At 35.6% G+C, this 72,089-nt stretch overlaps 3 long non-coding RNA genes and 4 other non-coding genes across 7 annotated transcripts; all 7 read right to left on the bottom strand.

The window, feature by feature from the left end:
* Nucleotides 1-21,063: 21,063 nt before the first annotated feature.
* LOC145055314 (uncharacterized) lies at nt 21,064-31,058 on the bottom strand. Its single transcript, XR_013685137.1, has 4 exons — nt 30,932-31,058; nt 21,758-21,831; nt 21,550-21,680; nt 21,064-21,367 (listed from the first exon to the last, which is right to left on the bottom strand). It is a non-coding gene; the product is annotated as an uncharacterized LOC145055314 (long non-coding RNA).
* Nucleotides 30,486-30,568, bottom strand: LOC145055831 (small nucleolar RNA SNORD25). Its single transcript, XR_013685381.1, has one exon. It is a non-coding gene; the product is annotated as a small nucleolar RNA SNORD25 (small nucleolar RNA).
* Nucleotides 31,059-36,315: 5,257 nt separating the features above from the next.
* On the bottom strand, nt 36,316-53,190 carry LOC145055313 (uncharacterized). Its single transcript, XR_013685136.1, has 4 exons — nt 53,041-53,190; nt 36,948-37,021; nt 36,740-36,870; nt 36,316-36,559 (listed from the first exon to the last, which is right to left on the bottom strand). It is a non-coding gene; the product is annotated as an uncharacterized LOC145055313 (long non-coding RNA).
* Nucleotides 52,595-52,677, bottom strand: LOC145055830 (small nucleolar RNA SNORD25). Its single transcript, XR_013685380.1, has one exon. It is a non-coding gene; the product is annotated as a small nucleolar RNA SNORD25 (small nucleolar RNA).
* Nucleotides 53,191-54,588: 1,398 nt separating the features above from the next.
* Nucleotides 54,589-59,633, bottom strand: LOC145055312 (uncharacterized). The gene is made up of 2 exons (XR_013685135.1): nt 59,486-59,633; nt 54,589-55,668 (listed from the first exon to the last, which is right to left on the bottom strand). It is a non-coding gene; the product is annotated as an uncharacterized LOC145055312 (long non-coding RNA).
* On the bottom strand, nt 58,814-58,953 carry LOC145056252 (small nucleolar RNA snoR136). The gene has a single exon (XR_013685780.1). It is a non-coding gene; the product is annotated as a small nucleolar RNA snoR136 (small nucleolar RNA).
* Nucleotides 59,040-59,122, bottom strand: LOC145055829 (small nucleolar RNA SNORD25). The gene has a single exon (XR_013685379.1). It is a non-coding gene; the product is annotated as a small nucleolar RNA SNORD25 (small nucleolar RNA).
* Nucleotides 59,634-72,089: the final 12,456 nt, after the last annotated feature.

The following is a 72,089-nucleotide window of genomic DNA, read 5'->3' as shown; positions in this document are numbered from 1 at the left end:
TCTACCCCCAGTTATTGTGTGTTCCTTGAAAGTAACCTCCTATCAAAGCACTATTTCCCTATTTAGTGTGGAAGCAAAATATCATGGCATTACAAAATTTTGTTGCCAAAACATGTTGGATTCGCAAGCTTCTTCTTGACCTTCACAAACCGACGGACGATGTCACCATTGTCTATTGTGACAACGTTAGTTGTTGGGAATATTAGGGTTTGCGGTGGAGATCTGGATACCAGCTTGGATCGTGATATCACTTTCCGAACTGATATTTCTACCCTATGCCCGGGTTACAAGCAATTCAGCCTAGGATAATCCAAGCGGACACCTACGTTTCTAGGCACAGAAAACGTAAGCTATTATGCTAAAGGGTTCTGTGAATGTGTGATGAAAAACAAGAGCTAAAAAGAACGTCTGCCTTCTCGAAAGGAAGAGTTGTTTATATACTAAACACGATTAGGGTTTCATTAGGGTTGGGCCGTCATTAGTTGCTTTGAAAGCAAGTAATATTAATTCGGATTAGGGTTACCAAAAACTAACGAGTTTCGTTAGTTTTACCATAATCACCCTCAAGAAATTGAATTTCCATTATGTTCCCACATGCAAAATTCCCGGATTAGGGTTACCAAAAACTAACGATTAGGGTTTCAGCGGGACCCCAGCCAGGGGCTCTGCCTCTTGGACCCCGCTAGGGGCGCTACCCCTTTAGAAACCCCGGACCCGGGGGCGCTGCCCCTAGACCCTCGACTAGTCATCGAATCGGCTTCTGACTCGATCTTATACATGCGTGCACTCCACACAACCCCCTAAATGTATTAGAGTACAAATCATGAAGCCCCTTAGCTCACATGTTAATTCCAGTTACTTAAAATGACATTGTGACACTAAAATCACCAACATTAGTGCAGTTTACTTACCGACCAACCATGTTTGATATCACTAAACCAAGCACAACGAGATCAATATTTACTTTATTCGAGACAAAATCACCATCAATCAAATCCGGGTGTTGTGTGTTCCATCTTCATGTCAATACGCAAATATCTTCACAAAGGGTATGTCGTCTACCTCGTTTTTGGATTTTTGGTCCGGATTGAATCTTTGGAACAATCAGAACAATCTAAATGCATGGGATGTTAGTATAGGCTATTTGATTATATTTACTTTGTATGTATTTAGCCCATTGTATAGCCCCTCTCATATTATGCTTGTATTATTGCTATATTCCAATTAATAAAGGATGATCATTATGAAAAAATATAATGTCTTCATCTTCAAATATTTTTTAATGTTGATTTATTATATCAATTGGCACATCTTTTTTTCTGGTTTTCTTGAACTAACGAACAAAGTATTTGAAAAAAAATAATTACATGAGAAAAGGGCTATTTTCAAGTGATTCAATCATACTCTCTAATCTCTATTGTTATATAGAATTACATCTCACTAAAGTTGATAAATATGTTGCATATCAACATTCACAAATTATAGCTTCTGGTTAAAAAATGAATGATTTTTCAATGCATACGGATGGCCAACCAAACCAATTGATTGATTCAGAAAGAAAAAAAAAACGAACTAATAGTGGTACACAGAACTTCTGAACCAATGAAACTGCCTTTAATCAATCGTTTATTCGATTCAATGTTGTAATAAGAAAAGGGCAAAAATGTCATAAAGCAAAATATCTAAATTTATGAATTAAGATTGGGTGACATAGGGTCAATCATGCAGCCAGCCATGGCATTTGCCCTTTAGTAATATTAAAAGGTCAAACACGTTATTTGTATCGACAGGATTGGGTGTGTTTGACTCGTTTCAACAACTATTGATTTCCTTCTTTCAACTTCCAACACACCAATTATAACTAAAACACATATAATATCTCTTTATCAACTTGTGAACAACGCATAATATGTTGTACGTATTTTTAAATCTAGTAAGTTTAACTCTGAAAAAGAAACGCATCTTTTTATTGTTTTATCTTTAATAATTTATTGTTTTTTGTTTGTTGTTATTTTGAAGATGATTGTTTCATCGAGAAAAGGTTAGGGACAGGTGGCACATTTTTAAGAAAGACGGAAACTACGAAGAAAGTTTGGTCTTCTTGACAAAATATTGGTTGAGTTGTCACATTATTGAACACATGACTACAAAAACACAATTAATGTTTTCTAAAATACGTGTTGTCGGGGTTAGGGAGTTTAGATGTTTAGGTAGTGTTTTTAAAACTTTCTTCTAGTGTTTTTAAGAATTAGTATGATATTTATTTATTTGGAAGTTTTTGTCTTTGAGAAATCGAGTAGAGAACTAGAGATATTGAGAATTTGAAAAAAAAAATGTTAAAAGGAGTAATGATAAGAATGCTATATTGTCAGGAATGTTGTTTATTTTTCTATATTTTTTTTTCGTTTGCTCCCAAGTGCTTCTTATTTGCTATACTTGTCAAAATACCTGAGAAATAAATTAGTACTGTGTGCACCATAAAACGGATATTTGATAAGATTGGTACTTCGTGCACCATAAAATGGATATATGATAAGCATACTACTTTGATTACGTTTAGATTCAATCATCATTCTCAATGATCACAATCTTATTCTTTAAAGTTCTTTTATTAAAGCGTGATTGTTGTAAATTTGTCATACAATGCATCTAAACATGACTGTCGACTGGTATGGAAATCATGTTTAGAATTTGGGATGCCTACAAATTGCAAGATCCTGAAGATTCAAATGACCATGACAAGCCTGGAAAAAAAAAGGCTCTTAGGCCATAACTTGTAACGAATTAACTTATATAAGTTAAAGTTTTTTTAAAACGACGATAAAATTTATAGCAATAAACATAGTGCGTGTTTGGCACGGAGCTTTTGGAAGCATTTGGGAGCTTCTAGCTTTTAGCTTTTGATAAAACGCTCTAATTTAAACAAAAAACTTCATTTGACAGTACGAGCGTTTAGCTTTTAGTTTAGCAAAACGCTCTGATTCTAAAAGCTACTTCATGTAGCGTTTAACAAAACGCTCCTGAGCTTTTGAAATCAATTTCCATAATTACCCTTAAAAATATATTTATATATTTATTTATTTTTAATCAATTGTCCTTTTATGTAATTTTATATATTTCAAAAGTTTTCAGCTATTTTTGCCAAACAGTCATATAACAAATAAAAATTACAGTTTCCCGCTACCAGCTACCCGCTACTAGTTAACTGCTATCCGCTTCCGGTTAACAGCTACTTTTGCCAAACACGCCCATAATAAAATCATAGTATTTTAATGAATAATGAGACTGGATTATCTCTTCAGGCTTGAATATAATATTTAAAAAAAAAAAAAAAAAAAAGTTAGATCATATACAAATAAAACGGCTAACACGTTTGAGAGTAATATTTTACCTACCAAATAGCTATCTTCATATGTTGACAGGCTTATATGTTGCTATGGATAGGAATGGTGAATTTGGTATATGAGAATGAGAGATGAAACAAATAAGTATTTTAGTTCTACAAAAAAGAAAGTGATTAAATGTGTAAGGTATTTTTTGGTAAGTTAAATTGAACCGTACAGAATAGAACAAAGTTTGCTTAACAAGCTTTTGGTATGGATAGGACCAAACTAAAATTAGTTATTGACTAAGGTGTAATTTGTTTTTTCGAAACGAAAACGTCTGAAGTCTATGGACCACTTATGCAACACTCTGTAGCAGAAAAGGGGGACCAAACGGCTGCAACATATAATAAAAAGTTTGTTTGTTTTTTAACATTTACAGACTCTTGTAATAAGTTAAAGTAAAGTGTGAAGATGTTTGAAGCAAATGGTCAAGTGTTACGCCACGCAGTACACATGCAACAGTTTTTAAGTCAGAAGTCTTCTGAAAAACAAACATCTGCGAAGGGCCAAGTGTTGTGCAGTGCAACAATAAATTGTCAGAAAAGGTTTTTTAGAAAAAAAAAAAATAATAATAAACAGAACCTTATTCATTTGGAGTAAATGATAAAATTTTAGTGAACAAACTTATAACGATAGAAACACCCTCTGCATATTCATGAGTTAAGACAAGGATTCATAACAAAATCCGAAATAGCACCATTAAATTTATATTATTAAGAAAGATGAGAGATTATAATTTAAAACTAATTTATCAAACGATCGTAGTCTTTGTTCGCGAAGATTGCCTTCAAGCTTTTCATTTCTAACTTTTGACAATAAAAGAAAAGTTGTAAGTAATTGTAGTGGTGGAGTTAGATGGGGCGTTAGGAGTACTACAATACCACCAAAAAATTGTTATATATATAAAAAAAATATTATTTGTAAACACGTTTCATGTTATTCTACCCCAACTAAAGAGATTATAATATGTTTTTTAATGCTCGATATTGGATAACTACATATAATATATTGACAATGTTTGTATCCTCATATCAAAATTCTTTGTTCCGCCACTGAGTAATTGTATATATAAGAAATACAATATTTTATAATTTACAACGACTTCGAAGTGATAAGTGAAAATTACAATTGGATAGTCAATTGTACGGTGGTTGTATGCAGGTCCGCTAGGGGTGGGAATTATTTGGTCCGGAACCAAAAAACTCGAAAACCAAATCGAACTGAAATTGATTTTAGACCGAACCATATTCAAATTCGGTTTTTGGTTTGGTTTGAGACCAAACCGAATTGTAAATTTAGTTTTTGGTTCGAGTTTCGGTCTCATGAAGTTTAAACTAAACCAAACAGAAAAACCGAATTTCATAAATCAACTAATTAAAAAAATATATTTCATAGTTTATATTAAATAAAATTAATTATAAAGTAAAAATCATTTTAACTCATTTACTTTTTATATCATTTTGTATTAAACTTTAGATTTTTCTGTTTGTAACTTTAGGTTTCTATTTTAAGAACAATATAATTTATGTTTGAAAAAATTTGAAGTTAATATTTGGTTTCTCGGTTTTCAAACCGAACCAAACTGAATTAGAATTCGGTTTTCGGTTTGGTCTAGAGAATTTGAATTTGATTTGATTTGGTTTTCGAATTGGACAAAAAAAAAAATTAACCGAGGAAACGGATTCGAGGAAACCGAAAAACCAAAAAACCAAACCGATTCTCACCCCTAAGGTCCGCAAGCGTCTAATGCTTTTGATATATATATATATATATATATATATATATATATATATATATATATATATATATATATATATTGTGTGGATGTAGCAATCAATATGGACCAATCATTTCACAAACCTACATAAGAGTAAATATGTAATCTTACCTACTATTTAATTTTGGTAACTAATTAAGTATTTAATTAATCCCTAATCTTCTTCAACCTTGCCCTAGCATTGAGTGTACCCTTCGATCTTTGGCAAAAGAAACCATCGACCATGTTCCACCAGCCCCCAACGACATCGGTGCCTGAACAACCCACCCTTCACCGTCTCTCTCTCTCTCTCTCTCTCTCTCTCTCCCTCTCTCTTTCTCTCTTTTTTTTTCTCTCTCTCTATCTATCTATCTATCTATCTATTTCTCTTTCTAATACTAAAAATCGGTGATGGATAGCTTGGGTGAGGGCTCCTACTTTCTCCGGATAAATAGGTATGTACGCTTGAAAATCCCCCTTCTGTTCAACAATTATACACATTGAGGAGTCTGCCAACAATTGTAATATCCCAAGTCCAGAACAAGAAGTGAAGGGTGCTAAGTGTAAATAGTGGAAGGGACTCGACGAGTAGGTACGCTTACTCGCCGAGTCGGAGCAGGTTTGGATCGCGAATTAAGTGACCAACTCGTCGAGTCGGAAGATGGACTCGACGAGTTGGTGCTGGAATGAGAAAACCCTAATCTTAGAGTTTGCACCCTATTTAAAGGACGTTGTGTCCTTCTCCCAGCCTCTTATTTCCCCAAAGAGTTCCAGAAAACCCTAATTTCGTGTGAGGCGTCATTGTGGAGGAGATTTAGGGCTTGGAAGAGGAAATTGGTGGAAGGAGATTGAGAAATTGGAAGCTAGCATCAAGGGGGCTTGTTTAGATCTGGGATCTACATCAGTTTTGGGCACATCTCTGAGGTAAGGAGCCCTTATCTTAAGCTATTTCCTTTTGGTTCATCCTTGGTGGTTGTTTTGGGAGTTCCTTAGCTTGTTTTGAGACCTATCTCGGATTTGGAGTTAGATATGGGGTTGCTACTCCAGATCTAGACTCATGATGGCCTAGAATGTCATAAAGCTTTAGTCTTTGAGTTGTTGGTGAAGCCCTTTGTCTAAAACCCAAGCCCTAGTGTGTTTTGGGTCTATATCTCCTTGGTTTCACGTAAAGTTTGCAACTTTATGTGAGGGTTAGATTATAGAAGGGAGGATCTATGGATTGGAGCCCTTCCATGGCTTGAAAAGCTTCTGGATGGGTTGAAAACTGGAGAGACTCGGTGAGTCACATGGGTGTACTCGACGACTTGTATGAACATGTGCATGGACTCGACGAGTTGGAAGAACAACTCGGCGAGTCTGATGAAGATTGCCTTGGACTCGGCGAGTCTGGTCGCAGAACCCAACCTCTTTTGGTTAAAGCTTTGGATTAGTGAGTCAGTTGGCGACTCAGTGAATTGGACAGGATGGAATTCCGAGATCGTTCAACTCGACGAGTCTTGGGGCGACTCGGCGAGTTGAGTTGTGTTATGGGAGTTTTCTGGGAATGGGAACTCGACGAGTCGAGTAAGATCAACCAGGAAGGTTGACTTTGACTGAGGACTTTGACTTTGACCGAGAGTTGACCAGTTTGACTTCCAAGGGTATTTTTGTAATTTTGGGTATTTATGGAATTGGTTCTTTGGTAGTGTTCTGCGGTGAAGATCGTGTCGGTGGTCGGAGCAGCTTGGTCTTATCTCTCTAGTCGACAATTGCAGGTGAGTTATCCTCATTATATCGACACGGTCCACGACACCAAGGTCGGCCCTTTATCGGATGGAAATCCGGGTATTGTTTGTTATGTTATTGCTTTGCTAGATCTACATCCTGGTATTTAGGATGGTGTTATGTTATTGACTTGGTTAAGGTCGGTACCCGGTATATAGGGTGATGTTATTCTAGTGACCGGTTAGGTTGGAATCCCGGTTAGGATGTTGATATGATATGTGATATGTTAGACTGTTTGCCTGGTTAAGAAATTGTTATGTGATTAATTGTTTTATGTGCACATGGTTGGTGGAAGTTTCATGGATGGGAGGGTTGCGTGAGACCGATAGGTCGGTTATGGGATAGTGGTGCTCCTCTAGGAGTGGGGATCGAGTATTTGTTGTGTATATGCTATTGTTAGGGTGTTGTGGTGATACTTGATACAAATATGGGTAAGTGTGGAAGGTAGTATGGGCCTGTACTACTGAAAGCACAGGACCCATACGCGTATCAAGGAAGTCACAACCCCTAGGGTTTTGTTGGGAGCTAGTTCTGGGGATTATTATGAGGAATGCCTAATATCTTGTGGCGTATTTTCTGTATGGCGATTACGAGACGTCTCGGGGCAGGATCCGGTTCGGGATCAGGATCAGGAGAGGGTGATCAGGATGGATCAGTACCACCCGAGGTCATTGTTCACATGAGTACGGATGAGTTGGATGCCAGGATTCGTGAGATCCTGCATGATGAGGTTGCTGCTATGTTCCGGGCTGAGTTGACGGATATGTTTGGGTCGATCAAGACCGTCATGGCTGAGTACTTGGATGAGCACTATGCAGCTCTTACGAAGGCGGCTGTCGCGGCAGCTACAGCGGTTGTAACAGCGGCAGGGGGAGGAACCGGTCGAGGTTTTGAGTATTAGGACTTCGATAATATGAAGCCCCCTACTTTCGATGGAGTTCAGGATCCGATCGTTGCTATGAGATGGTTGTCGGACGTGGAAGGTTGTTTCTTCACGTGTTCATGCCCTACTGATCAGAGGGTGAGGTGTGCTCTGAACCTTTTGAGGCTTGGGGCGAAGGATTGGTGGAGGTTGACTACGAGATCTTATTCGGATGCGCAGCAGGCTGCGGTTACTTGGGATCAGTTCCGGGAGATGTTCAGCACTCGTTATGTTCCACGGGTTGAGAGAGAGAGAGAGAGGTTACCTCAGGATTTCCTGGAGCTGAAGTAGGATTCAGAGTCAGTGACGGAGATCACCAGGATGTTCACTGAGAGGGCGATGTTTTGCTCGGAGTTTGCTTCGGAGCAGGCTCAGATGTCCCGATATCTGAGTATGCTCAAGAGGGACATCAGGCAGTTTGTGTCCACGCAGAGGTGTGATGCCTTGTTAGAGCTGCAGGAGGCCACCAGGCGGCGGGAGTTAGAGATGGAGTTGCAGTTGAGAGAGCAGAGGCAGGCCCCGGTGCAGTCGCAACCGGCACCGAAACGGTCCAAAACCGTTGACTCCAGGGTTGGGGGTCAGAGCAGTCACACTTGTGAGAAGTGTGGGAAGGGTCATGCCGGAGCTTGTAGGTCAAGTGGTGCGTGTCGCAAGTGTGGGAATTAGGGGCATTATGCGAGGGATTGCCGCCAGTCGGTCCCGTCTCAGGATATGAGGATCTGTTATCATTGTCATCAGGTTGGACACTTGAGGGTCAACTGTCCACAGCTTGTTGCTAGACCGGTGCAGGCTTTAGTACCGGCTCCTTTAAGGATTACGGGTAGAGGTCAGGGTGGAGCGGAGCCTCTGAGGGCTCGGGGATGCGCTTTCCAGCTTACAATAGAGTAGGTCATGTCAGAGCCGGATGCAGCTGCGTGTATGTTTCCACTTTGATATTTTGTTATTTGTTGATTATGTGGTATTGTAAATCTGTTCGTTTTTTCTCGCATGATTCATAGTATGATTGAGGATCTTGGTAGTTAGAAGTTGTAGTTGGTTAGCATCCAGGAGGATTCTTGGTCGAAAGATACGGTATATGGTCTCATTGCTTGGAATAGCAACTACGATGCGAGAAGTGTTCAGTTAAGATTCGAACTTCCTTGGAGTTCGGGATGTGCGATGTCGGGAGAGTAACCGTGGAGGTTGCTCACTCCGGAAGGATTTAGTTCCTGGAGAAGAGGGGGAAACTTTATCAAGTAAGGTCGATCGAGTTATGTCGGTTGGTCAGCGAAAGTTAGTAGTTGGTACACTAAGTGGGGAGAATTGGAAATTTCTCTGGTAAAACAGCAAGTATCTAGGTTGGTTAGCTGTTTAGATTTATCGGTGTTGTTAGCCAAGAGTGTGGCATGATTGGAGCAAGTGATAGACTAGTGGGGCAAGGAACAGACCATGGTTTCAGGGAAGGTAGTGGTCGATGTGAGGCCTGGGTTTAGGCCATGGAAAGGATTCCGGAAACGGAATAGGAGTTCGGAACCCCAAGAGGGCTAGAACAGACTGCATGGGAGAGATTCTCGGAAAGGATAGTTCAGGGTGACATACGACAGTTTTGAGCGGTCCGGATGGATTGAAGGCCGGAAGGCGTACCAGGCAGACCGAAGTCTCAGGGAACGGCCCAGACAGGCTGAAGCCCCAAGAGGGCGGTCCAGACATGCTGAAGGTTCTGAAAGCGGTCCAGATAGGCTGAAGGCCTGGAAAGGCGGTCCAGTCATACTACAGACTCTGTATGTGTTGATGGATCGATATGAAGAGAATGAGTGATTATGTCACTATGCAATGGTAATAGATATGGTTTAGCCCCAAGTATTGATCATGATGATGGAGTTGGTTGGAGGTCGTGTGTGGGCCTAGTTAGTTATGTGATCGGATTCTGAGTATATGGGAGTTCAAGAATAGTAGTTGCTCTACATGGACAGTGTAGAGTAGAGTTTAGCTCAGTGGCACTTATAGGTGCGGTAAGGGTTGTTGAGTAGACTTCTTGGAAAGGAAAGGTATGTAGCTCTTGAAGGAGTGTGGGTCCTCTGAAAGGAAAGCAGTAGAGTAAATGGATGATCGAAAGTGCTTCAGTTATTGGTAGTAAGCACTGGGATTATACCAAATATATGGAAGCACATATGGGTTGGATGCCCGTTGAGGTTATGGCAATGTTGGATGATACGCAGGCATATTTTCAGTCTCCTCGGAAGAGGAGGAGGTTAATGGTTCCAGATTGGAGATTAGGACAGTGGAATATGGGAAGTGTGAGGACTGTATAAGGATACTACAGTCGGAGGTCAAGGACCTAGAGATCGTGATAGGGAAGTGTGAGTGGTTCACTCTGTTGTATCGAACCGAAGGGTTCGAGGCTGACTCAAGGACAAGGTCCTTGGTTCGAGTATGGTTGTGGTCATGAGCTTCGGATGTAGTGGTGTTCCATCCTAGGGATGGCTGGACCATCGTAGGCGTGCCTGGTTTTCCAGCCCGAAGTTGTTGGGCCAGGTACGATGTGTATGAACATTATAGCTGGGTGTTCAGGAGGGTTGCTCGAAAGCTGTAAATTGTTTCATCATGTCAGCACGGTAATGGATTTGATCCAGAGAGGAAACTGGATGAGTTTCCATCGATGCAAGTTGATAAAGGTAGCACTGGTTGGGCGAAAGATAATGAGATAATACTAGGTCAAGACCCGGTGCTTTAGAATGGTATCCAGTTTTCTCAGGTGGCGAATGAATGCGTAAGTCGGAAGTAAGGTAATGTCTTCTGGTGGCATTTAGTCGGTGAGTGTTGTTATCAGAGAAAAGAAGCTGGTGGCCGGCTTGAAGCGGTTATCAGGACCCTGCAAGGGAAGATATGGATTTTAGGGATTCGATAGCAGTGTTTGAAGGAATCTGGGTCGGTTGAGATCAGTGGATGCATTGTGGGAGTATCATCCGGAAGTTTGTGTTGTCGCAGGGTTCGAGGAGGAAGCCTAATATAAGTGTGGGATAATTGTAACATCCCAAGTCCGGAATAAGAAGTGAAGGGTGCTAAGTGTAAATAGTGGAAGGGACTCGACGAGTAGGTACGGTTACTCGCCGAGTCGGAGCGGGTTTGGATCGCGAATTAAGTGACCAACTCGCCGAGTCGGAAGATGGACTCGACGAGTTGGTGCTGGAATGAGAAAACCCTAATCTTAGAGCTTGCACCCTATTTAAAGGATGTTATGTCCTTTTCCCAGACTCTTATTTCCCCAAAGAGTTCCAGAAAACCCTTATTTTGTGTGAGGCTTCATTATGGAGGAGATTTAGGGCTTGAAAGAGGAAATTGGTGGAAGGAGCTTGAGAAATTGGAAGCTAGCATCAAGGGGGCTTGTTTAGATCTGGGATCTACATTATTTTTGGGCACATATCTGAGGTAAGGAGCCCTTATCTTAAGCTATTTCCTTTTGGTTCATCCTTGGTGGTTGTTTTTGGAGTTCCTTAGCTTGTTTTGAGACTTATCTCGGATTTGGAGTTAGATCTGGGGTTGCTACTCCAGATCTAGACTCATGATGACCTAGAATGTCATAAAGCTTCATTCTTTGAGTTGTTGGTTAAGCCCTTTGTCTAAAACCCAAGCCCTAGTGTGTTTTGGGCCTATATCTCCTTGGTTTCACGTAAAGTTTGCAACTTTATGTGAGGGTTAGATTATAGAAGGGAGGATCTATGGATTGGAGCCCCTGCATGGCTTGAAAATCTTCTGAATGGGTTGAGAACTGGAGAGACTCGGCGAGTCACATGGGTGTACTCGACGAGTTGTATGAACATGTGCATGGACTCGACGAGTTGGAAGAACAACTCGGCGAGTCTGATGAAGATTGCCTTGGACTTGGCGAATCTGTTCTTGGACTCGGCGAGTCTGGTCGCAAAACCCAACCTCTTTTGGTTAACGCTTTGGATTAGTGAGTCGGTTGGCGACTCAGTGAATTGGACAGGATGGAATTCTGAGATCGTTCAACTCGACGAGTCTTGGAGCGACTCGGTGAGTTGAGTTGTGTTGTGTTATGAGAGTTTTCCGGGAATGGGAACTCGGCGAGTCGACGGGTTGACTCAGCGAGTAGGATCAACCAGGAAGGTTGACTTTGACTGAGGACTTTGACTTTGACCGAGAGTTGACCAGTTTGACTTCCAAGGGTATTTTTGTAATTTTTGGTATTTGTGGAATTGGTTCTTTGGTAGTGTTCTGTAGTGAAGATCGTGTCGGTGGTCGGAGCAGCTTGGTCTTATCTCTCCAGTCGGCAATTGCAGGTGAGTTATCTTCATTATATCGACAGGGTCTACGGCACCAAGGTCGGCCCTTTATCAGATGGAAATTCAGGTATTGTTTGTTATGTTATTGCTTTGCTAGATCTGCATCCTGGCATTTAGGATGGTGTTATGTTATTGACTTGGTTAAGGTCGGTACCCGGTATATAGGGTGATGTTATGCTAGTGACCGGTTAGGTTGGAATCCCGGTTAGGATGTTGATATGATATGTGATATGTTAGACTGTTTTTCTGGTTAAGAAATTGTTATGTAATTAATTGTTTTATGTGCACATGGTTGTCTGACGGGGGTTGGGTTGAGGCGGGTCCTGCTTTGTGTTGTAGGCCAACATACCCAGGGTGGACCAGATATTTCGAAGGCCCAGCGAGCGGTCTGGATAGGCTGAAGGCCCCAAGAGGGAGGACCAGACGTGCCGAGGCTCGGAGAGTGGACCAGGCCGACTGAAGGCCTGGTGTGGCGGACCAGTCATATTGTATACTCAGAGAGTGGACCAGGTGGATTGAAGGCCCGGTGCGAGCGGACCAATCACACTGTAGACTCGATGTACATGGCTAGACTCGGAGGGTGGACCAGGTGGACTGAAGGCCCGGTGCGGGCGGACCAGTCACACAGTAGACCCGATGTGCATGGCTGTTCTGTATTGTGATATGATATGAGTGTGGTTATATGTGGTTGGTATTTTGGGGGTAGCTCACTAAGCTTTCGGGCTTACAGTTCAGTGTTTTGTTTCAGGTACTTCAGGAGATCGTGGCAAGGCGAAGGCGTGATCATACCGCTCCTCATGATTTATGATTATTGTGATATGGTTCTGGGAAATTCTCTGATGTTTAAAGTATTTTGAAAACAAATGTATGAACTTAATGGTTTTTAATGATTTAAAATGTTTTAAATTGGCTCGAATTTTATGGTCGTTACAACAATGGCAACAATCAGTGGAGGAAGCGGTTCCTAATATTCAAACGCCTCATCGTCTGCTTCCTCTCATTAAGCCCCTAAAATCCTATTAGCCATGCCAGCTCTGGTCATTGCCGCCAAGTACAACCGCGAACCTGGTGACCGTGGAGGAGGCGGCGATCCCGATGACGCTTCATCGTCACTCCACTCCCTCCTTCCCTCCAATTGTTTTCTGAATCTGTTATCTGACTCCTAGGATTTCCACACCGATCGCTTCCTTCCAGTAAGTTGCTAGCCTTTTGTCAACTTAACCCATCTGTATGTCTTATATTGAACTCGTTTGGTTGTAGTTTTTGACGAACAGTACCGATTTTACGGTGATCGGAGTGATTGGTATGCAGGGGGTCGGCAAGTCTACTATCATGAATGAGATTTATGGCTTTGATGCAACTTCTCCTCGTAGCCTAGCATTCTTTCCTTTCTTCATCTGTATATAAACTTGCATTTGCGACTTCAATTAATATTGATTCATCTTCTGTTATCATTGGGGGTAGCGATGTTGCCTCATTTTCTAAAAGAATCCATGGAAACCAAGGCCATGGCTAAGCATTATACAATTGGTATTGAACCTAGAATCACTTCTGAAAAGATCATACTTCTTGATACACAGGTTTGCACATTTAAACTCCCAAACCTTTCTTTACCTTATGCAAAATTGTGTTGTATGGAATGCAACCTGTTTATAGTCCATCGATTTTGGCTGAAATGATTAGACCTGATGGTTGCCCCAGCTTAATCATATGAGGAACTCCATTGCATATTTTTGACTCTTTCTTGACCTGATTAGGTCCGGTTCCTTCAAGAACAAGATATTTCCTTTGTATTTACTATTTATGCATTTTTTTACTTGGATATTTTTCAACCATAATGCATACGGTAATTGAATCTTGAATTCCAATTCTATCGGAATGGAATCATTAATTTCAATTCTGTTGGAATGGAATATGGATATTTTCTCACTGATTTATGCATGCTCTACACTTCTCGGTTATTGGTTTTTGTGCAATTCATAAGTCCGTATATTTTTTAAAAGGAATTTAGTTTTTTATTTTTCATATCCTAATGCATTATTGGATTCTAAACTACAATTGGATTTGTTTTCACAAAAGTTGATACTTGAAGAACGAACCACAAAATTGAAAGTGATTCTTGGCAACATTATTCTTTTAGAATATATTAGTGTCTCTGTTAGATTTGAATGTTTTTTCCCGATTTGAAAGTTTTTTTAGTTTATTCTTTAACAATAAATGTAATTCTTAGCAATTGTTACCCGTATTCTATAAGAATTAATGAAATTTTTGTTTTTATTCTACAATTGATGGTTCAAGAATTTGTTATTCTACAAGAAGTTTTTAAAGTCATGATCAAGAAATAGGTTCTAGATTTTTTTTATTATTTTATAATTCAAAAATATTCTTATTTTTTAATATACTCAAAAACATATTCTGTCAGAATGTCTGAATTAAAATAATTATAATTCGTAAAACCGGATTTTTAAAATTATTAGAATCTATCATCCCTTAAAATATGCAATTTTCCTTTATTAAATCTATATTAATTGACTAAAATACCCTTGTAATTAAATTAGATGTATTTTTCAATTATATTTAATTCAATAATATGTATTAATCAATTTCTTAAAATATGTAAAATGATTGGTCCACAGTCATTCCTACATCCATACAATAATTAGTTAGAATACAATAACCTAAGCTTATATATATATATATATATATATATATATATATATATATATATATATATATATATATATATATATATATATATAAATGACAATTTTGTAATTTTAATGTATTGTCCCGTCTTGTACTAGTCAAATCAATCGTTGGATATATAATATTTTTAAGTCCTACTATTTACTTCAGTTCTATTCGGTCCATATACCAAACGCTACCTAAAGGGACTACAATCTAGAGGTGAGCTTTTGAACCTCTAAATCGGACGTGGACTGGTTTTCTGGAATAGGACTAGTTCTGACAAAATCGATAATCAGAGAAGGGTTTTTAGGCTTCATTCATATTTTAATACAGAATACACTGAGACTATATATAATAGCAAAATAGATCAACTAGGAAACAATAAACCATAAAGATAGAAGATATGAACGGAAGAAATAAAAGGAATATAATCCAATACTCCTCCTCAAGTCGGAGCGTGTAAGTTCCGAGCGCCCAACTTGCCAAGGAGAAATTGTAATTGTTGCGCCCCTAAGCCTATGGTGAGAAGATCAATAACTTGTGATTTAGTGTCGACAGAACGTAGAACAATTTCTTTGGTGTCAATATGCTGGCGAACAAAAAAACAATCCATCTCCACATGTATTGTCCGTTCGTGAAAAACAGAATTGGTAGCTATATGACAAGCAAATTGATTGTCAAGGAAAAGAGGAGTAGGTACAGTAATGTTTTCATCAAACTCTTTCAGCAACCATCTAACCCATAAAACTTCACTAACTGTCGACGCCATGGATCGGTATGCAGCTTTGGTTGAAGAACGGGAAACCACATAATGCTTCTTTCTTTTCCAAGAGATAGGTGCACCTCCAAATAACAACACGTAACCTGTTTTATATCGTTGAGGAAGAGGTCAACCTAACCAATCAGAGTCACAATATGCCAAGAGATCATTACCACATTCTCATGGAAGAAGGACTCCTTGACCTGGAGTGGCTTTTAGGTACCGAAGCACTTAGACAACTGCATTTAGATGAGACTGTCGCGGATCTGCAACAAATTGACTTAATATATTCACCGCGTAGGCTACATCTGGTCTAGTTGCCTACAGATAGAGTAACCTCCCAGCAATTCTTCGATATTGACTAGCATCTACCTTCGACTCCTTCTCACCCTTGTCTAGTTTTAAATTTTGTTTAATGGGAAATGAACTAGGCCGACACCCTTGCATACCACAATCATCAAGAATATCAAGGATGTACTTCCGTTGACTTAGAACTAAGCCTTCTGGAACACAAGTGACCTCTATTCCAAGGAAATATTTGAGATTTCCAAGGTCTTTTATGTTGAATCGTTTGTCAAGTACTTCTTTCGTTTCTTGTATTTTGTTGGTATCATTCCCCATAATGATGACATCATCAACGTAAATGAGAGCAGCTATAAGGACATTTTCCTGTCGTAATATGAACAACAAATGGTCTGCTTTTGACTGTTTAAATCATAGCTCAAGAAGGGCATTGCTAAATTTTTATACCAGTTTCGAGAAGCTTGTTTCAATCCATACAATGACTTTCTGGCCTATATATTTTCATTTCTCATTCTTTAGCAAATCCTTGAGGGATCTTCACGTACACTTCTTCGTCCAAGTCACCATGTAAGAAAGAATTGTTGACGTCTAGTTGTTGTATGGACCAATTTCTTTTAACAACAGCAGCAAGCAAAGTACAAACACTGACAAGTTTAGCAACTAGAGCGAAGGTATCATGATAATCCACGCCCTCCATTTGTGTGAAACTTATGGCAACCAGACGAGCTTTGAATCTATCTACTTCTCCATTTGGTTTGCATTTTATTTTGTATACCCATTTTGAATCAATAGCGTGTTTTCCTTCTGGTAAGTCTTCGATGGTCCAGGTATTGTTTTCTTCGAGTTCCCTAACCTCTCTTTTCATGGCATATTTCCATCTCTCATCTTTGACTTCTTGATGGAAATATTTTGGCTCGTCGATAAAACCAATGGCATCTAAGAAAACTTTGTGAGAGTTAGAGAAATTATCATATTAAACATACATGGTTAAGGGGTATACCGTGGAAGAGCTTTGAGTTGGCGGGGTGCATGCAGGGTCGACCGAATGGGGCAGCTGAACAACATAATCTTGCAAGTGATGTGGTTATGGTTTGGTTCGTTGAGGCCATGAGTGTTCAACGGTTTGCTTGATGTCACTGTTATTGGTAGAGTTATGTTCACTTTCCACTTCATGCATGTGTTGGGCCTCGTTGTCATGCGAAAAATCAGGATCATCACTTGAAGGGGTGTGTTGATTTTCGCTAGAGTCTAAATCATGTTCTTTATCATTAGGAACCTTATAAGGCACGATTTCATCGAAATAATCACCTCGAATTGCCTCGCTTTCAGTTTTTATGAAATGGAATTTTGTTTCATCATGAAATCTCACGTCTCTTGATACCGCCATCCTTCTCTTCTCAATGTCATATATTTTATAACCCTTTGTACCCATTGGATATGCTAAGAATATCCCTGGTCTCCCCTTCATTTCAAACTTGTCTCCTTTGGTTTTTGTGTTTCTGTAGTAAGCTAGACAACCGAAAACCTTCATGAAGTCGTAGTTAGGTTTTTGACCAAAAACGATTTCATATGGGGTTTTGTTGTCAATCACACAAGATGGTAGTCGATTTTTGATATAGGTGGCAGTCAAGACACCCTCACCCCAAAAGCGTTGAGGAAGTTTTGCTTGAAACCTTAAGGCTCGTGCCGTCTCAAGGAGGTGTCGATGCTTCCGCTCAACGAATTCGTTCTATTGAGGCGTGTTAGGATAGGAGGTCGTAAGTTTGATCCCCTATTCATTATAGAAGTTCAGCATATCATTCGAGGTAAACTCACCGCCATTGTCGTACCTGATCTTCTTAACTTTTTTCTCAAATTAATTCTTTTTCATTCTACTGAAATCGTCAACTATAGTAAAAAAAATAACCAGCTCCTGATAAAGGAGTACGGTATTTACCCAAAATGTCACAATGCAATAACTCAAAACAACCACTAGTTTTAATTTCAGTGTTTGAAAAAGGAAGCCTTGTGTGTATGGCTTTAGACAAGAATCACATTGTTTATTAAAAGAAAAACCACTAAGAGACTTGATTTTGGTAAGATTTTCGTTTGGAGCGTGACCTAGCCTTTTGTACCAAATGTCTCCCATCGTCGTCATTGCTTTTATAGAATTTTCAAGGATTCTCATTCGGTACATACCCCTCTTGCAATCACCCACACCAATCAAGTCGCTGATTTGGAGTGCTTTCACGTCGGACTGGCATGGTGGTCTTGAAGGTCGCTGCCTCCACTGAAGGTTTCTTGTCACTAGAAATAGCTTTTTGCCGCTCGTTCTCCGCAACAAGGCGGTAAGCGTTCCCCAAATTAGGAATCAGATTGGTAGTCAAAATCAGGGTCCAAATGATGGAGAATTCGTTATCAAGACCCATGAGGAATTCGTACAATTTTTCTTTGTCTCTCGGTTGGCTTAGGTTTTGGTGACGTCACACTTGGATCCACTGCAAGTGCAACGGGGTAAGGGCAACACAGATTGCAACTCGTCCCATATGGCTTGGAGCTTGGTGTAGTATCACGGACGCCCCATTCTGGTGTGTATCTGCCAGTGTTCGCTTAATTTCGTAGGCACGATGAGCACTCTCCTTTCCGAATCGTTCTTGAAGGTCCGACCAAATGTCTGAAGCGGTATTAGCGTAATCGAGGAAGGATTGAGTGTAAAGGATTCGTAAGGCATCATTATAGTCCCTGATTGATTTAAGAAAAGATAAGTGTTCAAAAGATATGTGTAGGATCAAAGATATGTCGTGGTGTCACTACCACGTTGTGGTGATTCTTCACTTGCCTTTTTCAACTCGTTATACTTTCTTTCTTCCAGTAGCTTCTCTAGCTCTTGTATCTTATGTTCAACATCAAAATATCCTTTTTGTAGAACCACGTACCCCTCAGTTTCCTTTTCCTTCCATCCTCCAAGATCTTTCTCTAAAATTTCATCAAACACATCTACCGAGAAAGCCATATTATCACTTATCCTTGAGTGTTGGATCACTCTATTAACTCAAAAGGTGACCGCTTCTTCTCCAACTCGAATAGTGAGTTTGGATTCTCTTATATCAATTAACGATCGGGTGGTGCTCAAAAAGGGCCTTCCAATAATAATTGGGACTTGTTCGTCTTCCTCCATGTCTAACATAATGAAATATGCGAGAAAAACTAATTTGTCAACTTTAACTAATAATTCTTCACAAATTCCTCCTGGAAAGGTCACTGTTTTGTTACCAAAGTGTATGGTCATGCGGATTGGTCTTGGTTCCGAGAGGTTAAGCTTCTTGAAGAATGAATATGGCATTAAGTTGACACTTGCTCCCGAATCGGATCGAGCGTGGCTTGTGGATAGATTCCCGAATTGGCATGGAAGTGTTAAGCTTCCCGTATCACCTATATTCTTCGGTAGCATATTCAACATCGCACCTGAGCAAGTTTCATTGAGTACTACCTTAGATATTTCTCCCATATTCTTCCAGTTTGTTAGGAGATCTTTAAGGAAATTTGCATACTTTGGTATTTAAGTTAAGGCTTCAAGGAACAAAATATTGATTTCAAGGGATTTGATGTGATCTACGAACATTTGGTAGTCATCAACATTCTTATCTTGTCTTGCTCTACTGGGGAAGGGGAGCAGTGGGCGGAATGGCTTAACGGGTTCAACACTTTCTTTTCAGGTGCTTGCCACATCGTGGTGTCATAACCATCTCATGGTGACTGTTTAAATTCCTTTTCTTTAATTGCTTCTTGGCCTTCCTGCTCATCATTCAAGTTATTTCTGTTAATAGGAGTCATATGAGTAACAATTTTCCCACTTCTAGTTGTAATGGATTGGATATGAGCTCATTTCGGGTTTTGTTCGGTGTTTCCTGGAAGTGTGTCCAGTAATCTTTCATTAAATTATTTGGATAGTTGCCCAATTTGTTGCTTAATATTCTTGATTGCAACTTATTGATTTCTAAGTATTGCTTCAATATCTTCGTGTCTCTTTTCCAATGGGGCAACAAAATGAGCAATCATTGTCTCGAAATCGGGTTTCTTTTGGGAGTTGGTTCCTCTCTTTGGTAAAAGCCTTTTACTTTTTGCTCATACTTCTCTTCCTTGCCTTTCTTGTACTCATCATATGGTAACCACTTCTTTTTTGGGATTTCTCCAGTCTTCATCATAACGATCACAGCTTGAGTAGCAAGGTTGAACCTTTTCCATTCTCATCAAGATCACAGTCTCTAGTTAAATGCAGCCCATTACAGTTTTCACACCCCACTCATATAGCATGAATTGTTTGATCCATTCTAGTCATCCTCCTATCCATGTTATGTAATATTTCTAAGACCGCAGACATGTGCTCCGAAGCTGCGTTTGTCGTTCCCCTAGTTGCATCATGTCGAGGGTTATGGTATTCTCGATGTTTAGAAAATTCATCGATTAGTTCCTTGATTGTGGTTGGTGCTTTCTTTGTTAGTGGCCCTTGATTGTGGTTGGTGAGTTTTTCTCAATATAATATGTGTGACATTGTATGCCTTCAGTTAGATGATAGATGTTTGACCAATTAGGTTATAGTTGGACTGTATCATAATATGTATGAAAGACTATAGATGGACTACATCAGTTATATGAAAGATTGTAGGTTGACTATAATAATTACATGAATGACTATAGTTGGACTATAATAGTCAATACTATACTTGGACTATAGCAATAATATGTGGATGTAAGACTATGGTTGGACTATAGAATCCACACATGTATGGTGGAATATGTGATATCTTGGGGAACTCACTAATCTTTGTGCTAACTCATTAAATTTAAATGCCTTCCGGGTAGTTCTAGTAACAAGGGGAAGAGTGTCGACTAACTTTAATGCATCCATGGGATTTATTTTTAGAGAATTTTGTTGAAATGCTTTTACATGATGACTATGATTTGTTATTACTCAACTTTTTAAACATGATGTGATATGTTTTAAACAAATGAATGTTTTATCATACTTTGGGAAATGGTTTTTGGTTGATAACTCTTATTCTAAAAATAAAAATTTGGTTGAAAATTTAGAATGTTACAACTATATTATGGAAAGTCGGAAATGTTTGACAATATGGTTTCACAAGCGTATTCTTCGATTTTTTGGAGAAACAATAGATGTAAGTCAGGGCCGGTCTAAGCCATTTTGGGGCCGGGGAAAATTGAAAACCATGCCCTATTTTTTACTTTTAAAATGGATGGAATAAAATATGACAATTTAAAACAATAAGCAAGTAATCCCACTTTTTCTTTCTACATCTATCCAACTTTTACATCAAAAAAAAAATTCATCTATGATACCTATAATCACCATTAATGTCAAACTTTTGGTTTTTACCATTAATGTTATCAGACCCACAATGCAAATATATAAACTAAGTGAATTGGCAAAATTATCATGAACAATATCGTTAGTTCAGTAGTTCATAATTGATCCCTCCTATTGATTCTCCTCTTTCAATTTACCTACACAAAAAATCAAAAAATATATATATATATAACTAAAAAAATCAGTACACATTAGAGTAGATGTAAAGGGGGCATAAAATTTGAAAACAACACCAAAAGATGCATCATTAAGGCAAAACCGAGGACAAACAAAAAATTTAAGCATGACAATCAATCTAAAGAAGCAAACAAGAAGGTACCTCGAAAACAGAAACCAATCGAAAGCAATGAGAAATGTCGATAACAGGGAAAAAAGCACAACAATAGCAAAGCTAGTGCAAGGGGAAAAGTAGTCCATAATGGCCAAAAATCCAATAGCTAATAGATCATCCTGAAATTAAGAGAAAAATCATATAAACACTTCCATCTTAGGAGCAAAACTGCAAAACATCGTAGAGAAAGACATACCATATCAGGAGCCAGATGGAGCCAAGGGCATTACCATCTACATGGTCAAATGATGGGTCAGGGTAAAGAGCACCCTAAATACGAACAACATGAAAATTTTATCACTGAAGCACTACAAATAGATAAAGAAACAATGTGACGGTTTTTTTATTTCCTGCTCATGCATTTATGCTTTGTCTTCTTGAAATTTGTTGTGAAGCTGTGTATTATGAGGAGACAAAAAATAGTCATAATTGCTTATTGAAAATTAAAACGTCGTCTCTTGGAAAGTTGGCATTGTATTAGATTAACAAGTGAAATATATAAAATTCCAAAATATATAAAGGAAAAGTTTTGAACACGGGATTTCACAAAACTCAACTAAGGCGCCTTAACCATATAAACCAAACGTATGTGTGTGTATCTGTTCCATCCTACATAATAAATGAAAGTTTTTTTGTCACATGTCACTTTCTTATTGATTTCGCCACATGTCATTTTCTAGGAATTTTAGAATTATTTTTTCCACTTGTCAATTTATGATGATTTCCATTTTTATTTAACTGCCACATCACTATATTAATTATGGGAATTAGAATGGAAATGCCAATGCCAACTATAATGAAAGGACCCATTTCATAATTTAACATTATTACTCCAAGTTACTCCAAAACATGCTACATGCATATTCATAAACATATTTTATAGATATATGATCTTATTACAAAAGACTGGATACAAACCGATTAACGAGGTTTTTACAAAGTTATATATATATATATATATATATATATATATATATATATATATATATATATATATATATATATTACATAATTTCCCACTAATTTATACACTAAATACAAAAGCTATAATATCATCTATTCTACATCTTCTAATAGTATTTAACTATAATGGATGCTTATCACCTGCAATAATTTAAACACTGAGAGGGTAAACGATGACACTCAGTGAGTTCAATAATAGATACAATATAACGTTATGCCATATATATACATCAATATGGCAGAAGCAAAGAGGAACAAGGAACAACAAAGACATATGTGAGTCACGTGACAAACTTTCCATATCAATCAATGATTTGATTCAAAGATATACAATCAATGAGATACAACAATTTCAACTTGATATACATCAATAAAGCTTCAACCCTAATGGCACAGAAGACATACAATTTCTGATTAACATTTTGGTAGATTTTACAGGCTTTTAGCCCTATCTAACCTTCTGCCAATGCCATAGTGGTAGAAGTCATTCTCTTACGAGACATGCTCTACACTGCCAGAGGTTACATACCAATACCATTGTGATACTAGTCATTTCACTGATCACATGGTCAAAGGTATAGCTTTGCTACCATAATAGCACGAGAAAATAACACGGAAAAGCACATAGCACATATAACACATAACATACAATTGTTCCTATATATTGAACTCACCGTGAATTAACTGGAGGTTAAAATAGTAATTTGGGCAGCACTTCGTTCTAATAAGTAAGTTTCTTCGATGAAAACCGGGAGCTTTATTGAAATCGGGTCTTGCGAGGGTTGAGCTTCAAACCGAAAAGATAAATTTATCGGGGTCTTCGGGCACTTCAGGATGTTTTTCAGGTGTTTGGTAGGTTCCCGGGACTTCGGGGGTCGTAAAGAAGTTTATGGGAGTGAAAAATGTGAAAAAGGTGTAAAAAGTGTGAATTTTCCAACCAAAACCGGGAGGGTTCGCACCCTCTATATATAGCTGCAAGGCTCGGATCCGGAGGGAAGAGGAGAAGCCACGCGGCAGCTTAGCAGGCGAGGGGGAGGGCACGTGTCGGATGCGAGGCGAGGCACGCGTCATCTTTGGACGACTCTACGGATGCTACACGCGTCAGAAGCTGATTGGACTCTACGGACGACTCTACAGATACAACTAGCAAGGTCTAAAACAAAGGGTGAATGTGAACTCGTATGTAACCATGCTGATCGACAATAGAGTATCCGATGACCCTCCAGGTCACGCGTAGAGGTAGTGGCAGTAGTAGTAGTGGCTTCATGTCACCCATGGGCCTTACCAGCGCGGACTGTAGCTAGTAGTCAGGGTGTGGGAGTGTCAGTCCCGTATAGATCTATACACATGATGTTCGCTCTCCTTCCCGGAGACACTGGTTACACGGCATTGGCGCTATGAAGCGTCTTAGAGAGAAATAGTGTGTCACATTCTAAAGTAAGAGAGAGAGAGAGAGAGGTAGAGAGAGATAGGGTGAGAGATAGAGAGAAAAATAGAGTCTCCTAACTATTCCTATATTAGTTACTAGTGTCTCTGATCTATGAGTGATGAGTAGGAGAGTGTCCTTGCTACCCAAGGAACATGTATTGACAGATGTAAACTTTTATGTCTATACATGTATACATAATATATAATTAACGATTAAACGACCATCGGACGGATATCTGATCCCACCATACCACATCCAAACGAGGAAAAGAAAATAGGGCGAACTAGCCTTCCCAAGTCCTTTAAACATTATTTATATAACTATACAAGTACAAGCATACATTTAACGACGTAGAAGCATTTAACAAAGTAGTAGCATTAACGAAGTAGTAGCGTTTAACGAAGTAGAAGCGTTTAAAAAAGTAGAAGCGTTTCACGAAGTAGAAGCGTTTAACGAAGTAGAAGCGTTTAACAAAGTAGAAGCATTTAACTAAGTAAGAGCATTTAATGAAGTAGAGGCATAACAAAGTAGTAGTATCTAACGAAGTAGAAGTATAAAAGCATGGAAGAAAACTTTGATCATGACTTGGTATTCTTTGGTAAAATAAGTTTGAAGACTTGAAAATCTTTCATAAACAAGTTTTGATTATAACTTTGATAAAACAATATAAGTAAAGAAAAACCTTTGTTTCAAATACTGTTGTAACTGGTTTTGAAGTAAAACATACAACGCGAGAGTCAAGTAAAGATGTTTTGGAAAAACATTTATAGTACCATACTTGGTAAAACAGCTGACAGTGTAATAAATCTTTGTGCATGCGGGTTATCAATCACATATGATTGATATGATAACTAGCATGTTTTAACTTGTATCCCCCCATAAAAGCATGTAAAAACATTTAAAAGGTTAATTCAGGGGTATGAACTCACCTGTTGTAAGCGGATCGAACGAAAGTGCCGGTTGGGTGCTCGGTGTCAAGTAAAGACTTGAACACACTTAGTGACCTATTAACATATGCTGACATATGTTTACATACAATTAGTAAATATAATACTAATTAAACACGTATACGCATCCTAAAATGCGGAAAACACTTTGGTCAAGTGCTAGGAGTGTCCCGGGTAACATCTAAGGGTGTGTATGGCCTAGTTAGGGAGTTTACCCTTCAAGAGTAAACTCTTTATAGATTTTACGGCCCTAAGACCATATCCACATGATTTTACGGCCGAAAACTCATGGTTGGTGTGTTCTTTGATGCATTCAGGTCTTATAACACTTGTGCAATTAGGCTAGGTTCAATTCTAGGGCTTATGAAGGGTTTAATGCCTCAAAATGGACCATTTGAGGAGTTTACGGTCCATTGACACTCCTTGAGGAGTTTACGGCCGTAAACACATGAGTTTACGGTCGTAAACTCATGTTTGGTCATTTCTTTTGTTGTTTGGTGGTTCTAACTCATGCATGTAAGGTTCTAGTCACTTTTATGAGCATAGGAAGGTGTTTAGGGCACTTAAACACCTTGGAAAGGTGTTTACGGTCTAAGAAGATGTTCTTAGGGAGTTTACTACCTTAAACATATGAGTTTACGGCAGTAAACTCATGGTAGTCCATAAATCATGTGTTTTGGTGATTGTAGGTTAAGCATACTAAGTTCTAGGTCCAATTCCAAGCCATACAAAGTGTTAAGGGCACTTTAACACCCTTCGGGGGTGTTTATGGTTTAAGAATGGGTTTTTACGGTCCAAGAACCTTCTTGGGACGTAAACTCAAGTGTGACATATTTTTGTATGCTTTGGTGCATATCATGAAGGAAAATAAGTGTCTATGCACTCAAGGAAGTTCATGGAAGCTCTTGGAGGTGTTTGAGGGGTAGTTTAACACTTAAACAAGTGTTTATGATCCATGGAGATGGGTTTGATGATTGCTCTACCAAATGGATGTAAAATCTGCCTATCTACATGGAAATCTACAAGATGTTTATGTCCAGCAACCCCAAGGCTACATGGTGAAAGAAAGATAGTGAACATAAGGTGAATAAGCTTCATATGGTACTTGTATGGATTGAAACAAGCTCCCAAAGCTTGGTTCAACCGAATTGGAGCTTATTTCATCAACAAATGATTTGAAAAGAGTAAATCAAAGCATACATTGTTCATTAAAAAACACACAGGTCGTAGAATTTTTTTTATAAACATCCATGTAGATTACTTGCTCTGCCCTGGAGATGATGAGAATAGGGTGAAAGATTTCAAAGTCTCAATGAAGAAAGAAATTGAGATGATTGATCCAGAAAAAATGAGAGATTTCTTAGGTATAGAAGTAATTCACACCGCCTCTAGTATTTATCTTTACTATATTATTAAACATATTGCCTATTTCTTGAAAATTAAGAGGTATAACTCTTATAACACCATGTACAATCATATTAAGCTTAGAATCCAAGCGTGTACGCCATTTATCATCTTAACTTACGTTCTTAAGTTCTTCTACTATGTATAGATGCTGGAAAACCCTAATATCGTTCATCAACCGTCGTTTCTCCCAGATCTCACCCGTCTCCCTCCTTATGCTCTTCAATCTTTGGCAGCCTCCGTTACCACCACCCTCCTGCCGTTACCTTCACTGACATCCGTTGTCTGCTTCTACCTTATGTCGAGATGAGAAACCCTAACTCTATCTCGCTGCCACCATCGCAGTCCATTCAGTGGAAATCCTAACCCTAAAGTGGCTCCACCATCGCCACCAGACATCTCACACTATAAACCGGATTGAGGTGGGTTATTCAAGAGTTTCATTATGCTCTTACTCTATTTTTTCCATTGATGGATTTGTTGAATGTTTCATACAGGACTTTGTTCAGCTTATTTCTATGCTTTTGGATGATGTTAGTCAATCCCGATTCTGTGAATTATTATAACCAGGTGTGTTTGGGTAGTCTATTAGAACTATACTCAATTTTTGATGTCAATTTCATGAATCAGATGCGATGTATATATGGTTCATGATCATATGGAAATTGGATGATTTTCTTAATTCTCACATTCTTCTTTCTCAACAGATTTTGTGTAATTTGGTTTATGGTGGCAGCGAAACATCCATTTATGTCAAAGTTGAAAGCAAAGGTGTGTAATGTGTATCTCTTGTTCTAATTCTCTCAATCTTTATTATTTTTTTAAAATCTGCATCCACATCAAATGTTGCAGGTAAGAGTACCAATATTGAAAGGTGAAAAAAGGGGCTCTTTGCTACAAGATCACCACATCCATGCCTAATTGGTCTTACAGTAGCAAAAGTAAGTTATATCGTGTAATTTGTGTTTAATAATCATTACAAGATATTAAAAACATTGATTCTGGTTCAAAAGTTTTTTTTATTTATGTTTTTGAGGTAAAATATATCACCACATTGTGTCAATTCCATTATGCATATGCACAAAACCCCTAAACTAAAGTAGGAATAAAACCTCTTTTTAACAGTTTTTATGAAGTGACTACATAAATTTATGAATTCTTTTTTTTGCACGGACACAACTTTTGTGGCATAATTGGGTTAAGGCTCAAGTTGAAAGACATGCGAGGTTACAGGTGGTTTCTTGATGTTGATTGTTTTTTTAATAATCATTAATATGACAAAAAAAATAACATGAATATTGTTTGAGCAGGATGCCTTGACTTGATTTTGTGGTGGTATGTGCAAAAGCATGATTAAGGTAACCATTATAAATAAATTATAATATGAAAAATCTCATAAGGCTTGGATTTATTTATTAAAATGTTGTAATGTGGTTATTTGTCAATTGCAGCCTTCGAGTCAGTCCTCCATAACCACCACATTCAAGGTAATAAAAATTAAGCAAAATGGTGTGCCTTTTTCATCTTGGGACCCAAGGAAAGCTCAACCAAATCAGTTACAGTATAAGGTTTTATATATAATTCTCTATCTTTTTCTCATCTATTATGTTTTTTATTGATTTTTTGTTCAGGATGTTCAAAAATCGACGCATCAACATACATGCATCGACAACATTCAACACCAACGTTTTTCTCTCTCTCTCTCTCTCTCTCTCTCTCTCTCTTGATCATGAAACCTGAAACATTTTTGTTGATTTGGTGACTAACATCCTCTTATTTCATTTCATTTGGATTCTATTTTGATTTCCTAAGTTTATGATAGATGAGAAATTTCAAACACCTCGTTAAGTACCTTAGAAGATAAATTTTCAACTTCTGATATTTTTCCCACGATCATGACGCAAGTTTGCATCTAAGCATGGCTTTAACTCATTTTTCCAGAAAATCCTTAATGATCAGAACAATACAATGACAACTTTTTATTTGGATTCTGTTTTGATTTCCTAAGTTTATGATAGATGAGAAATCAGTGATTCCTAGGACTTGACAAGTAGTTGCTTATTTCTTCCCGACTTGCATTTACAGGTTATTATTGGATCACAATCGGCCTTGACCATCCACAACCACCCCTATTACCCTCTCTACTCGAAAAGGTAATACATAAGTACTTCTTTCCTTATCTTCAGTATTTTTTTTCTTCTATATCTTATTTATAACTGAATACCTGGTTGTGCTAAATTTACCCTTTCAGTTTAGTATCTTTGAATGTTAATACTAATGGACTTTTTGTTTTTTAATTAGCTTTGACAGGGTTATGAACAGTTGAAATCAGATGCGATAGTCAGGCTATTTCAGTTATGGTCATTGATTTGTTTTCTTTTTAGCTGTTTTCTAGATTCGAGAACCTTAAATTTGGTATTTTCTTCCCAGGTTAATATAAAAAGATATGTTATTGTTCTTTTTATAGGCTTACAAAACATGCATTCCAAGTTTTTTACGAAATGTCTCATAAAAACTATGACCTAACTTTGCTATACTCATCTCTTGACTTGATATAGTTTATCTCACATTTTCTATTGGTTTTCCAAACTATTTTGGTTGTTTTTAATTTATTTTAGTAGTTCTAAATTTTGGAACTTTGGTCAACGGAATGCCAGTTACATGATTTGGGATTTCACAGTGAACCGGGTAGAAACAAAGATTTGTAAAGATTAACCTTTTGTATTTATTTAATTTCATCAGATTTGGAAACAAGATCTACAAAAAACTAGCTTTTATTTGTGTTCTTTTTCAATTTCACCAGATCTTCATTAGCATGAGATTTGGTTTTAATCCTTCTTCTCAAAAGTCATATTTTTCTTATTAATGCAATATACTTTGAGAACTATACCAAATTATAGAAATCAATCAATTTTTGATTTGGATATCATTAATCTCACTATAACAGTTTATGCTATGTTGCAAAACGTATTAATTATTGCAATTTGTCGATTCTAAATATAAGTGAAAGAAGGAAAACATAACATAATTTTTTTAATTTTTTTACAAATACACTTTTTAAAATTTAAAATAAAAAAAAAATCCTAAAAATATTAGTTTGAATTCGGTCGCTAAAATAAGCAAATGACTGTAATTATCTATAAACATTTAACATATTTTAGTCTCAAACTACACAATTACTTTTCTTTATACTCTTTATTTAGCTTTTATGTTGGGCCAAACAATAATCTTTTTGTGAGCTAAGATTTGGTTTTCAAGATTAATTTGTTTATATAATTTCTTTAAACTCATCCATTTTTATAATTAGCATTTAACTTAAGGTATCATTTTTCCTTACTTTATTATCATTTAAGAGTTGTTATGGATTCTAGATGAGGTCTTTCAATCACAATGAGAGAAACATCTGGAAACCCGACTTCATACCATGTTAGAGTTTCTCATAAACATTAACGATAATTGCTATCAATGAACATAAAAAATATGGTAAAAGTTTTTTTTAGCCAAACAACTTACTTAACCCAAAATAAAAACTTATTTTTTTTAGTTCTAGCTAGGTTGAGCAACCGGAACCAGGCACCACTTTATATGCATGGTTATCGGTTCCAAGCAAGCTACAATACCGGTTATGGTCTTTTCACCTATTATGTGAATAACCGGAAAGTTTAACAAACATAATCTGTAAAATTATTTAAAATATCATTAATCATTCGTTGAAATGGGATCAACACGATATCTTTCCAATATGTAGTTTAAGTACTTATACTTCATTTTAGACTATAATTTCATATTTATTATTATATATTCATTTAATGACACTTCACTAAAAACAAGGTATTATTATTATTTTAATATTAACTTAAAGAAGATAGGGCGGTTTCCAAGTTAGAAGTTACTATCTTGGATAGGGTTTTCATTTGATAGAAGTTAGAAGTTTCCAAGTTAGAAGTTACTATCTTCTAAAGCAAATTATATTTCATTTGATAGGGTTTTCATTACTAGAGATGGCAAAAAGCCCATATCCAATGGGGAACCCGATAACCGCACCCGTTTTGACTGGGGAATACTCAGGTTGACCCGGGTTGGTGACGAGGATGGAGAATACCCGAATAAAATTTGCCAATACTAAATTGTAGCAAATCCTCATTCACAGTATATAATTTATATAAATAAAATGAGGGAATCGAGACTCAGTCCCTTAGATGTTCATAAGTTGCGATCATTTTCGCAAGTCATTACAGGTCTGTATTGGCTCATCACAGTCACATTTTCCCCAAATTACAATAAAAAAGAAAATCCCGAAAAGTATAGTAAGTGGTTACTAATGATTGATTTGGAATGCTTCATATGTTTAACTTAATGAACATATATAGCTGCTTAAGTGTTCTCCAATGAAAATCGATTGAAGATTATAAAAATCTAAAAACAGCACGCTTAATTTTGCTTCAAGGGAACGAGTCAGACAGAAACTAATAAAATTCATGCCGACCAGATTAGCGAAGCCTTAGTGAATTCGCAGGAAAACATAAAAATTGGAAATAGATGCATTTCATTCGCATTGAGAAGGAGAGATAGGGCCATGAAACATATTTGATAAAGTTTAATTTAAAAAGAATACGAAGACGATTACCTTGTAGACTCCAACGGCGGAGAAATAATCAGATGTTTGATAAAACGTAAACCCTAATTGAAAGCTGAGTCTGGGAAAGAGGAAACGAGTTGTTATATAGAGGAAGGGCAACTGGTTAGATCCGATTGTTGATATAATAGACGGCTGAGATTAACAAGCTTGTTTCGATCCGGCCGATTAGGTTAAAGGTCTTCTGAACGGTTATTTATTTAAGATATTGAAATTTGAAAATTAAAAACCATAAAATAAAAAGAAGTCGTTGTAGCCCAGCGATATCAGGTGGTGCCCTTCCTCCTTGAGGTTGAGGGTTCAAGTCACGCCGTAGACATACTTGAAACAAGTGTTGTTAGGTTAGGAGTATATTAGATTTACTGATTAAAAAAAAATAACAGTAATATTTTTTAAATATATTAACTTTGTAATGCATAGTACATACTGTGCGAATTCAATGTTGTACAGTGACCTACATTTTTATTTTTATTTTTTTGGTTGGCAATATTTTTGCTAAATATTTTTTGTTTAACTTTGTAATGTGTAGTACATACTGTACGAATTCAATGTTGTACAGTGACCTACATTTTTATTTTTATTTTTTTGGTTGGCAATATTTTTGCTAAATTTTTTTTGTTTAAGTTTTAAAAAACTTAATAGGATAATGTTAATCGTTTAAAATTGCAATAATGATTTCAAAAAGCTAATTTATTTTTTGATTCGTACATATTTAGTCGTTGAGTTTTTTTTATATCTATATTTTTTTATTGAACTTAAAGTGTTTAAAAAATATTTGTATGACTTGTTATAGTATGTTTCCGACATATTTGGCGGTTCCAACAAGTCTCCAGCCAACAATGCTTTTCCGGAAATATTTCGATCATCTCTTCCGACCACCATTAAAATTGTTCATTCTTCATCGTCTTCAACCTACAAGTGACCATTATAACCGAGACCACCATTAAAACTGTTTACAGTTGATAACATATTGTTGAATTAAAAATTTCTGACAAAATTGCAACTTTCTAATTCATCAATTTTATTGGTTATTTGAATCAATTATTTTCTTATGAAATTGCAACTTTCTAATTCATCAGTTTTAAAAATGTTGTTTGGTTGTTCATCTTTAGTTTTCACAATTTTGTTTCTAGATTCATTACAAAAACTTGAGATTAATCTTGGCAAGATTTAACGGCATTTTTGTAAAAGTACATATACCCCTTGTAATTCCCAATATCATAGATTTCTTATTAGCATCATTACATGATGACTTTGCATTTTACTCTTTTGTTTTAGATTGTAGTTTATCCTATTATTCTACCAAAAATAAAGTCATAAAACTATTTGTTTAGAACATCAAAAACATGACTTGCTTTAATGGTAAGCTTGTATAGAGAAGGAGAATAAGCAATAAATATGAGTTCTCAGACACTTTTTCTTGATAAAAGTATAATCCAGGATCAATTTCCAAGAAGCTATCAAGACCCATGTTAGGTAAATGGAGCTGAAATTTGAAATGGAACTCTAGGATCAAGATTTGAAGCATACATAAGAATTTAAGGTTTCGATGATCAAAATGTCTAGAAGTTAATTGGTGTTAATTTGATACAAGTGTCCATTAATGATTTTGTAATCAATAAACTGCATGTTGATCGACTTAGAAATTTTGAGTTGCTAATTGGTGTGTTGTTGATTTGTTTTGTTATTTATGGCATCTCCATTACCAGGGGTATTTTGGGTACAAAAATATAATATGTATGTTTTCTTCAGCAACTTCATCCATCACTGCATAGAACGGCAGGGTAAAATGGTCATTTTCATCAATCAGCACATTCAGTCGGATATACAATCAAACAACATGGTTTTTTACTCACGCATGATTTCTTGCCCAGACAGACCTTTCCTAGTCAACACTTAGCAACTATCAAACGAGACCTTAGTTTTCACTAACTAATAATGTGAGTTATAACTCGCTCTCTCACTAGATTATATATGCATGTTTATATGTGATTACGTTATTATGTATGAATGTTTAAATGTTAGTAATATTTTTTAAATACACATAACTCATTAGATGAAGATAATGCATGATTATATGAATCATAACCTTATAGATGACTATGTATGTATAAGTGGATGTTAGTGATATTGTGGTGAATATATGTAATATCAGATAAAAGATAAAATATGGACGTGTAATTTGATGTAAATGGTATTATGTTGAATACTCATGAGATGTTAGATGAAGATAGATTATGAGTACATGTTTATAATCATGTAAGTGAGTATGTGTGTATGTTTAGATAATAATGGTATGAAGATAGAGTATATGTGTGTGATGAGATGTTAATGGTATTGTGTTGAATACCCATCATATATTATATGAAGATATAGTATAAATGTATGGATATATTCTAAGGTATTGTGTTAGATACCTATATGTAAGTGGATGAAGATTTAGATTAAGTACTTAACAAGTTAAGTACTAGAGTGATAGTAGAAGACCTTTTAAAGAGATGATGAGATAGATTGAGATGAGACGTGTGATGTGTAAGGCTATTGTGAGACCATAGCATTAAAATGAAACATTATAAGAATGTAGAAATATGATTCTTTCGGGTATGAGAAAGATGAATCCTTTAGGAATGTGACAGATGATTCCTTCAGGAATGAGATGATGATTCCTTATGGAATGGAGATATATGATTCATACGTGAATAAGATTATGCGTGGTTAGAAAATAACGATAAAGGGTTCCATAAGTGGAACAAGGTAAGAATTTTTCTTAGAGAAACTACATATAATCGAGGAAGGATTGAGTGTAAAGGATTCGTAAGGCATCATTATAGTCCCTGATTGATTTAAGAAAAGATAAGTGTTCAAAAGATATGTGTAGGATCAAAGATATGTCGTGGTGTCACTACCAAGTTGTGGTGATTCTTCACTTGCCTTTTTCAACTCGTTATACTTTCTTTCTTCCAGCAGCTTCTCTAGCTCTTGTATCTTATGTTCAACATGAAAATCTCCTTTTTGTAGAACCACGTACCCCTCAGTTTCCTTTTCCTTCCATCCTCCAAGATCTTTCTCTAAAATTTCATCAAACACATCTACCGAGAAAGCCATATTATCACTTATCCTTGAGTGTTGGATCACTCTATTAACTCAAAAGGTGACCGCTTCTTCTCCAACTCGAATAGTGAGTTTGGATTCTCTTATATCAATTAACGATCGGGTGGTGCTCAAAAAGGGCCTTCCAATAATAATTGGGACTTGTTCGTCTTCCTCCATGTCTAACATAATGAAATATGCGAGAAAAACTAATTTGTCAACTTTAACTAATAATTCTTCACAAATTCCTCCTGGAAAGGTCACTGTTTTGTTACCTAAGTGTATGGTCATGCGGATTGGTCTTGGTTCCGAGAGGTTAAGCTTCTTGAAGAATGAATATGGCATTAAGTTGACACTTGCTCCCGAATCGGATCGAGCGTGGCTTGTGGATAGATTCCCGAATTGGCATGGAAGTGTTAAGCTTCCCGTATCACCTATATTCTTCGGTAGCATATTCAACATCGCACCTGAGCAAGTTTCATTGAGTACTACCTTAGATATTTCTCCCATATTCTTCCAGTTTGTTAGGAGATCTTTAAGGAAATTTTCATACTTTAGTATTTAAGTTAAGGCTTCAAGGAACAAAATATTGATTTCAAGGGATTTGATGTGATCTACGAACATTTGGTAGTCATCAACATTCTTATCTTGTCTTGCTCTACTGGGGAAGGGGAGCAGTGGGCGGAATGGCTTAACGGGTTCAACACTTTTCTTTTCAGGTGCTTGCCACATCGTGGTGTCATAACCATCTCATGGTGACTGTTTAAATTCCTTTTCTTTAATTGCTTCTTGGCCTTCCTGCTCATCATTCAAGTTATTTCTGTTAATAGGAGTCATATGAGTAACAATTTTCCCACTTCTAGTTGTAATGGATTGGATATGAGCTCATTTCGGGTTTTGTTCGGTGTTTCCTGGAAGTGTGTCCAGTAATATTTCATTAAATTATTTGGATAGTTGCCCAATTTGTTGCTTAATATTCTTGATTGCAACTTATTGATTTCTAAGTATTGCTTCAATATCTTCGTGTCTCTTTTCCAATGGGGCAACAAAATGAGCAATCATTGTCTCGAAATCGGGTTTCTTTTGGGAGTTGGTTCCTCTCTTTGGTAAAAGCCTTTTACTTTTTGCTCATACTTCTCTTCCTTGCCTTTCTTGTACTCATCATATGGTAACCACTTCTTTTTTGGGATTTCTCCAGTCTTCATCATAACGATCACAGCTTGAGTAGCAAGCTTGAACCTTTTCCATTCTCATCAAGATCACAGTCTCTAGTTAAATGCAGCCCATTACAGTTTTCACACCCCACTCATATAACATGAATTGTTTGATCCATTCTAGTCATCCTCCTATCCATGTTATGTAATATTTCTAAGACCGCAGACATGTGCTCCGAAGCTGCGTTTGTCGTTCCCCTAGTTGCATCATGTCGAGGGTTATGGTATTCTCGATGTTTAGAAAATTCATCGATTAGTTCCTTGATTGTGGTTGGTGCTTTCTTTGTTAGTGGCCCTTGATTGTGGTTGGTGAGTTTTTCTCAATATAATATGTGTGACATTGTATGCCTTCAGTTAGATGATAGATGTTTGACCAATTAGGTTATAGTTGGACTGTATCATAATATGTATGAAAGACTATAGATGGACTACATCAGTTATATGAAAGATTGTAGGTTGACTATAATAATTACATGAATGACTATAGTTGGACTATAATAGTCAATACTATACTTGGACTATAGCAATAATATGTGGATGTAAGACTATGGTTGGACTATAGAATCCACACATGTATGGTGGAATATGTGATATCTTGGGGAACTCACTAATCTTTGTGCTAACTCATTAAATTTAAATGCCTTCCGGGTAGTTCTAGTAACAAGGGGAAGAGTGTCGACTAACTTTAATGCATCCATGGGATTTATTTTTAGAGAATTTTGTTGAAATGCTTTTACATGATGACTATGATTTGTTATTACTCAACTTTTTAAACATGATGTGATATGTTTTAAACAAATGAATGTTTTATCATACTTTGGGAAATGGTTTTTGGTTGATAACTCTTATTCTAAAAATAAAAATTTGGTTGAAAATTTAGAATGTTACAACTATATTATGGAAAGTCGGAAATGTTTGACAATATGGTTTCACAAGCGTATTCTTCGATTTTTTGGAGAAACAATAGATGTAAGTCAGGGCCGGTCTAAGCCATTTTGGGGCCGGGGAAAATTGAAAACCATGCCCTATTTTTTACTTTTAAAATGGATGGAATAAAATATGACAATTTAAAACAATAAGCAAGTAATCCCACTTTTTCTTTCTACATCTATCCAACTTTTACATCAAAAAAAAAATTCATCTATGATACCTATAATCACCATTAATGTCAAACTTTTGGTTTTTACCATTAATGTTACCAGACCCACAATGCAAATATATAAACTAAGTGAATTGGCAAAATTATCATGAACAATATCGTTAGTTCAGTAGTTCATAATTGATCCCTCCTATTGATTCTCCTCTTTCAATTTACCTACACAAAAAATCAAAAAATATATATATATAACTAAAAAAATCAGTACACATTAGAGTAGATGTAAAGGGGGCATAAAATTTGAAAACAACACCAAAAGATGCATCATTAAGGCAAAACCGAGGACAAACAAAAAATTTAAGCATGACAATCAATCTAAAGAAGCAAACAAGAAGGTACCTCGAAAACAGAAACCAATCGAAAGCAATGAGAAATGTCGATAACAGGGAAAAAAGCACAACAATAGCAAAGCTAGAGCAAGGGGAAAAGTAGTCCATAATGGCCAAAAATCCAATAGCTAATAGATCATCCTGAAATTAAGAGAAAAATCATATAAACACTTCCATCTTAGGAGCAAAACTGCAAAACATCGTAGAGAAAGACATACCATATCAGGAGCCAGATGGAGCCAAGGGCATTACCATCTACATGGTCAAATGATGGGTCAGGGTAAAGAGCACCCTAAATACGAACAACATGAAAATTTTATCACTGAAGCACTACAAATAGATAAAGAAACAATGTGACGGTTTTTTTATTTTCTGCTCATGCATTTATGCTTTGTCTTCTTGAAATTTGTTGTGAAGCTGTGTATTATGAGGAGACAAAAAATAGTCATAATTGCTTATTGAAAATTAAAACGTCGTCTCTTGGAAAGTTGGCATTGTATTAGATTAACAAGTGAAATATATAAAATTCCAAAATATATAAAGGAAAAGTTTTGAACACGAGATTTCACAAAACTCAACTAAGGCGCCTTAACCATATAAACCAAACGTATGTGTGTGTATCTGTTCCATCCTACATAATAAATGAAAGTTTTTTTGTCACATGTCACTTTCTTATTGATTTCGCCACATGTCATTTTCTAGGAATTTTAGAATTATTTTTTCCACTTGTCAATTTATGATGATTTCCATTTTTATTTAACTGCCACATCACTATATTAATTATGGGAATTAGAATGGAAATGCCAATGCCAACTATAATGAAAGGACCCATTTCATAATTTAACATTATTACTCCAAGTTACTCCAAAACATGCTACATGCATATTCATAAACATATTTTATAGATATATGATCTTATTACAAAAGACTGGATACAAACCGATTAACGAGGTTTTTACAAAGTTATATATATATATATATATATATATATATATATATATATATATATATATATATATATATTACATAATTTCCCACTAATTTATACACTAAATACAAAAGCTATAATATCATCTATTCTACATCTTCTAATAGTATTTAACTATAATGGATGCTTATCACCTGCAATAATTTAAACACTGAGAGGGTAAACGATGACACTCAGTGAGTTCAATAATAGATACAATATAACGTTATGCCATATATATACATCAATATGGCAGAAGCAAAGAGGAACAAGGAACAACAAAGACATATGTGAGTCACGTGACAAACTTTCCATATCAATCAATGATTTGATTCAAAGATATACAATCAATGAGATACAACAATTTCAACTTGATATACATCAATAAAGCTTCAACCCTAATGGCACAGAAGACATACAATTTCTGATTAACATTTTGGTAGATTTTACAGGCTTTTAGCCCTATCTAACCTTCTGCCAATGCCATAGTGGTAGAAGTCATTCTCTTACGAGACATGCTCTACACTGCCAGAGGTTACATACCAATACCATTGTGATACTAGTCATTTCACTGATCACATGGTCAAAGGTATAGCTTTGCTACCATAATAGCACGAGAAAATAACACGGAAAAGCACATAGCACATATAACACATAACATACAATTGTTCCTATATATTGAACTCACCGTGAATTAACTGGAGGTTAAAATAGTAATTTGGGCAGCACTTCGTTCTAATAAGTAAGTTTCTTCGATGAAAACCGGGAGCTTTATTGAAATCGGGTCTTGCGAGGGTTGAGCTTCAAACCGAAAAGATAAATTTATCGGGGTCTTCGGGCACTTCAGGATGTTTTTCAGGTGTTTGGTAGGTTCCCGGGACTTCGGGGGTCGTAAAGAAGTTTATGGGAGTGAAAAATGTGAAAAAGGTGTAAAAAGTGTGAATTTTCCAACCAAAACCGGGAGGGTTCGCACCCTCTATATATAGCTGCAAGGCTCGGATCCGGAGGGAAGAGGAGAAGCCACGCGGCAGCTTAGCAGGCGAGGGGGAGGGCACGTGTCGGATGCGAGGCGAGGCACGCGTCATCTTTGGACGACTCTACGGATGCTACACGCGTCAGAAGCTGATTGGACTCTACGGACGACTCTACAGATACAACTAGCAAGGTCTAAAACAAAGGGTGAATGTGAACTCGTATGTAACCATGCTGATCGACAATAGAGTATCCGATGACCCTCCAGGTCACGCGTAGAGGTAGTGGCAGTAGTAGTAGTGGCTTCATGTCACCCATGGGCCTTACCAGCGCGGACTGTAGCTAGTAGTCAGGGTGTGGGAGTGTCAGTCCCGTATAGATCTATACACATGATGTTCGCTCTCCTTCCCGGAGACACTGGTTACACGGCATTGGCGCTATGAAGCGTCTTAGAGAGAAATAGTGTGTCACATTCTAAAGTAAGAGAGAGAGAGAGAGGTAGAGAGAGATAGGGTGAGAGATAGAGAGAAAAATAGAGTCTCCTAACTATTCCTATATTAGTTACTAGTGTCTCTGATCTATGAGTGATGAGTAGGAGAGTGTCCTTGCTACCCAAGGAACATGTATTGACAGATGTAAACTTTTATGTCTATACATGTATACATAATATATAATTAACGATTAAACGACCATCGGACGGATATCTGATCCCACCATACCACATCCAAACGAGGAAAAGAAAATAGGGCGAACTAGCCTTCCCAAGTCCTTTAAACATTATTTATATAACTATACAAGTACAAGCATACATTTAACGACGTAGAAGCATTTAACAAAGTAGTAGCATTAACGAAGTAGTAGCGTTTAACGAAGTAGAAGCGTTTAAAAAAGTAGAAGCGTTTCACGAAGTAGAAGCGTTTAACGAAGTAGAAGCGTTTAACAAAGTAGAAGCATTTAACTAAGTAAGAGCATTTAATGAAGTAGAGGCATAACAAAGTAGTAGTATCTAACGAAGTAGAAGTATAAAAGCATGGAAGAAAACTTTGATCATGACTTGGTATTCTTTGGTAAAATAAGTTTGAAGACTTGAAAATCTTTCATAAACAAGTTTTGATTATAACTTTGATAAAACAATATAAGTAAAGAAAAACCTTTGTTTCAAATACTGTTGTAACTGGTTTTGAAGTAAAACATACAACGCGAGAGTCAAGTAAAGATGTTTTGGAAAAACATTTATAGTACCATACTTGGTAAAACAGCTGACAGTGTAATAAATCTTTGTGCATGCGGGTTATCAATCACATATGATTGATATGATAACTAGCATGTTTTAACTTGTATCCCCCCATAAAAGCATGTAAAAACATTTAAAAGGTTAATTCAGGGGTATGAACTCACCTGTTGTAAGCGGATCGAACGAAAGTGCCGGTTGGGTGCTCGGTGTCAAGTAAAGACTTGAACACACTTAGTGACCTATTAACATATGCTGACATATGTTTACATACAATTAGTAAATATAATACTAATTAAACACGTATACGCATCCTAAAATGCGGAAAACACTTTGGTCAAGTGCTAGGAGTGTCCCGGGTAACATCTAAGGGTGTGTATGGCCTAGTTAGGGAGTTTACCCTTCAAGAGTAAACTCTTTATAGATTTTACGGCCCTAAGACCATATCCACATGATTTTACGGCCGAAAACTCATGGTTGGTGTGTTCTTTGATGCATTCAGGTCTTATAACACTTGTGCAATTAGGCTAGGTTCAATTCTAGGGCTTATGAAGGGTTTAATGCCTCAAAATGGACCATTTGAGGAGTTTACGGTCCATTAACACTCCTTGAGGAGTTTACGGCCGTAAACACATGAGTTTACGGTCGTAAACTCATGTTTGGTCATTTCTTTTGTTGTTTGGTGGTTCTAACTCATGCATGTAAGGTTCTAGTCACTTTTATGAGCATAGGAAGGTGTTTAGGGCACTTAAACACCTTGGAAAGGTGTTTACGGTCTAAGAAGATGTTCTTAGGGAGTTTACTACCTTAAACATATGAGTTTACGGCAGTAAACTCATGGTAGTCCATAAATCATGTGTTTTGGTGATTGTAGGTTAAGCATACTAAGTTCTAGGTCCAATTCCAAGCCATACAAAGTGTTAAGGGCACTTTAACACCCTTCGGGGGTGTTTATGGTTTAAGAATGGGTTTTTACGGTCCAAGAACCTTCTTGGGACGTAAACTCAAGTGTGACATATTTTTTTATGCTTTGGTGCATATCATGAAGGAAAATAAGTGTCTATGCACTCAAGGAAGTTCATGGAAGCTCTTGGAGGTGTTTGAGGGGTAGTTTAACACTTAAACAAGTGTTTATGATCCATGGAGATGGGTTTATGGTCTAAGGATGTTCCTAGACCGTAAACTCATGTTTACTCCCCATTTTTCCCGATTTTGGGGTTCTAAGTCCTTTCGTGTAAGCCTCTAAGTCATTGCTAAGCATTAGAAGTGGTTTGGAAGGGTTTTTGAGCATTAAAACCCCATTATGAGTGTTTACGGTCCAGGAAGGTGTTCTTGGACCGTAAACTCATGTTCTTGAGAGTTTTGGGTAATTTAAACACGAATTTGCAAGCTAGATGAGTTAAACAACAAGCTAGGAGGGTTATCTTAACAATTTGAAGCTCGAAGGGGCGATTTTTGACCAAAACCTGTTTTGTAGAGAGAGAAAGTAGAGAGAGAGTGTCTAAGGTGGGAATGAAACCCACTCAACCCTTATATAGGGTGGACTTTTTGGCCTGGTTGGGGTTCACCCGACACCAACCGCGAACGGGGTTTTTCACGACTTTTGTTAAACACGGCAAATTTTAAAATTATACCGCCTTAATTTTGGTTCGCTTGACGAATATTATTTAAAATATTCCAACAGGTTTAATTTCGGTCAAAAAAAATTTCGGGATAAATTTGGCTAATTTTTGACGTAATTAATTTCGACGTTAAAACTAACGGAAATTTTTGGGTTGTCACATTAAATCAAGTAAAACATGTATAAATCGTTCATCCAGCATAGATATCAGGAACACAAATAATAGGCACATATAACATGTAATTTATATTAAATACTTCATATCTATGTGTAAGATGAAAGTACATATGCACTCACTTGTAAACTGACGACTCGAAATTCGGGCAGCGCTTCGATTCTAGCAACTGTCTTTTCCTTTGACGTAACCTAGTCTCATTATCACTATGTCTTAGTCTAATATTTATTACGACTAATTATTAGTCTAGATTCATCATTAACTTAAAGTCTACTTCAAGATCTATCAAGTAAGGAACTACCATGTATGATCATATCAGAGGTAGGGTCCATTTGGTATACAAAGTATACTGTTTGGAAATCTCAATTTAAACACTTCACTAAATCTAGCCTAGACACCATCCCCGTAAGTAGATCAATCAGCATAACGACTTACAATCACTAATAAATCTTGTTTATAGGTTCATAATAACGATAACAAACTTAAACATAAGTTATACTTAAAGTACGGTAAGCATAACTCAACTTATAGGTGATTTAGCGAGAAAGTGGACTCTGCGCGGGCATAGCTTCTAAGATGAAAGCTCTACTTCTCGGGGTTTCTAGTGCTCCTGGGCTTCGCTTCTAACACCTAGAAAGTGCTAGAGAAAAGCTTAGAGGCTTTGGGGAGGTTTGGGAGAGAATTGGATGAAGAGGTGTGAAGATTTGAGTGAAATTCGCCATCTATTTATAGGCTGTAGGAGCCACGTACGCAGGGAGAACTCAAGCTCTATGTGGTGCGTACTTCAGTACAGTGGGCATACGCATGCTACGTGTCGTGTTCAGGTGGAAAGCCGTGGGGAAGAAGGTGTGGCCTAGATCATGTCACGTGTCAATTTCTAGTTAATCTGAAAACTAATTATCTTGTAAAATGCGTAACTTTCGCATATGAGATCCGTTTTTGACGTTATTTATGTCCACGCGTAGCTATCGACGTGATCTACAACTTTCGTTTAGACTCCGTCGGCTAATTTTGAATTTATTTTTAAATTTGTATTTTAATAGGCCTAGACAGTTAAAGTCCTTTAAAAATTCATAACTTTGTCATCCGACGTCTGATTTCAATTGTATTTATATCGTTGAGTTCCTATTACAGAGATCTTCAATTCTCGTTTAGATTGTGTAACCTAAAAATTAATCGATCTAAACTTCAATTTCTGGGTTGTGTACTGCTACCCTGAATCTTATAAAAATCATAACTTCTTCTAACGGAATCAGATTTTGACGTTCTCTATATGCACGCTCTCGGTTTAAAGTCTACTACAACTCTCGTTTAGATCGCTAAGGCTAAAAATCATTTCATCAAAAATTTACTTTTTACGATACGCGGAGTCGTGCTGGTTTAATCGCGAAACTTCGACGGGTCATAACTTCTTCATTATAAGTCGGATTTCAGTGTTCCTTATATCTCCGGAATCCTTGTTACGACTACTTCAACTTTCTTCAAAGATATTGGGTCTAATTATTATTTTATTTTAGGTGCGTATTTCATACTTATTTTATTATATCGTTATAAACACGTATATTGCACATAATTTACACGTAAATCACATAATACTCAAATAATTCTTTTTCATTACTTCGAAATAGGTTACAATTGTTGACCTTCACTATTACAAATTATTAATAATGCTTAGCCAAAAACGCGGGTGTTATAGAACTCTTCGTGCATTTGTGCCCAAGTTGTTAATGTGTCCGGTAGGAGTGCCTTCAACCAATCTTAGGCGTCCTCGTGGTCTTTCCCATAGAAGGGTATGTCTTTAAGTTGAGCAAGGAAGTGGCCTTTCAGCTCAAAGCTAGTTGTGTTGGGAATTGTGGGTTGCACAAGTTGAGCAAGGGTCTGGTGTCTTCACGCATCCACCTCTTGTAAGCCCCCATCGTCATGTTTGCCATGTTGTTGTTTAGCTCGCTTCCGGTTTCAATTTGTCTGTCTGATTCGTGTTCGCTTTCTTCTTCTTTTTTACTGGGTGTCATCTCAAAACTTTCGAATTCACTTTCTAGAGTTCAATAGCTTGATTCTCCGATTTTGGTTGTTATCTTCTTATGGAATTCTGACTCAGGATCGTCAAACGGTTGAATGATTAATGCCTAAGATCCCTGGGTCACAAATCACTGAAACAAAAACAAATAAAACGCGTAAAAAAACGAAAAATAGAACTTAACTGTTACGAAACCACGATGTGGTGTTAATGATCACGACGTGATAAGCCAAACATAAGAAAAAAAAAACTAAAACGCAAATATAAAAGAAAATAGATAGAAAAATTTCTAATAAAATAGCATATTCAAATGAACTAAAAATGGACCGTTCCTCGGCAACGGCGCCAAAAACTTGATGCATAAACAATTATGCACTAGTTAATCCTACTAATGTAACTAATTATTACCTCCTAGTGAGTGTACCTTGTTGAAAATAATATATCACAATAGTAAGGTATCGAACACAGGGAACAGAATGATTAGCTAATTTTTATCTACTAACTACCTAAATTACTATTAAATTAAGAAAATGAGTTTTCTCTAGTTTTGACAAACTAGAAACTTAATTAACCAAACTAATAACTATCACTTATTGAAGAAAATATTAAAACTAAAAGTAAGAAACACAAAAGACTATTTAAACTAAGGTAATTGAGAGACTTTCGTTTAGCTTCGATATACTTGCTATTATGGTTGATTTATGGAAATGCAATGGATTAATGTTTTGTTAGTTACCGATTCCTAAGATGACTAAGTTAATGTTTGCTAACTTAATTTTTTAGCAAACAAGTTCATTCATATGGTGATTAGGCGCATAAACTAACAAGTCTACTACTGTTCGGTTCGAGTTAAATTAGACTTATAATACATTGATCAAATTGGTTTACTAAATCAATACAATATATGATTGGTCGTCATATAGTACCTCCTACAATTACTTACCCACTTTTTTATTTAACCCTAGGTTTTGGTCAAAACACTAGTCCTATAATTTTGCTATTCACAAATATCATAAGATTCAAGTTCAATAAAAAAAAGATGGTCATGCAATCTAAATTAAACTCAACAATAAATAGAAAAGTAGTTCTCATAGGCATAGAAGGTTCTTTAATAAGCTAAAGTAACAAATAACCAACAAAAGAGTATAAAGGAACCATGCACGTTAAAATTTGTGGAATCTCATCATCAAAGGGTAAACATGCATGTATATCATTTGTCAAATTTATGTCCGTTCTGTTAGGGATTCTTCGGATGCTCAAAACAAAGTTGAGAACATTATCATTTAAGATGATGCTTTAAGTTTTACTTCTGAGAACTTCGAAGCTATGTTTAAGTTAACATCTTGGATTTCATAATCTTGCAGCTAGAATAGGACAAATTTGGTTGAAAGTATACTTATGGTTTGTTGGAGTATTTAGGATTGAAATAAAATAATTCAAATAAGGTTGACTAGTCAACTAGCAGCTGCACATGTGTTTATCTAGTCTACATAGTCTTTAGCTTTTCTGTTTCAATCTTTTAGTTCCGTTTTTATAGTCATTTTGTTATTTCCTTCGTGTATTTAAAGCCTTTATGGCCTCATGAATAAAGTTTTGAACTAGTGAGCAATACCATGTGTTAATTTTGAGCATTGGAGCAAGATGATCGGGAATTTGTTGTGAGCAAAGCAAGTGTGGAACCTGATCGATCCAAGAATTAGAGAACATATTGTCGGTGTTGCCCAAAGTGAAACAGAGAAGAAGAAGTTGGAAGAGCTGCGAATAAAAGATCTACATGCCAAACACTATCTTTACCAGGCAATCGATAGGGTTAATTTTAAGCAAATCCTGGATAGAAAGACCACCAAGGCGGTGTGGGATTCCATGCAAAAGAGATTTGCAGGGAATGATCAAGTGAAGAAGTCCATGTTGCAAAAACTTCGAAGGGATTTCGAAGTTTCGAGATGAAAATAGAAGAGACGATCCCTAAATACTTATATAGAGTTCTCACAATCTCAAATCAAATGAGAAACAATGGAGAAGTGATGAGAGATGTCAAGATTGTGGAGAAGATTCTCAGAACTCTGACTGAGAAGTACATGTATGTTGTGGTGTCAATTGAAGAATCAAAGAACATTGAAGAAATGTCCATTGAAGAACTGCAAAGTATCCTTGTAGTTCATGAACAAAAGTTCAATAAGAGTGAGAAGGAGGATCAGCAAGCGCTAAAAATAGACACAAGTGACAGCTTCAACACAAGGGGACATGGTAGGGGTTGTTCCAACAATAGAGGAAGAGGACATGCTCGAGGCCGACATTCATTCAACAAAGAAATCGTTGAATGCTACAATTGTCATAAGTTAGGGCATTACTCTTATGAATGCCCAAATGCAAAGAAAGTTAACTATGCCGATTTTAAAAGAAAATGAATAGGTCATGCTGATGACAGAAATAAATGGGTTCATGACTCAAGAAGTTAGCAAAAGAAATGACATGTGGTTCGTGGACTCTAGTTGCTCAAACCATATGTGTGGTAATAAAGAAAGGTTCATAGAGTTGGACCAAAGCTTCTCAAACACAATCAAGCTTGGAAACAACACTCATATGACAGTAGAAGGAAAAGGAAATATAAAGCTAGTGTTGAACAGAACCACATATGTCATTAAGGAAGTGTACTTTGTACCAGACCTCAAGAACAACTTATTCAGTGCTGGACAGCTCCAACAAAGGGGTTTGTATTTCTTGTTCCAGTCAGATGTTTGCAAGGTGTTTCATATAGACAAAGGGATGGTCTTCCAATGTTATATGAGCACAAACAAGATGTTTGCACTAAGTGAAGATGCCAATAAAGCTGCAGATCAAAGGACAGATGAATGTTTGTACATGAATGATGATGACATTTCCAGGTTGTAGTATTGAGAGATTGGGACACCACAACAAGACAGGAATGAAAACACTTCAACACAAAAGAATTGTACGCGACTTATCTAACTTTGTTGTTGACACAACAGTTTGTAGGGATTATATAATGGGAAAGCAAACTAAAGAAGCCATTCCAAAATCAAGCACACGGTGTGCTGAAGAAATGTTGGAGCTGGTGCACTCTAACATATATGGGCCAATTACACCAGCATCTCAATCAGGAAAGAGATATTTTTTGAGCTTTATTAATGACTATAGTCGCAAGGGTTGGGTCTATTTGTTGTCAGAAAAGTCACAGACCCTTGAAAGCTTTAATGAATTCAAGAGAAAAGTGGAGACTAAAACTAGAAAGGTGGTTAAAGCTCCTCGAACAAACAAGGGAGGAGAGTACCTATCTGATGACTTCAGAAATTTTTGCAAGAAACATGGGATCAAACGACAATTGACCACAAGCTTCACCCCACAATAGAATGGAGTTGCAGGATGCAAGAATAGATCAGTGATAAATATGGTGGTGACTTTGCTAGCTGTGAGAAACATACCCAAGATGTTTTGGGTTAAAGCCAAACGGTGGAGTTTCTATGTACTAAATAGAAGTACAACTAAGGCCCATCTTGATATGACCCCACAAGAAAGCTTGGATCAAGGTGAAGCCAACAGTTGATCATTTTCGTGTTTCGGGCTGCTTGGCACATGTACACGTACGTAAAAAAAAGCGAACCAAACTAGATAACAATAGTTTTGTTTGTGTGTTAACAAGTGTAAGTGGAGAATCAAAGGGATATCGACTCATAAACCTTGAAGCAATAAAGGTGGTAATAAGTAATGATGTGATCTTTGAAAAGAACAAAGGTTGGGACTGGAGTAAAATTGAAGAAAATAGGCCGAAGGTGAAGAACTCACATGGGGAAACTATGACTTCATTGATGAAAGAGTACATCTTCATCGATGAACATGATAGTAAACAAATTGATGAATTAGAGCAACAAGGCGTTACTCTTGATTTCGAATCCGGTCCCAACAATAACTAAGCCATGGAGGGAAGACAACGAAGACGACATGTGTACTTGCAAGATTATGTCACAATATATTATTTAACCTCAGATGAAGATGAGTTGCATGTTGTGGAAACAATCAATCAGGATCCGATACGCTATGAAGATGCAGTTAAAGAGATGAAGTGGAGAATGGCAATGGACCGTGAGATCGAGATCATTGAAAAGGATCAAACATGGTCCTTAGTTGATTTGGCAATGGGTGCAAAATGCATCGGTGTGAAGTGGGTTTACAAAACAAAGTTGAATGAAAAAAGAAGTTGACTATATAGAGGTGTATGCTCTGGTGGCAAGCATGCACACAATCTGTTTGATGATTGCTCTACCAAATGGATGTAAAATCTGCCTATCTACATGGAAATCTACAAGATGTTTATGTCCAGCAACCCCAAGGCTACATGGTGAAGGAAAGATAGTGAACATAAGGTGAATAAGCTTCATATGGTACTTGTATGGATTGAAACAAGCTCCCAAAGCTTGGTTCAACCGAATTGGAGCTTATTTCATCAACAAATGATTTGAAAAGAGTAAATCAAAGCATACATTGTTCATTAAAAAACACACAGGTCGTAGAATTTTTTTTATAAACATCCATGTAGATTACTTGCTCTGCCCTGGAGATGATGAGAATAGGGTGAAAGATTTCAAAGTCTCAATGAAGAAAGAAATTGAGATGATTGATCCAGAAAAAATGAGAGATTTCTTAGGTATAGAAGTAATTCACACCGCCTCTAGTATTTATCTTTACTATATTATTAAACATATTGCCTATTTCTTGAAAATTAAGAGGTATAACTCTTATAACACCATGTACAATCATATTAAGCTTAGAATCCAAGCGTGTACGCCATTTATCATCTTAACTTACGTTCTTAAGTTCTTCTACTATGTATAGATGCTGGAAAACCCTAATATCGTTCATCAACCGTCGTTTCTCCCAGATCTCACCCGTCTCCCTCCTTATGCTCTTCAATCTTTGGCAGCCTCCGTTACCACCACCCTCCTGCCGTTACCTTCACTGACATCCGTTGTCTGCTTCTACCTTATGTCGAGATGAGAAACCCTAACTCTATCTCGCTGCCACCATCGCAGTCCATTCAGTGGAAATCCTAACCCTAAAGTGGCTCCACCATCGCCACCAGACATCTCACACTATAAACCGGATTGAGGTGGGTTATTCAAGAGTTTCATTATGCTCTTACTCTATTTTTTCCATTGATGGATTTGTTGAATGTTTCATACAGGACTTTGTTCAGCTTATTTCTATGCTTTTGGATGATGTTAGTCAATCCCGATTCTGTGAATTATTATAACCAGGTGTGTTTGGGTAGTCTATTAGAACTATACTCAATTTTTTATGTCAATTTCATGAATCAGATGCGATGTATATATGGTTCATGATCATATGGAAATTGGATGATTTTCTTAATTCTCACATTCTTCTTTCTCAACAGATTTTGTGTAATTTGGTTTATGGTGGCAGCGAAACATCCATTTATGTCAAAGTTGAAAGCAAAGGTGTGTAATGTGTATCTCTTGTTCTAATTCTCTCAATCTTTATTATTTTTTTAAAATCTGCATCCACATCAAATGTTGCTGGTAAGAGTACCAATATTGAAAGGTGAAAAAAGGGGCTCTTTGCTACAAGATCACCACATCCATGCCTAATTGGTCTTACAGTAGCAAAAGTAAGTTATATCGTGTAATTTGTGTTTAATAATCATTACAAGATATTAAAAACATTGATTCTGGTTCAAAAGTTTTTTTTATTTATGTTTTTGAGGTAAAATATATCACCACATTGTGTCAATTCCATTATGCATATGCACAAAACCCCTAAACTAAAGTAGGAATAAAACCTCTTTTTAACAGTTTTTATGAAGTGACTACATAAATTTATGAATTCTTTTTTTTGCACGGACACAACTTTTGTGGCATAATTGGGTTAAGGCTCAAGTTGAAAGACATGCGAGGTTACAGGTGGTTTCTTGATGTTGATTGTTTTTTTAATAATCCTTAATATGACAAAAAAAAATAACATGAATATTGTTTGAGCAGGATGCCTTGACTTGATTTTGTGGTGGTATGTGCAAAAGCATGATTAAGGTAACCATTATAAATAAATTATAATATGAAAAATCTCATAAGGCTTGGATTTATTTATTAAAATGTTGTAATGTGGTTATTTGTCAATTGCAGCCTTCGAGTCAGTCCTCCATAACCACCACATTCAAGGTAATAATAATTAAGCAAAATGGTGTGCCTTTTTCATCTTGGGACCCAAGGAAAGCTCAACCAAATCAGTTACAGTATAAGGTTTTATATATAATTCTCTATCTTTTTCTCATCTATTATGTTTTTTATTGATTTTTTGTTCAGGATGTTCAAAAATCGACGCATCAACATACATGCATCGACAACATTCAACACCAACGTTTCTCTCTCTCTCTCTCTCTCTCTCTCTCTTGATCATGAAACCTGAAACATTTTTGTTGATTTGGTGACTAACATCCTCTTATTTCATTTCATTTGGATTCTATTTTGATTTCCTAAGTTTATGATAGATGAGAAATTTCAAACACCTCGTTAAGTACCTTAGAAGATAAATTTTCAACTTCTGATATTTTTCCCACGATCATGACGCAAGTTTGCATCTAAGCATGGCTTTAACTCATTTTTCCAGAAAATCCTTAATGATCAGAACAATACAATGACAACTTTTTATTTGGATTCTGTTTTGATTTCCTAAGTTTATGATAGATGAGAAATCAGTGATTCCTAGGACTTGACAAGTAGTTGCTTATTTCTTCTCGACTTGCATTTACAGGTTATTATTGGATCACAATCGGCCTTGACCATCCACAACCACCCCTATTACCCTCTCTACTCGAAAAGGTAATACATAAGTACTTCTTTCCTTATCTTCAGTATTTTTTTTCTTCTATATCTTATTTATAATTGAATACCTGGTTGTGCTAAATTTACCCTTTCAGTTTAGTATCTTTGAATGTTAATACTAATGGACTTTTTGTTTTTTAATTAGCTTTGACAGGGTTATGAACAGTTGAAATCAGATGCGATAGTCAGGCTATTTCAGTTATGGTCATTGATTTGTTTTCTTTTTAGCTGTTTTCTAGATTCGAGAACCTTAAATTTGGTATTTTCTTCCCAGGTTAATATAAAAAGATATGTTATTGTTCTTTTTATAGGCTTACAAAACATGCATTCCAAGTTTTTTACGAAATGTCTCATAAAAACTATGACCTAACTTTGCTATACTCATCTCTTGACTTGATATAGTTTATCTTTCACATTTTCTATTGGTTTTCCAAACTATTTTGGTTGTTTTTAATTTATTTTAGTAGTTCTAAATTTTGGAACTTTGGTCAACGGAATGCCAGTTACATGATTTGGGATTTCACAGTGAACCGGGTAGAAACAAAGATTTGTAAAGATTAACCTTTTGTATTTATTTCATTTCATCAGATTTGGAAACAAGATCTACAAAAAACTAGCTTTTATTTGTGTTCTTTTTCAATTTCACCAGATCTTCATTAGCATGAGATTTGGTTTTAATCCTTCTTCTCAAAAGTCATATTTTTCTTATTAATGCAATATACTTTGAGAACTATACCAAATTATAGAAATCAATCAATTTTTGATTTGGATATCATTAATCTCACTATAACAGTTTATGCTATGTTGCAAAACGTATTAATTATTGCAATTTGTCGATTCTAAATATAAGTGAAAGAAGGAAAACATAACATAATTTTTTTAATTTTTTTACAAATACACTTTTTAAAATTTAAAATAAAAAAAAAAATCCTAAAAATATTAGTTTGAATTCGGTCGCTAAAATAAGCAAATGACTGTAATTATCTATAAACATTTAACATATTTTAGTCTCAAACTACACAATTAATTTTCTTTATACTCTTTATTTAGCTTTTATGTTGGGCCAAACAATAATCTTTTTGTGAGCTAAGATTTGGTTTTCAAGATTAATTTGTTTATACAATTTCTTTAAACTCATCCATTTTTATAATTAGCATTTAACTTAAGGTATCATTTTTCCTTACTTTATTATCATTTAAGAGTTGTTATGGATTCTAGATGAGGTCTTTCAATCACAATGAGAGAAACATCTGTAAACCCGACTTCATACCATGTTAGAGTTTCTCATAAACATTAACGATAATTGCTATCAATGAACATAGAAAATATGGTAAAAGTTTTTTTTAGCCAAACAACTTACTTAACCCAAAATAAAAACTTATTTTTTTTAGTTCTAGCTAGGTTGAGCAACCGGAACCAGGCACCACTTTATATGCATGGTTATCGGTTCCAAGCAAGCTACAATACCGGTTATGGTCTTTTCACCTATTATGTGAATAACCGGAAAGTTTAACAAACATAATCTGTAAAATTATTTAAAATATCATTAATCATTCGTTGAAATGGGATCAACACGATATCTTTCCAATATGTAGTTTAAGTACTTATACTTCATTTTAGACTATAATTTCATATTTATTGTTATATATTCATTTAATGACACTTCACTAAAAACAAGGTATTATTATTATTTTAATATTAACTTAAAAAAGATAGGGCGGTTTCCAAGTTAGAAGTTACTATCTTGGATAGGGTTTTCATTTGATAGAAGTTAGAAGTTTCCAAGTTAGAAGTTACTATCTTCTAAAGCAAATTATATTTCATTTGATAGGGTTTTCATTACTAGAGATGGCAAAAAGCCCATATCCAATGGAGAACCCGATAACCGCACCCGTTTTGACTGGGGAATACTCAGGTTGACCCAGGTTGGTGACGAGGATGGAGAATACCCGAATAAAATTTGCCAATACTAAATTGTAGCAAATCCTCATTCACAGTATATAATTTATATAAATAAAATGAGGGAATCGAGACTCAGTCCCTTAGATGTTCATAAGTTGCGATCATTTTCGCAAGTCATTACAGGTCTGTATTGGCTCATCACAGTCACATTTTCCCCAAATTACAATAAAAAAGAAAATCCCGAAAAGTATAGTAAGTGGTTACTAATGATTGATTTGGAATGCTTCATATGTTTAACTTAATGAACATATATAGCTGCTTAAGTGTTCTCCAATGAAAATCGATTGAAGATTATAAAAATCTAAAAACAGCACGCTTAATTTTGCTTCAAGGGAACGAGTCAGACAGAAACTAATAAAATTCATGCCGACCAGATTAGCGAAGCCTTAGTGAATTCGCAGGAAAACATAAAAATTGGAAATAGATGCATTTCATTCGCATTGAGAAGGAGAGATAGGGCCATGAAACATATTTGATAAAGTTTAATTTAAAAAGAATACGAAGACGATTACCTTGTAGACTCCAACGGCGGAGAAATAATCAGATGTTTGATAAAACGTAAACCCTAATTGAAAGCTGAGTCTGGGAAAGAGGAAACGAGTTGTTATATAGAGGAAGGGCAACTGGTTAGATCCGATTGTTGATATAATAGACGGCTGAGATTAACAAGCTTGTTTCGATCCGGCCGATTAGGTTAAAGGCCTTCAGAACGGTTATTTATTTAGGATATTGAAATTTGAAAATTGAAAACCATTTAAAAAGAAAAACAAAAAAAAAAAAAAGTCATTCCTAAGATAACAGTAATATTTTTTAAATATATTTGTGCAAAATCATCATAGTTGAATTCAGAGTTGTATAGTGACCTACATTTTTATTTTCTTTTTTTGGTTGGAAATATTTTTGCTAAATTATTTTGTTTAAGTTTTAAAAAACTTAGTAGGATAATGTTAATAGTTTAATAGGATAATGTTAATGTTAATAGCTTTCTCGAGTTTGGTTTCTTGATTCTCCGAGTTTGGTTGTTTTCTACTTATCGAATTCTAAATTGGGATCATCAAACGGTAGAATGATTTAACGTCTTAGATTCCCGAGTCATAAATCATTGAAACAAAAACAAATGAAACGAGTGAAAAGAACAAAAAAGAAAAAATAGAACTTAACTGATACGACACCACAATGTGGTGTTAATGACCACGACATGATAAACCAAACAGAAGAAAAAAACTAAAACGAAAATATAAAAGAAAATAGACAGAAAAAAATCCTAATAAAATAACATATTCAAATTAACTAAAAATAGATTGTTCTCCGATAACAGCGTAAAAAACTTGATGCGTAAATAATTATGTACTAGTTAATCCTACTAATGTAACTAATTATTACATCCTATGCAGCGTACCTTGTCGAAAATAATACAGCCCAATAGTCAGGTATCACACATGAAACATAATGATTAACTAATTTTTATCTACTAACTACCTAATTACTATGAAAATAAGAAAAATAGTTTTCTCTAGTTTTTGCAGATCTAGAAACTTAATTAATTAAACTAAATAACTATCATTTATTATAGAAAATATTAAAACTAAAAGCAAGAAACACAAAAGACGATTTAAACCAAAGTAATTGAGAGACTTTCGTTTAGCTTCGATATACTTGCTATTTTGGTTGATTTATGGAAGTGCAATGAATTATAGTTTTGTTGGTTACCGATTTATAAGATGACTAAGTTAATGTTCACTAACTTAATTCTTTAGTAAACAATTTCATTCATACGGTGATCAGGCGGGTAAACTAACAAGTCTACTAGTGTATGGTTCGAGTTAAATTAGACTTATAATAGATTGATCAAATTGGTTTATTGAATCAATACGATATATGATCGGTCGTCATATATTAGATCCTACAATTACTTACCCGCTTTTTCTATTTAACACTAGGTTTTGGTCAAAACATTAGTCCTATAATTTTGTTGTTCACAAAGATCATAAGATTCAAGTTCAATAAAAGAAAGATGAGCATGCAATCTAAATTAAACTTGGCAATAAACATAAAAGTAGTTCTCATAAGCATAGAAGGTTCTTTAATAAGGTAAAGTAACAAATAACCAACAAAACATAACTTAAACCATAAATCAAGACATAAAAAGTCAATCTAAACTTAACGAAAGTCATAGGGTTTTAGCCCATGATTTCAACAAGTAAAAACAGCAAAACAAAATTCATCATAATAGACAAGATTAAACTCAAGTAGAAAATCGTAATAGAATGTTGTATTGCCTCAATTATCTCGATTCCAAGCTATGATCGACTTTCGCAACTCCAAACTTCAAAGTGGGTACTTGGCCTTCAAAAGACGACAATAGCTTCTGGCCAAAGTTCTATTTTCGGAGGATAATGGCTTCAATGTATAGTTTTCCCGAAAACATATCACCACGAAGTCGTGGCCTTCGTGTTTATCTCGTATTCAACAAGTCTTCTAGATTCATCGGGAAAATCCAAAAAGCCACGTCGTGGGAATGTTGCCACAACGTGTAGAGTGTATTTTTCTTCATTTTTTTATCGTCATCCAAATTCCTAGCTTCCAGCTTTCAACTTCTTTTTCGCTCCGAGCATCTTTTTTACCACTAGAACACATCATACAATAGATTCTGTACCTTTTTGTTATATAAAGGGCATAAAAATGACTAGAAATATTAAGATATTATGTAAAATATGTATATAACTAATTTGATGATTATTTTGTGGTGAGTTAATAATAAGTTGGTTTGGCTACCATTTGTGTTAATTTAAGCTGGTTTTGCTACCATTTCTGTTAATTCATTATTATTGTGTTCATTTTGCATGTTTAGAACCTACTCTTTTTGATTATTTAAAAATATTAGATTTCATATAGTTATTGATTTATCCAAATAAATAAGAGACTGATTGAAATAATATCTAAAGACATTAAAACAGTTGTTGATTTATCCAAATGAAAGACCGGTTGCAATATCATCTAAAGTCATTAATTATGGATGATATTTCTAACAACCATGGATCAAACACTAGATGCTAACTCTTTCCTTCAAAATGCAACCCCTTTTTACACCCTCCTTGAACGAAAATCTAACCCTTCTAGGGTTTGTAGAGTTTTAAATCCTGCATCAACACATAGGAATTGTCATACGTTTTACATTTTTTTTAATATACCTAAAAGCTTACATTTTAGGCCCGTTGAGTTTGGATTTTAAAGCTAGAATTTTTCAAACTTTTCAGCAATTTTTTTATACTATGATTTTGTCTTTTTTAGTTTTGTACTATATTTATGCTCATAACAAACAAACTAACTTTCAACAAGTTGCACCTTATGTACCGATACGTAAGGTAAAAGAACGGGAAAATCCAAATATATACCCGATAAGCCTCAACAAACTCAATCCAAGGTCAACATATCTCAACAAAGTCAAATCCAAGAACCAATCAGATCTTATTCCATCGGAATGTTCACCCTTACTACACAATTAAGTGTTCTTTCTATAAGCTTGAAGATCGGTATAATAAATTGTTCGTTAATGTCAAATATCTTACAGGTTGAGTAAGTCGTCGAGTGTATCAAATCTCTTCCTAATAGATACCAGTTTTGACCAATAACTTGTTTAATATTCATGAGACCCTTACATTTATGATGTGAATATTTTAAGTGGCCTCAAAGAGTGTAAAGGAACCATAAACCTTAAAATTTGTGGAATCTTATCATCAAAGAGTAACACATGCATTTATATCATTTGTCAAGTTTCTGTCCATTTTGTTAGGGATTCTTCGGATGCTCAAAAGAAGGTTGATGATGCTTTATGTTTTGCTTCTGTGAACTTCGAAGCTATGTTAAAGTCAACAACTTGGCTTTCAAAATCTTGCAGCTATAATAGGATAAATTTTGTTGAAAGTGTACTTACGGTTTGTTGGAGTATTTAGGATTGCAATAAAGGAATTCAAATAAGATTGACTAGTCAACCAAGAGTTGCACATGTGTTTATTTAGTCTACCTAGTCTTTAGCTTTTCTGTTTCACTCTTTCAGTTCCATTTTTATAGTCATTTTATTATTTTCCTTCTTGTATTTAAAGCCATTTTGACCTCATGAATAAAGTATTGAATTAGTCAGCAATACTAGATAACAATAGTTTTGTTTGTGTGTTAAGGTGTAAGTGAAGAGTCAAAGAGATCGGCTCATAAACCCTGAAACAATGAAAGTAGTAACAAGTAAAGATGTGATCTTTGAAGAGAACAAAGGTTGGGAGTGTAGTAAAATTGAAGGAAAAAAAAGGATGCATCTGAAGAACTCACATGGGGAAATTATGACTACATTGATGAACATGATAATGAAGAAATTGAAGATCATATCACCAAGGCGCTACTCTTGATTCCGACTCTGGTCCCAACAATAACCAAGCCAAGGATGGAAGACAACAAATACGGTCTGTATACTTGCGAGATTACGTCACAAGAGATGTGTTAACCTCAGATGAAAAACAGTTGTATGTTGTTGAAACAATCGATCATGATCCGATACACTATGAAGATGCAACTAAAGATATGAAGTGGAGAATGGCAATAATGTTATATGAGCACAAACAGGATGTTTGCACCAAGTGAAAATGCCAATGAAGTTGCAGATCAAAGGACGAATGAATGTCTGTACATGAATGACGATATTTTGTTTTGGACACAACTGTAGGGATTATATAATGGGAAAGCAAACTAAAGAAGCCATTCCAAAATCAAGTACACGATGTGCTGAAGAAATGTTGGAGTTGGTGCACTCTCACATATATGGGCCAATTACACCAGCATCTCAATCAGGAAAGAGATAATGTTTTAGCTTTATTAATGACTACAGTCGCAAGGGTTGGGTTTATTTGTTGTAAAAAAAGTCAGACCCTTGAAAGCTTCAATGAATTCAAGAGAAACATGGAGACTTAAACTGGAAAGGTAGTTAAAGCTATCCGAACAGACAGGGGAGGAGAGTACCTATCTAATGACTTCAGAAATTTTTGCAAGAAACATGGGATCAAACGACAATTGACCACAAGCTTTACCCCACAATAGAATAGGGTTGCAAGACACAAGAAAAGAACAGTGATAAATATGGTGGTGACTTTGCTAGCTGCAAAAAACATGCCCAAGATGTTTTGGGTTAAAGCCACACGGTGAGTTTCTATGTGCTAAATAAAAGTACAACTAAGGCCCTTCTTGATATGACCCCACAAGAAAGCTTGGAGCAAGGTGAAGCCAACAGTTGATCATTTTCGTGTTTGGGGTTGCTTATGATGTGATCTTTGAAGAGAACAATGGTTGGGACTAAAGTAAAATTGAAGAAAAATAAGTTGAAGGTGAAGAAGAACTCAAATGGGGAAACTATAACTACACTGATGAAACACTACATCTTCAATGATGAAGATAGTAAACAAATTGATTAATCAAAGCACCAAGGCACTACCCTTGATTTCGCCTCTGGTCCTAACAATAACTAAGCCACGGAGGGAAGACAACAAAAACGACATGTGTACTTGTAAGATTATGCCACAAGGGATTTTTTTAACCTCAGACGAAGATGAGTTGCATGTTGTGGAAACAATCAATCAGGATCTGATACGCTATGAAGATGCAGCTAAAGAGATGAAGTGGAGAATGGCAATGGACCGTGAGATCGATATCATTGAAAAGGTCCAAACATGGTCCTTAGTCGGTGTGAAGCGGGTTGACAAACCAAAGTTGAACGAAAACAGGTAAGTTAAAAAGCATAAGGCAAGATTGGTTGCGAGGGGATATGGTCAAGAATTTGGAGTTGACTTATACAGAGTGGCAAGTATGGACAATTGCTCTAGCAGCTCAAAGATTTTCTGTTTCAATCTAGTCTTTAGATCTTCTGTTTCAATCTTTTAGTTTCGTTCTTATAGCCATTTTGGTATTTCCTTCATGTATTTAAAGCGTTTATGGCTTCAAGAATCAAGTATTAAATTAGTGAGCAACTCAGGGTCTAGCATTCGGATATTTTTAGATATCAATTTTGAAATACCTTGAGGTTTGTAAATAGCACATCCTCTCACTTCTCTCTTAATCTTCAACGATTACTTAAAATGCATGCACTTAACAAATACATGATTGGATTCGACAGATTCATATGTAGACAACTAATGAGTAAAAACGCATTGGGAAAACTCGTGTATTGTAACTTGAGATATGATCAGTGTCGTTAAGTATATCAACGTATTCTAAAAATTATATGTATCAATAAACATGAATTTCAAATGTTGTTTCCCAACGTCCAAATGCTACATTGATGGTTGCACCGGATAGCGAGGGGAACATTTTTTCTAGGCTTCACTCCATTAAAATTTGCCAATACTAAATTGTAGCAAATCCTCATTCATAGTATATAAAGCCACGAACATACATATTGAAAATTAGAATTTTCAAAAATTTAGAACTTAAATAAATTCCAAAATTGAAGTCATAAATAAAATGAGGGAATCGAGACTCAGTCCCTTAGATGTTCATAAGTTGCGATCATTTTCGCAAGTCATTACAGGTCTGTATTGGCTCATCACAGTCACATTTTCCCCAAATTACAATAAAAAAGAAAATCCCGAAAAGTATCGTAAGTGGTTACTAATGATTGATTTTGAATGCTTCATTTGTTTAACTTAATGAACATATGTAGCTGCTTAAGTGTTCTCCAATGAAAATCGATTGAAGATTATAAAAATCTAAAAACAGCACGCTTAATTTTGCTTCAAGGGAACGAGTCAGACAGAAACTAATAAAATTCATGCCGACCAGATTAGCGAAGCCTTAGTGAATTCGCAGGAAAACATAAAAATTGGAAATAGATGCATTTCATTCGCATTGAGAAGGAGAGATAGGGCTATGAAACATATTTGATAAAGTTTAATTTAAAAAGAATACGAAGACGATTACCTTGTAGACTCCAACGGCGGAGAAATAATCAGATGTTTGATAAAACGTAAACCCTAATTGAAAGCTGAGTCTGGGAAAGAGGAAACGAGTTGTTATATAGAGGAAGGGCAACTGGTTAGATCCGATTGTTGATATAATAGACGGCTGAGATTAACAAGCTTGTTTCGATCCGGCCGATTAGGTTAAAGGTCTTCTGAACGGTTATTTATTTAAGATATTGAAATTTGAAAATTAAAAACCATTAAAAAAATAAAAATAAAAAGAAGTCATTTCGTTGTAGCCCAGCGATATCAGGTGGTGCCCTTCCTCCTTGAGGTTGAGGGTTCAAGTCACGTCGTAGACATACTTGAAACAAGTGTTGTTAGGTTCGGAGTATATTAGATTTACTGATTAAAAAAAAATAACAGTAATATTTTTTAAATATATTAACTTTGTAATGCATAGTACATACTCTGCGAATTCAATGTTGTACAGTGACCTACATTTTTATTTTTATTTTTTTGGTTGGCAATATTTTTGCTAAATTTTTTTTGTTTAACTTTGTAATGTGTAGTACATACTGTACGAATTCAATGTTGTACAGTGACCTACATTTTTATTTTTATTTTTTTGGTTGGCAATATTTTTGCTAAATTTTTTTTGTTTAAGTTTTAAAAAACTTAATAGGATAATGTTAATCGTTTAAAATTGCAATAATGATTTCAAAAAGCTAATTTATTTTTTGATTCGTACATATTTAGTCGTTGAGTTTTTTTTATATCTATATTTTTTTATTGAACTTAAAGTGTTTAAAAAATATTTATATGACTTGTTATAGTATGTTTCCGACATATTTGGCAGTTCCAACAAGTCTCCAGCCAACAATGCTTTTCCGGAAATATTTCGATCATCTCTTCCGACCACCATTAAAATTGTTCATTCTTCATCATCTTCAACCTACAAGTGACCATTATAACCGAGACCACCATTGAAACTGTTTACAGTTGATAACATATTGTTGAATTAAAAATTTCTGACAAAATTGCAGCTTTCTAATTCATCAATTTTATTGGTTATTTGAATCAATGATTTTCTTATGAAATTGCAACTTTCTAATTCATCAGTTTTAAAAATGTTGTTTGGTTGTTCATCTTTAGTTTTCACAATTTTGTTTCTAGATTCATTACAAAAACTTGAGATTAATCTTGGCAAGATTTAACGGCATTTTTGTAAAAGTACATATACCCCTTGTAATTCCCAATATCATAGATTTCTTATTAGCATCATTACATGATGACTTTGCATTTTACTCTTTTGTTTTAGATTGTAGTTTATCCTATTATTCTACCAAAAATAAAGTCATAAAACTATTTGTTTAGAACATCAAAAACATGACTTGCTTTAATGGTAAGCTTGTATAGAGAAGGAGAATAAGCAATAAATATGAGTTCTCAAACACTTTTTCTTGATAAAAGTATAATCCAGGATCAATTTCCAAGAAGCTATCAAGACCCATGTTAGGTAAATGGAGCTGAAATTTGAAATGGAACTCTAGGATCAAGATTTGAAGCATACATAAGAATTTAAGGTTTCGATGATCAAAATGTCTAGAAGTTAATTGGTGTTAATTTGATACAAGTGTCCATTAATGATTTTGTAATCAATAAACTGCATGTTGATCGACTTAGAATTTTTGAGTTGCTAATTGGTGTGTTGTTGATTTGTTTTGTTATTTATGGCATCTCCATTACCAGGGGTATTTTGGGTACAAAAATATAATATGTATGTTTTCTTCAGCAACTTCATCCATCACCGCATAGAACAGCAGGGTAAAATGGTCATTTTCATCAATCAGCATATTCAGTCGGATATACAATCAAACAACATGATTTTTTACTCACGCATGATTTCTTGCCCAGACAGACCTTTCCTAGTCAACACTTAGCAACTATCAAACGAGACCTTAGTCTTCACTAACTAATAATGTGAGTTATAACTCGCTCTCTCACTAGATTATATATGCATGTTTATATGTGATTACGTTATTATGTATGAATGTTTAAATGTTAGTAATATTTTTTAAATACACATAACTCATTATATGAAGATAATGCATGATTATATGAATCATAACCTTATAGATAACTATGTATGTATAAGTGGATGTTAGTGATATTGTGGTGAATATATGTAATATCAGATAAAAGATAAAATATGGAAGTGTAATTTGATGTAAATGGTATTATGTTGAATACTCATGAGATGTTAGATGAAGATAGATTATGAGTACATGTTTATAATCATGTAAGTGAGTATGTGTGTATGTTTAGATAATAATGGTATGAAGATAGAGTATATGTGTGTGATGAGATGTTAATGGTATTGTGTTGAATACCCATCATATATTATATGAAGATATAGTATAGATGTATGGATATATTCTAAGGTATTGTGTTAGATACCTATATGTAAGTGGACGAAGATTTAGATTAAGTACTTAACAAGTTAAGTACTAGAGTGATAGTAGAAGACCTTTCAAAGAGATGATGAGATAGATTGAGATGAGACGTGTGATGTGTAAGGCTATTGTGAGACCATAGCATTAAAATGAAACATTATAAGAATGTAGAAATATGATTCTTTCGGGTATGAGAAAGATGAATCCTTTAGGAATGTGACAGATGATTCCTTCAGGAATGAGATGATGATTCCTTATGGAATGGAGATATATGATTCATACGTGAATAAGATTATGCGTGGTTAGAAAATAACGATAAAGGGTTCCATAAGTGGAACAAGGTAAGAATTTTTCTTAGAGAAACTACATATAATCGAGGAAGGATTGAGTGTAGAGGATTCGTAAGGCATCATTATAGTCCCTGATTGATTTAAGAAAAGATAAGTGTTCAAAAGATATGTGTAGGATCAAAGATATGTCGTGGTGTCACTACCACGTTGTGGTGATTCTTCACTTGCCTTTTTCAACTCGTTATACTTTCTTTCTTCCAGTAGCTTCTCTAGCTCTTGTATCTTATGTTCAACATCAAAATCTCCTTTTTGTAGAACCACGTACCCCTCAGTTTCCTTTTCCTTCCATCCTCCAAGATCTTTCTCTAAAATTTCATCAAACACATCTACCGAGAAATCCATATTATCACTTATCCTTGAGTGTTGGATCACTCTATTAACTCAAAAGGTGACCGCTTCTTCTCCAACTCGAATAGTGAGTTTGGATTCTCTTATATCAATTAACGATCGGGTGGTGCTCAAAAAGGGCCTTCCAATAATAATTGGGACTTGTTCGTCTTCCTCCATGTCTAACATAATGAAATATGCGAGAAAAACTAATTTGTCAACTTTAACTAATAATTCTTCACAAATTCCTCCTGGAAAGGTCACTGTTTTGTTACCTAAGTGTATGGTCATGCGGATTGGTCTTGGTTCCGAGAGGTTAAGCTTCTTGAAGAATGAATATGGCATTAAGTTGACACTTGCTCCCGAATCGGATCGAGCGTGGCTTGTGGATAGATTCCCGAATTGGCATGGAAGTGTTAAGCTTCCCGTATCACCTATATTCTTCGGTAGCATATTCAACATCGCACCTGAGCAAGTTTCATTGAGTACTACCTTAGATATTTCTCCCATCTTCTTCCAGTTTGTTAGGAGATCTTTAAAGAAATTTGCATACTTTGGTATTTAAGTTAAGGCTTCAAGGAACAAAATATTGATTTCAAGGGATTTGATGTGATCTACGAACATTTGGTAGTCATCAACATTCTTATCTTGTCTTGCTCTACTGGGGAAGGGGAGCAGTGGGCGGAATGGCTTAACGGGTTCAACACTTTTCTTTTCAGGTGCTTGCCACATCGTGGTGTCATAACCATCTCATGGTGACTGTTTAAATTCCTTTTCTTTAATTGCTTATTGGCCTTCCTGCTCATCATTCAAGTTATTTCTGTTAATAGGAGTCATATGAGTAACAATTTTCCCACTTCTAGTTGTAATGGATTGGATATGAGCTCATTTCGGGTTTTGTTCGGTGTTTCCTGGAAGTGTGTCCAGTAATCTTTCATTAAATTATTTGGATAGTTGCCCAATTTGTTGCTTAATATTCTTGATTGCAACTTATTGATTTCTAAGTATTGCTTCAATATCTTCGTGTCTCTTTTCCAATGGGGCAACAAAATGAGCAATCATTGTCTCGAAATCGGGTTTCTTTTGGGAGTTGGTTCCTCTCTTTGCTAAAAGCCTTTTACTTTTTGCTCATACTTCTCTTCCTTGCCTTTCTTGTACTCATCATATGGTAACCACTTCTTTTTTGGGATTTCTCCAGTCTTCATCATAACGATCACAGCTTGAGTAGCAAGCTTGAACCTTTTCCATTCTCATAAAGATCACAGTCTCTAGTTAAATGCAGCCCATTACAGTTTTCACACCCCACTCATATAGCATGAATTGTTTGATCCATTTTAGTCATCCTCCTATCCATGTTATGTAATATTTCTAAGACCGCAGACATGTGCTCCGAAGCTGCGTTTGTCGTTCCCCTAGTTGCATCATGTCGAGGGTTATGGTATTCTCGATGTTTAGAAAATTCATCGATTAGTTCCTTGATTGTGGTTGGTGCTTTCTTTGTTAGTGGCCCTTGATTGTGGTTGGTGAGTTTTTCTCAATATAATATGTGTGACATTGTATGCCTTCAGTTAGATGAGAGATGTTTGACCAATTAGGTTATAGTTGGACTGTATCATAATATGTATGAAAGACTATAGATGGACTACATCAGTTATATGAAAGATTGTAGGTTGACTATAATAATTACATGAATGACTATAGTTGGACTATAATAGTCAATACTATACTTGGACTATAGCAATAATATGTGGATGTAAGACTATGGTTGGACTATAGAATCCACACATGTATGGTGGAATATGTGATATCTTGGGGAACTCACTAATCTTTGTGCTAACTCATTAAATTTAAATGCCTTCCGGGTAGTTCTAGTAACAAGGGGAAGAGTGTCGACTAACTTTAATGCATCCATGGGATTTATTTTTAGAGAATTTTGTTGAAATGCTTTTACATGATGAATATGATTTGTTATTACTCAACTTTTTAAACATGATGTGATATGTTTTAAACAAATGAATGTTTTATCATACTTTGGGAAATGGTTTTTGGTTGATAACTCTTATTCTAAAAATAAAAATTTGGTTGAAAATTTAGAAAGTTACAACTATATTATGGAAAGTCGGAAATGTTTGACAATATGGTTTCACAAGCGTATTCTTCGATTTTTTGGAGAAACAATAGATGTAAGTCAGGGCCGGTCTAAGCCATTTTGGGGCCGGGGAAAATTGAAAACCATGCCCTATTTTTTACTTTTAAAATGGATGGAATAAAATATGACAATTTAAAACAATAAGCAAGTAATCCCACTTTTTCTTTCTACATCTATCCAACTTTTACATCAAAAAAAAAAAAATTCATCTATGATACCTATAATCACCATTAATGTCAAACTTTTGGTTTTTACCATTAATGTTATCAGACCCACAATGCAAATATATAAACTAAGTGAATTGGCAAAATTATCATGAACAATATCGTTAGTTCAGTAGTTCATAATTGATCCCTCCTATTGATTCTCCTCTTTCAATTTACCTACACAAAAAATCAAAAAATATATATATATAACTAAAAAAATCAGTACACATTAGAGTAGATGTAAAGGGGGCATAAAATTTGAAAACAACACCAAAAGATGCATCATTAAGGCAAAACCGAGGACAAACAAAAAATTTAAGCATGACAATCAATCTAAAGAAGCAAACAAGAAGGTACCTCGAAAACAGAAACCAATCGAAAGCAATAAGAAGTGTCGATAACGGGGAAAAAAGCACAACAATAGCAAAGCTAGAGCAAGGGGAAAAGTAGTCCATAATGGCCAAAAATCCAATAGCTAATAGATCATCCTGAAATTAAGAGAAAAATCATATAAACACTTCCATCTTAGGAGCAAAACTACAAAACATCGTAGAGAAAGACATACCATATCAGGAGCCAGATGGAGCCAAGGGCATTACCATCTACATGGTCAAATGATGGGTCAGGGTAAAGAGCACCCTAAATACGAACAACATGAAAATTTTATCACTGAAGCACTACAAATAGATAAAGAAACAATGTGACGGTTTTTTTATTTCGTGCTCATGCATTTATGCTTTGTCTTCTTGAAATTTGTTGTGAAGCTGTGTATTATGAGGAGACAAAAAATAGTCATAATTGCTTATTGAAAATTAAAACGTCGTCTCTTGGAAAGTTGGCATTGTATTAGATTAACAAGTGAAATATATAAAATTCCAAAATATATAAAGGAAAAGTTTTGAACACGAGATTTCACAAAACTCAACTAAGGCGCCTTAACCATATAAACCAAACGTATGTGTGTGTATCTGTTCCATCCTACATAATAAATGAAAGTTTTTTTGTCACATGTCACTTTCTTATTGATTTCGCCACATGTCATTTTCTAGGAATTTTAGAATTATTTTTTCCACTTGTCAATTTATGATGATTTCCATTTTTATTTAACTGCCACATCACTATATTAATTATGGGAATTAGAATGGAAATGCCAATGCCAACTATAATGAAAGGACCCATTTCATAATTTAACATTATTACTCCAAGTTACTCCAAAACATGTTACATGCATATTCATAAACATATTTTATAGATATATGATCTTATTACAAAAGACTGGATACAAACCGATTAACGAGGTTTTTACAAAGTTATATATATATATATATATATATTACATAATTTCCCACTAATTTATACACTAAATATAAAAGCTATAATATCATCTATTCTACATCTTCTAATAGTATTTAACTATAATGGATGCTTATCACCTGCAATAATTTAAACACTGAGAGGGTAAACGATGACACTCAGTGAGTTCAATAATAGATACAATATAACGTTATGCCAAATATATACATCAATATGGCAGAAGCAAAGAGGAACAAGGAACAACAAAGACATATGTGAGTCACGTGACAAACTTTCCATATCAATCAATGATTTGATTCAAAGATATACAATCAATGAGATACAACAATTTCAACTTGATATACATCAATAAAGCTTCAACCCTAATGGCACAGAAGACATACAATTTCTGATTAACATTTTGGTAGATTTTACAGGCTTTTAGCCCTATCTAACCTTCTGCCAATGCCATAGTGGTAGAAGTCATTCTCTTACGAGACATGCTCTACACTGCCAGAGGTTACATACCAATACCATTGTGATACTAGTCATTTCACTGATCACATGGTCAAAGGTATAGCTTTGCTACCATAATAGCACGAGAAAATAACACGGAAAAGCACATAGCACATATAACACATAACATACAATTGTTCCTATATATTGAACTCACCGTGAATTAACTGGAGGTTAAAATAGTAATTTGGGCAGCACTTCGTTCTAATAAGTAAGTTTCTTCGATGAAAACCGGGAGCTTTATTGAAATCGGGTCTTGCGAGGGTTGAGCTTCAAACCGAAAAGAAAAATTTCTCGGGGTCTTCGGGCACTTTGAGATGTTTTTCAGGTGTTTGGTAGGTTCCCGGGACTTCGGGGGTCGTAAAGAAGTTTATGGGAGTGAAAAATGTGAAAAAGGTGTAAAAAGTGTGAATTTTCCAACCAAAACCGGGAGGGTTCGCACCCTCTATATATAGCTGCAAGGCTCGGATCCGGAGGGAAGAGGAGAAGCCACGCGGCAGCTTAGCAGGCGAGGGGGAGGGCACGTGTCGGATGCGAGGCGAGGCACGCGTCATCTTTGGACGACTCTACGGATGCTACACGCGTCAGAAGCTGATTTGGCCGCGCTTCGGACTCGAGAAGAATGCTACACGCGTCGGACACGTGGCAGGCTCGCGAGCAAGGGTGACGTGGCCGAACCCTGGCCATGCGAAATTCATCAGATTTTGTGTTTTTCTTGGTTTGTGGGTCCCAAACTTCAAAAATCCAAAACTTTCGCATACGAGCTCCGTTTTTTACGTTCTTCATATACAGTAGGCGAGATTATACTCTACAACTTTCGTTTAGACTCCATCGTCTAATTTTGACTTTATTTTTAATATTATTATTTTTAACGGACCGGGACAAGAAAATCCGTTAAAAATTATCCGTTATCACGTGTCTTTTTACCGTTGTACTATTGTTGATGAGACCTTCGATTTCCGTTTAGGTTGCGTCGGCTAAAAATCATTTGATCTTCATTTCGAGTTTTTAGTTGTCTACTGCTATACCGAAACTTAGAAAAATCATAACTTCCTCATATGAAGTCAGATTTGGACGTTTCTTTTTATGAAAAATCTCGGTTTAACAAGTTCTAATACTTTCATTTAGATCACTAAGGCTAAAAAGCAGTTTATCGAAAACTCATTTTTTTACGCTAAATAGTGTTTGTCGGTTTTGTCGCGGATCTTCGATTGGTCATAACTTCTTCGTTATAACTCGGATTTCAATGAGGTTTTCGCCTAAATGTTCTAACGATATTCTTTACAACTTTCAATAATAAAATTTTACTTTTATACTTTCGTTTCATTTAAATTTGACTTTTGATTGGAATCTCATAAGACTTCCAATATTTTCCGAGTGATTCTAAACATAGTTTTACTTCATTTCTAGTAAAAAATATATGTTAAAACTCAACGCTCAATATCATATAATATTTCATAATATTATTTATTTTTAAACTACAAAACATGAGAATTGAACGTGTATGTTACAAATACCTCCTACTTTTGAGGATTTCGTCCTCAAAATTACAACGATTAAAATAAATGGGGATATTTCTCTCTTATCTCATTCTTATTTTCCAAGTATAATTTGGGCCTATATGGTGTTTCCACTCGACAAACACCAACTCCACTTCTTTATTACGTAGATTTGTCATTCTTTCATTTACGATCTCTTCAGACTCTTCTAAATATCTTAATCTATTATTCAGTTTTACCTCGGATAGCATAACCGTTTCATCACATATGCTTAAACATTTACACATATAACTTACATGAAACACATCATGAATACCTGTCGAATATTCCGGCAATTTCCAAACAGTATGCTTGTTCACCAATTCTCTAGATATTTTGAAAAGTCCAACAATTCTAGGACTTAATTTTCCTTTCTTCCCAAATCACATAATGCCTTTGGTCGATCCACCTGGAGTTCTATAAGTCGTCTTCTCTTTACTGCATAGGACTTTTGTCGATCCTAGGCCGCTTTCATTCTTTCTTGTACAATTTGAATTTTATCAGTGGTGTCTTGAATCATTTCAGGACCACCAAGGACTTTCTGTCTTACATCATGTTACCAATATGGAATACGACATTTACGCCCACATAGTGCTTCATATACCTTCATTATATTTTCTACTGTTTGGATTGTTCTCTCCGTCTGATCATCTGTTTGAGGATAATAAGTTGTGCTGAGTGTGAAGCTACTATCACGATCGGAAATAATCTTTATCGGCACACCATGTCTCGCAACAATTTCATCCAAGTATACTTCATATTTCTCTATGTGATATATCCAGTATAGTCTAGGCAAATCATCGGGGAGAGCGTCACGATATTCGGGAATATCATTTACAATTTTCTTCTCCTCTCTTGAGACATCAACTGGATAGACTAGATAAGTAGAATACCCCTTCAATAGGAATGTGTACTATCTTTTCATATCACAAGAGTTCTGCACGGTTCTTTGACAACCAATCCATGCCGAGAATAATATCAATGTTGGGCAAGGAGATAGGAATCAGGTTAGCAAGAAAACTATAACCTTCAATTTCTATGACACAATCTCTATAGACTTTATCAGCAAGTAATGTGACACTTCATGCGGTATCTACATGAAATGATTGGGCGAATGTATAACAAGTAATTTGAAAAGAATGCACAATTTCTTGAGACACAAAAGAATCTGAGGCATCAGAATCAAATAAGATGTGAGCAGGTCTAGAGTTGACGATAAATGAACCAGTCATAACATTCGGGTTCTCGTGTGCCTCCTCTATGGTAATCTAAAATGTACGACCTTTAACTAACACTTGTCAAACTCGTCAAACCTCTTTATTGATGGCAGTTTTCAAATCTGCACTCGCTCTTCATTCTCTATTGGGCCTTCGGTCCTAATCTTTGAGTTAAAACTCAATTCTCATTGCAAACTCCTTTTCCTTCTTAAATTTGATTTATATACTAAATCCAATATAAGGTCTATACTTTTATTATAACAACAACTCGAATGGTCATATTCTAATGACCTTTGATTACATAACGCAAAAGACACACAACGAACCAAACTCTCGTCTCTAATAGTCAAATACTATTATGTAAGTAACCTTCCTTCATGTTCTAATGTAATATAATCACATTTTAGCATGTAGCACTTCTTGCTACAAAATTCTTTACTATAACGGTGATCGCGATACTTCTATTAGTCGCTTCGATTATCTTTCATTTCAATCTCCTGGATTAAGTCAGATGTTACATCGATCTTGGTTTTCAGAACCATGTAACATACTCATCTTTTTCGGACTCAGTTTGATATGAGCACTAGGCTCGGAGAAGCAATCATCTTCTGATTCATTACCGAAACGATGGTAACGACATGCATGAATAAAATGGAATCAATTACTAACTTGTTGGTAACATTGTGACTTTCCCTGATCCAAGTGTGAGTCATGTGCTTCCAGAAGTATAGGCCTCTACTACTATTCACACCTACTCATACTCGTCCCAAATATTGTCTCGTAGTTTTCCAAGTCACCATTTAAAAAGTTTTCGCAAGGCAACTTATCACACCTGAGTGTGTTCAAACAAGTACACACAACAATTTCTCCTACACTCAATCAGGGATTTCACATTTCTATCAAATATATCTTAGATTTCTTAAATTCACCTTCTAGAATTCTTTTATGCATAAGCTCGATCTAGCATATCCTAATATTTTTCCTAGGTCGATAGGAATTTCACTTCCAAATTCTTCATATAATTTCTTTCTCGGGTAGTGTCTACTTTACAAGATATATTATACCAGAATTTACTCTAGTAGCGTGGAGACAAATGATATTTAACTATGTGTATCATCTTCTAACTCATGCAAGTCACCATGCACATTTATTCATTTCATTATCCTTTCAGGACATCGTCATTCCTTTATATGGGAAAATTTTCCTCTCGTGGGTGTATCTTTTAAGTCTACTTCATAGGAATCTATCCTAGGAAGTCTTCATTTTAAATGTATCTCAGCATGTTCTACTAGCTTCGACTTGGTTCTCTGTCATTCCTAACAACAACTTCTCTTATCATACAACACTATGAGTGTATATCTTCTTTAATTATATACTCTACCTTACTCTGACTAGTAAGTCATTCAGTCTAACTAAATGACTCATTTCACCATCCTAATCAAGTATATTAAAGTCGACTTAACACACTATGGAAGTTTTATAAGGATGTGATATAATTTAATTGTCACTCGGTATTATTAAATACTAAGTTTGAGCATCTTGTAAAGGGTTACATATCAGCTCTTACCATACCACTCGAACTGCATACTACGTCACAATGTTAGGCTAGGTCTTGGACTATTGAGTCTGAAAACTTTGTTAGACTTTCCCTTGATATTCATTGAATTCTTCTAAATCTTGCACCACATCAATTTCGATATTGTCAAAGTATTTATCACCATCTTCGGCTCTTCAACTCTGTAAGCAATCACTGCTTCAATCTAATCAGCGGTGGAACAACTTCATGGATTACACCAAAACGTTCATCTCGTCCGAATGTACTTTGAACACACAACATTCATCCAAAGGTGTTATTATTTCATTTAAATGTACAACACAACTTTATAGATATTAATACACTATTTACGGTATTACTTGATAGATTTTATTTTATGATATCCTTTGACAGTTTATCGATGTCATTTATCGTGAGTCTCCTTATCACATCGATGAGTTTCATGCCGATGGAATAGAAGAAACATAAACAGTTCTATCAACACGTGGATGCTTCAGAAGAGAAAGAGTGACACCGTGTATCTCCAAATCGTGCTCGCACTTTCGAGTATTTTATTTATCTTTTAGCACATAATAGCATATAAGGCATCTCCCTTAAAGTATGCTAGTGCACACTAAAGCAAGTGATGTATTCAACCTAAAGTATATTAGGCATACATCGTACCATCATTATGTGACATCCCCGAAATCACGGCCAGAAAAGACCGATTTTCATTTATGCTTTTAAAATAATTTCAGAGTAAATCCTTTTGATTTGAAAGAGTTGTGGAATTTGTTCCCAAAAACAAAGTATGATAAGATAATATTTACCAAAGCATTTCATCAAGAAATGTATTTTCATTATATAATCAAAACTCGGGATGTCATGTTCCGATACAGACAATAAAGCATAAACGATAACATTACAAGTCGTTTAACAAATATATACATATACAGACTTGTAAACAAAACAACTTGATGATTCACCCATCTTATGCCCTTGCGCCACTTCATGTAATACAAATAAAACTGAGTGGG

This window comes from Lactuca serriola, chromosome 5, assembly GCF_051521515.1.
Source record: "Lactuca serriola cultivar US96UC23 chromosome 5, Lser_US96UC23_V15, whole genome shotgun sequence".
NCBI classification, from domain to species: Eukaryota; Viridiplantae; Streptophyta; class Magnoliopsida; order Asterales; family Asteraceae; genus Lactuca; species Lactuca serriola.
This window is presented reverse-complemented; position numbering and strand designations above follow the sequence as displayed.